The sequence below is a fragment of the Electrophorus electricus genome, unplaced genomic scaffold, assembly GCF_041902795.1.
Source record: "Electrophorus electricus isolate QZ-2024a unplaced genomic scaffold, ASM4190279v1 Scaffold46, whole genome shotgun sequence".
Classification (NCBI taxonomy): domain Eukaryota; kingdom Metazoa; phylum Chordata; class Actinopteri; order Gymnotiformes; family Gymnotidae; genus Electrophorus; species Electrophorus electricus.
In genome coordinates this window covers 1,164,629-1,235,269 of record NW_027658757.1, presented here as the reverse complement: position 1 = coordinate 1,235,269, position 70,641 = coordinate 1,164,629, and the positions used below count along the sequence as shown (strand labels likewise).

Genomic DNA, 70,641 nt, shown 5'->3' with positions numbered 1-70,641 from the left:
AGCGGTACAGAGACAGAAACATCATGTGTTCAGATGAATAACTGGATGTGTGTGAGACAGTCTGTGAGAGGTTTGCATTTGTGTGTTGCATGACTATGAGTGGGAAAACCATATAAAGGTAAAAACATTACCTCTGCAACAAGGATCTCTTCTATTTGAAGGAAAGGTTTAAGTTAGACACAGTCTCAACAGAGTAAGTTAAATCTGTCTGTGTTAAGACCAGTTGACATATCAGTGGTTTATCACTGATTATGTCTGCCACTGAGATACCACAAATTAAGCTTTCCAGATTCCAAGACATACAGTTGTGCAGTGTGAGCCATACATCAATTTGAAAACTTCAAAAGTCACGTAATGTGTGCATGGCATAAGCGTATTAGCAGGTCCCGAAAACATTTGCTATCAGAAAGGATTTCATCATAGAAAAAAAACTACAAATTCTAGACTTGAGAATGTGAGCATCAATCCCACTAACACTCACATACTAAAAGAGCACTCTACCACTTGACCTAGTTCTCCTAGAGTGGGACTTGTTTGCAGATCGGACAAAAGCTGAAGACACAGTGGAATGGCAATTCTCTAGGAGATCATACCAAATCCTGCATCCACCCTAAATATTTCATCTAGCTGTGAAGTCAAAAAAGCTTATTCCTGAAATGACAGGAATAGTTCTTGCAGATTCTGATATGCTATGCAAACACTATAAAATGTGAGCTATGTTAGATCTGGCAGCCATTGGCTCTAACTGTCTCTTTTTATTGAGTTAAGCAATGCTTACAGAATAACTTTCTATGGCTTCAAATACTTCCAAGAATTAAACCTTGCAGAGCTCTGTAGCTAGACACATTGTCTCTGTAGGTTTGACATGTTCATTTGACAAACTAGCTAAAATAGCATCTTTTGGTTTGAATAAATTGCCCCTTAGACCCAGACAAAAAATTGCTCAAAATCTTTCTGCTTATTCATGCAGCAATGACACAGATTTCCAAAGAAAGAGGACGTATGGTTAAAGCTAGAAAAAAATGCCTACTCTGTGCTCAGGCAGAAAATCTGATATTTTAAATATGTCCCTAAAAGGTTTATATTCCTTGGCTCACAGAATCAGACATTACATTTTTGTTGTTATGGCAGATTTCATGGTGTAATAGACAGCACTATGTAACTCGCAGCAATAAAGCTCAGTGGACTTTGCAATTGATGATTTCGTCACTGTGTACAACTGCACTGAATTGCTCTTTAACAAAAGCTTCTCCACATTTGCTTTTGAAGTTTAATTCAAAAGTTGGCTACAGAATAACCATTTGTCAGAGGGAACAATAAGTGTCAACTTTCACCTATGCTCGGTCGAAAAAGTGGCCGTAATCTCGTTGACACCAAGTCTACAATTTCATGGAAAGGTTCCCTTCAGTGCTGCACCAAAAACTGCGAAATGAACGGAGAAAGGCCGATTAGCTCAGTTGGTCAGAGCGTGGTGCTAATAACGCGAAGGTCATGGGTTCGATCCCCATATGGGCCATGTGGGTTTTGTTTGATGAATGACCCCTTGTCAACAAACCACCTGTTTGAACTTGTGTTGCTTATAACATTGCTTGTAAATCACAATCTGCTAAGACATGTTCCAAGTACATGAGAGTGTGTTCTTGATTACAAAACTTTGCCCATGGATTTGTGCTTGTTTACAAATCTTGGACAATGCAGAGAAAAGTATGAAATCAGAGGGACTCTGGCATTAGTGTAAGGCTCTCGATCGCTGTGTGAATAGGTCAAAGAAGCAATTCCAGAGGCATGCAGACAACCTGCATCCTCCCCATCAAATTATAGCCAGTTAGGTGTCTGGCAGTGCCAGGGAGTTCAAATCCTTTAGTCTGAAATGTGTTGGGATATGATTATGCCTGCCACTGAGGTCTGACAGCTCCACAGTTGCCTTGTGAAAAGAATACAGTATAGACCGGCACCCACATACATTACTGTACACATCAGAGATCAGCGCAGGAATATCAGTTTGTAAACCCGCCAAATCTGCCCCCACAGGCTCCCTGAGTTCTACTAATCGCTCCAACACCTTGTTTCAACCTCAGTTTCTTTTTTTTTGAAGCGCATGAGGCAGCTTCAGCTATTTCCACAGGCAATCATATTAGATGTGCCATCAGTAACCAGACATGTGACTTTATTTTATTCCCCATTCTTCCATAAGAGAGGATTTCACACAGGCCAAATTTTCAGCCGTATGCGCCTGCAGGAATTTCACAACACCAAGTAGTGTAGACTTCAGAAATGTGTTGTCATCTATAAAATGGCAGGTCACAGCCAAGAAGGCATCCACATTAAGAGATGTCCACATATCTGCTGACAAACTCATTGCAGGAATTTTCTGGACCTCAGCTTTGGCCTTCTCTTTCTCTTATTGGCATTTGGCCTCAACCATGGCCTTTACAGTCTAAAGGGAAGGAAGAAAATAATTATATATATTTTTAATACTACTCTCATAATGTATCCATGTCACCACACATACCTTCCTAGTTAGGAGAATATAAGTTGAATCCAATTTTGCTACCAAGTCCCTGAAGCTTTTATCCTCAACTATGCTAAATGGCTGTGTGTCTCTAACTATCATGGGGACCAAAGCCTCATCCAGGTCTTCCTTTCTGGTCACTGCTTTGTAAAGATTAGATTATACTTTGTCACCAAAAAATATAGTACTCACCAATGAAATTCACTTTATAATCCAATCCAAACTGCAAATAACATGTAAGGTGCAGAGAATAATGCAATATATATATATATATATATATATATATATATATATATATATATATATATATATATATATATATATATATATATATATATATTTATGTATATAGAGTATATACACATTTTATATACATGTGCATAATAACGTTAACACCTTGTGACAACTGATAAATAAGCCAAATGACATTGGCAAGGGTGACAGTAGGAAAAACTCACTGGAATGGTGGAAGGGACTTGGAAGGTGTCAGACTCAAAAGGGAACTCATCCTCCTTCGGTTAACCCTGGATAAACCTGGGCAAAGATGAGTTGGGTAGAGGATGGCTGACAAATTGTAAGCATGAAAGATACACTACAGCATTCCTACACAAAGACATCATAGGAGATAGAAACAGAGCACAGTTCACCTGGATAGAACACCTGGGTAGAAATACAGTAACTCATTATTATAACAGTACAAAGAAATGAAATGTGGATCATCCAGGTGAGGTTCATCTGCTAATCTGCACATAAATATTGTTTGTGACAGTGCAGAATGTTGCAGGTAAATGGAGGGCAAGGTGCTGTCATTTTAAGCATTTTAAGGCAGGTCCAGGAAGGAGAAACCCCAGCAGGTAGGAAAAGTTAGTGGGGAGCACAGATAGCACAGCACTCCAGAATCATGTACTGGAGCATGGTGTGTCCACTGGGAGGAGGTGGGGTGGTTGGAAGAGCATAAAAGACTGTTGTTACTGCAAAGATTCATTTAGACCTTTCATTTGGACTGTTATTCTTTTTTTAGGGGGCGGGGGGGGGGCATGTATTTAATGAAATAATAACGAAAAATTAATAGATGAATTCATACCAACTCAAATTTGCTGGTAAAGAAATCATTTGTAAGGTAAAAGTTATTTTAAGAGTGATGTTAAGGAATTTTTTTAAATGTTAATTATAATTTCATTAGAATAATTCTAACATCTACGGGATGATCTGAGGGTTAAAGAAAAAAGAGGTGGACCTTATGGGCAATAAAGCAAAAGTCGTTATTGTAGTACAAGACCCTTTGTTCTAGCTAAGTGATCTGCTGCATCTCAGTTTGAGTCATGTAGAATTCTAAAGACAGAAAGTCTTTATTCTGGCATAAAATAAAACTGAAGGGGGAAACATACTTTGAGTTAGTACCAGTAGTTATTGATTGTACACAAAGTCCAGTATGCATCCAAATGTAATCAAGAGATATCTGTTGGAGCTGAACATCTCCAACTCGTACAATGCAATGTTTCTTCTTTGTGTCAAATGAACTTAACAATTCAAACATCCATAACTGGCCGTGTTTCTTGCCAACATACTGGTGTTTGGACTTATGGGATTACATGTCTGTTGCCTTCAATAGCTTAGTTGGTAGAGTGGAGGACTGTAGAATTTAAAACTGTTATCCTTAGTCTGTCAGTTAAAATCTGACTCAAAGGAAGTTTGTTTTTTCACATACAAGCTTCTTTTTTAAGTGAGCAAAAAGAGCGTCCCCTGACCAGGAATCAAGCCCAAGTTGCAGTGGTGAAAGTGTTGAATCCTAGCCACTCACCCACCAGCAATAAAGCTCAGATGCTTCTGACAAACATTTTTCAAACTCTGTATTCCTAGTATACTGACGATGTTTGTATGCATACTGGACTTGGTATGCATGAGCATTAGGAGGTCATAAAGAGAGGTATTCATATTTCTTTTTATTCCACATAAAAATTAAGTTTGAAAGAGAATCCTAGCCACTAGCTCACCAGGGATAAAGGTGACAGTTTCCTCTGACATGAACATGACCTACATTCATTGGTAACATTTTGATCGAAACCAGGCAAAAGTATTTAGTCACTAGCTGAAATAGCTCAGCTGGGTGAGTGTTAGATTGAATATCAAAAGACTCCTAGTTCAGTCCTGGGTTTTGGTAGCTGTGCAAGACCAAGCTCCTCATCAAACTGTCCTCTTTTTAAGAATATTTCATAAACTTTTACATTCCTTTCCTAAAAACGAATGACATTACTGTTTTTACGCTATTGTTAGAAGTCATAGTGTAATAGTGCTCTAGACTTTGAATTCAGTGATCCTACTTAAACTTTAGTGGAATTTGCACTTCCTTATGATATGTTTCCTCACTGCACAGAGAGCCATTTGAACATTGGCTTCTGTATAAACGCTTTTGAAATGTTTTTCATTAGTTGTCTACTGGCCAAACCACTGGACAAGGGGAGGGTAGGTGTCAGCTTGCATGTATGCTTGTGTTGGTATCCTGGTTCACACACTCCCTGTGTTTTCATGGAATGGGGCCTACCTCAGCTTCCTTTGGCTCATGGATGGGCTTTGTCCTACCAAAAAAGGTGATGCAAATAAGTCATCTGCTTACTAAAGTTCTTGAAAATCACACTCTGCGAAGAGGCATTGCATAATGCAAAAAAACCTTCAGAAACAATACACTCTAATGACAGCAACCAACATACTTAATACAGGAGTGACCTCAGGGGTGATCTCATCCAAAGGCCACAACAGGAACAACAGGCTTAAGAAGGGACACATGAAATGACCTCAAAACACAAAAGTGAGCAGGTAAGTTGAGTTGATATGTGACTTCATTAATGTGCTTGGTCATTTCATATGGACCGATATACTTGGGACCTAACCTGCGACATGACCCCGGCTTGCGGTAGTCCTGTGTAGAGAGCCACACTCTGTCACCAGGTTGGTATATCGGGTTCTCCCCTCTGTGCCTGTCCGCAATTTCCTTATACGTTCAGAGAACTCATACAATACACTGATCTGTTTCCTCCCATACCCTTTCGCTCCGCTGCATCCACTCATCCACAGCGGGGAAACCAGCTGATATGGAAGTCCATGGGACATTTGAGGCTGATAACCTAAAATACAATAAAAAGGAGTCAAGCCAGTGGATGAACTAGTAAGTGAATTTTGGGCCATTTCTGCCAATAAGAGGAACTTGGACCGGTCTGATGGATTGTTCATATAAAAACAATGTAGGAATTGGCCATTTGACTGTGGATGTAAAACTAATAGCTACCCCGATGTGTTCAATATAGGAAGCCCAAACTCGAGATGTGAATTGATGTCCCCAATATGATATTATGTCCTCTGGGATGCCAAATATACGGAACACCTGGTTAAACAAGGCTTCCACAGTTTGGCAGGCTGTAGGCATACTCGGAAACACAATGAACCACACACCCCTGGAGAATCCATCAACTACAGTGAGGACAGAGAGGTCAGTAACGCAATCTAAGGTGATGTGAGACCAAGGACTTTCTGGTACGGGAAGAAGCATGAGCTTTCCTGTGGGTAGGGTCTTAGGCATCTTGCTTTGACTGCAAATTGAACATGAAGAAACATACTTATAAATATCGCTTGTCATAGCCCTGAACCAGCGAAGAATGAGCCCACTTCAACAGATGGTCACAGCACAAGGTAGGTAATGTTTTCCCGACAGACATTCCATTGGGATGACTGTGTCTTGTATGGCTTGTTTATTCCATCATCTATTTTATATACACTTGTCTATTTAATCATCTATTGTAACTTGGACTTGTCGTATCGTTGTGAAAGTACAGCTCCTACCCCGATGTTAGCAGCATCAGCTTCCACGACAAATGGAATGGAAGGATCAGGATGTCGACGTATGCTAGTCGTGGTAAAAGCTTCTTTCAGTTTCCTGAATGCTTGATCAGCCTCCTGATTCCAAAGTAGCTTGGTCATTGCTCCTTTCAGGAGGGCTGTGAGAGGAGCTGCAATGCTGCTAAAATTCCATATGAAGCATCGGTAAAAGTTTGCAAATCCCAAGAATCTCTGGAGTTTTTTAACTATAATAGTAATGGGCCACTGGAAGATGGCATTGATCTTCTTATCATCCGTAGTGATTTCACCATGGCTGATCACGTATCCTAGAAAAGTTATAGTTGGAAGGTGGAACTCACATTTCTTTCCCTTTACAAACTCAATAAACTTTTACTCTTTACTACTCAATGCATAAAGCTGTCTGTGTTTGATGTGCTCTCATTTTCCCACCACATCCATTTAGCAGTACTTCTGAATAACCGAAATGGCTTAAAACAGCTGAGGGGATGTTTGAAACTGAGTGATAAGATGTTCAGCAATTTATATATGATAATACAAGGCAGTAAATTAAATTGGGCTGAACTGGACAATAGTACCTGGCATGAAAAGTATGTCGTAGAGAGAGTAACAAAAAACTCAACCTCTCACCTCGCGCTCTGAGATGTCTCCGTCACTGTCTGTAGTGTCCTCTAGGATACTGCTGCCCTCACTAAAGTGTGTCACCCTGACCGGGTCAAACATCTCTTGAACATAATAACTACACAATGGAAAATCAGCTTCAAGTGCTGCACTGAGCAAGAGTGCACTGTAAATGGCCAGATATAAATGGCAATGTCAGTAGTAAATTTATATATGCAGTCATGGAACAGGACCTAGCTGTAGAGCACAGCTTTAAGGTGCATATTATGATGTGCTCTTAGCAATCATCCTCCTGGCTGTGTCTTGCTCTTTTGGCCAAATGTTTCTCTTCCAAAGCAGACAGACCAGACTCGCTGCATATTACTCCGTGCACTATAAATAAACCACATGTATAATGCCTTGTAAACAATGGAAGAAGGGAAATTTGAATTGTGACTACTCTGTTAAAGGGGCGGATAAGGCACCCCACCCAAACCCCCCGAAAGCTGTTCTGTTATCCCTAATTGCTATGCAATAGTCCTGTGATTAACTCAAAGGCTGGAGAAGTTTCACCTTTCTCTACTTGAATCCTGAAGGCTGTTTGGTTCTGTAGCCCACAATCCATCCTGTGTAATTAAACATTCACATCATAACTCGACCCCGTGCAATAGGGCAAACTCACTCGGATGGGGGAAAGGATCACAGACTACCTGTACTGCTGCCGCAACTCTGCGGCCATTCCAACAACATCCACATACATTCCAGCAACATCCTATTATAGGACACAGTGGGCTTAAGTACACCCATTTAATAGCATGTTGGACCTTCTTTGGCCTCCAGAACTGCAGAAATTCTTTCTGGCATAGTTTCCACTATGTGCTGAAAATACTCTGCAGGAATCTTGGTCCAATCTTCATAGGATATTTTCTCTCAAATTACATGGAGGGACTGACATGTTCTAAACTGCCTGTTATACTCTTACAGCCGCTTTGAAATACAAAAAAAACATATTTATCTTCCACTCCACTCAAGGATGGCCACACTTGGAATTTCCCTTGGCACATTTAAAACATTGTGTGAGCCAGATAGCTTCTGATTTCAACCTTCCAATGCTCTGAGTATTAGTGTTCCATGCATATGAGTTGCTTCAACACGTCCATGCGTGTTGTAAAGAAACACAGTGTAAGCAGTATTAATGAAAGTGCATCTCTACCTCAACAGTGCATCTCTACACTTTCGAAATGCGCTGCAAATTTAGAAAACGCATACAACTTCAGGAACAAAGTATCAAGCACAGATGAAGACGTTTCTATGGTTATCTCGGTTTTATAAATATTAGCCTATAGAGTTGGGCTTAGTACGTGAATAAAAGATGGAATTAAACATGCATAAATTACGGTGTCCTGGAAAACCCATCGTGCTGCAAATAAACAAAGCATATTCATCAAAGTGGTAACACACTTTAGAAATGCGGTGCAAATTTAGAAAACACATACAACTTCAGGAACAAATCCTGTCACAACATAACGGAAGTGCTGTTTCCGGAGGACACGGAAAGGGGTGGACTTCTATGAGATTAGCGTGAAGTCTATTGGAAGTAGTGACAACTGAGTAAAAAGGGTTGTTTTTTTCCAGTTACCACGGTGTTATCAAGGGTAGGTATGTGATACAGAATTGAAGACTGACCTATTCATGCTCTGCATTCTTGCATATTTATTTATACATAAGGCAGCCTTAAAAACATGGGATGGAAATCCCATTTAACACAATATGCACTGTTTTACAGTCAGAGTGAAATGAGTAACATTCTCCTTTTAATATATATATTTTAAATGTTAAAATTCTTAACTATGTCAGTTAAGCTGCCAAAAATGCCCCTTTTGAAATTTGTATTTCTAATGTCACAAGAACACTTTATTGACCTATCTCTGCCTATTCAGCCTATAGAGGTTTAGCACACCCACTTAAATTGCCTTTCTCAGGCATTTCAGCTCTGAGTACCTTTTGAATGAAGCACAATACAGGGCAGCCAATCATAAAGGAGCTCATTTATCTTACATCCGTCTTAAAGGTGCAGTAGCAACAGGTGCCTGTTGAATTCCAAGCGATATATATATAGAGAGGTTGGAAATTGGTTGTGCAAAAAAAAAAAAAAACCAGGCTGAAAACGAGTCGTTTCCGCTCTGTGAATTGGGAGAAAGGGACAGTGTGTGGAAGCCCAACCCCAGTCATATAGGTTTGCTTCTAACAGTACCATTACCATCACCCACTCTGGTGCACTAGTTTGAGTGTATTAGAACTAGTAGCAATGCTGAAGCATTACATGTATCTATAACAAATATTCTGACCATGATGAAGTGATAGGTTTGTTAAGGCAAACTGTGTATGCAATACATGTTGCTTAGGTCACTTGCTCTAATTGTACACAACTCTAAAGCTACACAACTGTACATTAGTTAAAGTCTACACAGTGTCAGTCATGTGAAGTACAACTGAAAGTTCCCCTGTTGTATTCTTCCAACAATCAAGTTCTGCGTAAGTTGGGGCAAAATAATATGAGCTTCACATCAAAGAACATTTTAAACAAATGGACTGTATGTACATCTTTTTTCTAATGTTACAATTGAAGTCTAAAGTTATATCTCTTATCAGTGGAGGATGCACTTGCTCAAACCTTTCCTTTAGATTCCTTTTGTACACACTACAGACTGTGACCTCGAGATGCTTGAATGAATGTTGAACATTCACACTTGTGCATGAGTGCAGACTGTTAGCTAATGCATCATGATGAGCCTATCCTTTTTGAGTTACTTATTGAGATCATTCTCATAGCGAGTTCATTACACCTTGTGTACTCGATGTAGTGCGGTGAGCAGTTTCAATCTTAGTTACAATCTTAGTTATCAAAGACTCACTCCACCGACCAAAGCCTCTTCTCTTAGACAACATGACAAAACCATTGCAGCTTGAGAGCAAAAATTGAGCCTTGTAAGAGGTGTTATGTTCCATAGGCAGATTGACATCTTAATGCGATACACATGAACTCAATTTTCTTTGCATACATGTACATTGCACTTGTAATGTTTCTGATATTGCTTCTCTCCTGAATAGCTCAGTCAGTAGAGCATCAGACTTTTAATCTGAGGTCCCTGTTCAAGTGAAAATATTGTTCTTTGCCACTAAAGTGCGCTTGAGAAGTTTCTTGAAATACCTCTAGATCAACCTAAGTCAAGGGACAGGACCCTGTTGCCTTGAGCCTTGTCGGTAGCCGACAAGCTCGCAAAATACACCAAGCCCGTTGTCATAGCAACCAGCACTTAGCTTGCTCGGACTAGCCTAGCTAAGATAGCCTTAATGGGCTAACAAAGACTCATTTCTACGCCAGGCGCACATACTACAAATGCATATTAGCTACATAACTGTTCCAATAAATGCGTGTATTACCATGCTATTCATTAATTTTCCTGTATGTGCACAACTGTAGACCGGGGGTTCTTTAACGTAATCCTCTTCGCAATTAGCTTAGCTAGCTAATAAAGCTAAGCTAGTTAGCCAGCCTAGCTAACTAACTGATATGTTTCAATGTGGAGACGCAGTAAGAGTGTCTCTAATAATTTGAGTTTGTTTTCAGTCGGTACGTACGCTCAAACGGTGTCATACAGTTATTGAATAAATCAGCAGAAGCTGTTATTAAAATAAATTTCTGCGTCTTTTCGAGGTCTTATCTTGACAGTGGTGAAGCTTAGCAGTGGTAACCTACATACGATTCGCATTAAATAAATTAAATACAAAAAAAAACACAAACATCTTTCTACGGTCAACTGAGAAGTCCATGTCTTTGTGAAATTTATTCTATGAGAATAATTTAATACTACTTGCTTTGGAAAAAGCAAACACTTCATGCCAAACTTAAGGTGTGCACGGCACAGTAATTGCTGTAGAAGACACATACATGTATTTTACACAGGCTGTTTATGTCTGTTCAGTACATATGGTTATATTACACCTTGGTTATGTGTAATATGGATATAAATGTTAAAATGTTCTATTACAGAACACGACACCTGTTGCGTTTTATATTGGTAAATCTCTGATATGACCACTGTAACATAAAGTTGCGGTTATAAATACGTGAAACATTTTTGATCGACTGAAATGTAGCTGTATGTACATGCAATATATTTGTGATTATGTAAATTAAACAGCTATTCTTATTCTTATGGCTAGCTAAATAAATTGCAATTTCGTCGTCTTCAAGGCATGGCATGGTGTTTATTCATTCTTCGGCATACAAAATGACGCCTTTTCACGTTGTGGAACTACAAATATGGCGGCCTTTTTTCTTTAGCGTTTTAATGACGTAAAAGCAGAGTCTCACCGTAAAGTCGGGCAGGAGGAGCTGGACTCATTTATTTCTTCGTATCTTTCCCCATCTAGCGGTCAATAACGGGTAGTCTTGAATTGATTTCTATCGCGTAATACTTTGGATATAAATGTTTAAATTTCCTGTTGCAGGACAGACAAAGTATAGTCAACCAGTTCTAACCTTTTGATAAAAACTTGAACTTCAAAGTAGGTGAATCTATTTCCTTAAACCAATCAGATCACAGTTCATTTACATAACATCAATGCTTTGAGTGCTTTAGATATGAGAACATCACAGTGATCTTTCTGCTCAAACATCAGTCAGTCTATAATTCTGTATTATGTGTTTTTATAGCTTCCAACTTTCATGAGTTCCTTGAATCTGTGGAGAAAAGTGCAGACCAATGTAGTTTCTTATTTGTGAACATTTATACATTCATTGTAATTTATTTATCATTTAAATGTTTTATTACTTTTAATTTATAGACATAAGGACACAGAAAACAGTTCATATACTGAATGAATTGTTACAAGGTAATATTTTCTAGATTGTGTTTACCATATGTTTTTATTTCTAAACGTTAATGCAGTGTGTTAATCTGTCACACCGAGGCAGAAGGGGTGAATCTGATATACCCCTCTTCCATTGTCAACTATTCAGAGTCCTCCAGTGGAGCTCATACAACTAAAGAAACACATACAGAGGTCACTGGAGGTTCTAAGTTACATCTAAAGTGGTCTAGTTGTGACGTTGCGAGGATAAGCAGGATGCGGGGACGAGGCACGATGAAACGCACTTTTATTTTTGCAAACATGCAAAACATACAACAAAGCTCAAATACTATGCACATCTCAAACACCAACACACGTACTATGACACACGAGACATATATACACCCAAGCCGATTACACATAACAGAGAACAGGTGAACGACACGAGAGGGTGTGGCAACACAGACGAACACACACACACCAAGATGTTTGAGGAGGGGGCGGGGCCACAACATGACACTAAGCCTGTACACACTGTTCCAACACTACCCTGTAGGGCACCATCTCCATGGAAGTATATTTTTAAAAGCATGTTTGATAACCATATTTATACTGGAACAATTTAATCAAATGAGTTGTGTTTTTTGTTCCTCTCTAAGACGGTTCGGATGCCGATATTGAGATTTGAGTCTGAGCAAGTTGAGAAACCCACTGTGAGGGTTTCTGGGTGCTCTGGAGGAGCACCCAGAAGTCGTACACCTGCACCAAGCCTGAGACCCCTCTGCCCCTGACACAATTGCCCAGGAATGCGGGCATGTACCTAGACTATGAGGATGGACAGCTGTCTTTCTATTACATACTAACATATCTACATATTTATCGGAAACCTCCGGGAGAAGAAGCTGTATCTCCTCTTTGCGCTGCTGGACAGACACACTTATGACACTGTACTCATCAAAAGCAGCACCAGAGATGCACTGAGTCATATCCCGCTACACACCTCTCAGGCCAGCTTGTTTGCACATTTTGTCATAAAACTTAAGCTGTCATTTGTTGCTGTTATATATAAAATTACCAAATTAAAAAATAAATAAATCAAAAAGTACTTGTGGCTAGAGAAGCACAGCCAATCACATAAACAAGATATAATGTCAGTAATGTTTGCGGCAGGTGTTTCAAATGTGCCCAGACTCATATTCAAAAATATCCATGTTTCAACAGTTTGAAGGTGGCCATGACACTAACAGTTTGGTGGAAATTCCACAAGATATCAAACTCCACACTCACACGAACTATTCATTCTCCCATTTGGAACAATCCAGGCTTTACCATGAACAAAAATATTAAACTTTACATCTTGGACAGAAAAAGGCATTACAAACCTTAAACATATTTATCCTAAGACTTGTTTCATGTCACGCCCACAACTAGCCACAAAATATGCTATAGAAAGCCCCCAGTTCCTACAATACCATCAGCTAAGATCACCTATGTGTTCAAAAATCAATTCCGATACCTACATCCATATCAGAATTTATAAACAAACATTCTTAATACAAAAAACCTATTATCTAAGATATACAAAATAATAGTGAAATCAAATCTCACAGTTACTCTCCCATTGAGACAATAGAAGGAACATTTATTACTAGCCCATGACGCTGCAGTTTGGATTAAAATGTGTAACAATAATTACCACATGACAGCAACACTGACCTACAATGCATTCAGTACAAAATAATACAGAGTACATTATACTACACATTGGATGTTTAAAATTGGTTTCACAAGCTCAGCAATCTGTACATACTTTACTCAAATCACAGTTGACGATTACATTCACGCCACGTGGCAGAGCACACCTATCAAGCAATTTTGGCAAGTCGTCATCAAGTTCGAGTTCAAGTTCAAGTGGTTTTATTGTCATTTCAGCTATATATACAAGTACACAACAAAAACGAGACAACGTTCCTCCAGGGCCATGGTGCAACATAAAAACAACAGTGCAACAGACAACATGCTACACAAGTGCAAACAGTCCAATATAGTGCATCACCAACATATCCCATGCTTTAAATAACCATATCCATCCAACACCCTCTTTATGTCTCCTAGGAGACATATCATCAACCAATATGACAGGATACTATGTATAACATTATTATATTGATATAATAAAAATATTCTTGCAAAAAAACAACAAACAAAAAACATATTCATGAACTGGAAAACAAAAAATAATATTAGTGTCACCCAATAGAAAAATCTATTGATAGAGTATATATATCAATAGAATAATTCTCAGAATTAATCAATAACAGAACCAATAATCTAGAGTGGACACCTTTGATAAAATCCATACAGAGCCAATCCATAAACGATAAATATCACACTCTAATACGTGTACATATACAATCCAACATACATGTACTCACACATAACCATATACATAGATACATACATACATACATACATACACACACACACACACACACACACACACACACACACACACACACACACACACACACACACACACACACACATCATTCCTGTAATGGTGCAGATGGCGAATACTTAAAAATATTATATATACATTTTGCGTTTGTCTGTTCATCTGTCTGTCTTATTTTGAATAATAAAGCTCTAAAGGTCCACTGATGGGGGGTAATAAATTCATATATTTATTTCTCCAGATTTCTAACTCTGAGAGAAAAAAAACGTCCTTTTACAAATTGCACCTCGTTGTGGACCTCGGCTAGGTTTACATTCCAGGTGATTATTTTTAAGTTATAAATAAAAAGAAATAAAAAATAAAGTGTAACAGTTCCCGATGAGGCGGTATGGTGGAAGCGGGCCAAAAAAATCAAAATCTTCAATATGTCGCATGTAATTTACTCTAAATAAAAATATTTAGATATGATTTACATACGAGTTATATTTTTAGGCCTACTAAATGTATACTTTAAATACGTTTATTAATTAGCACAGATAATATATCTGCTCTTTATACTTGGATTTCTAACCTACATATTTAAAAATTTAACTGATGTATTTATTTCTGCAGATTTCTAACTCTGAGAGAAAAAGACGTCCTTTTACAAATTGCACCTCGTTGTGGAACTCTACTAGGTTTAATTCCAGGCGAGTATTTTTAAGAGGCTAGATTTGTGCTCACAAGCTGCGATGGTGGTTTTTTCATAGCTTCTAAAAGAAGAGGCTGTGGTCAGGGTGGAGTGAATCTTTGATAACCAAGATTGTTGTTGTTTTGGCCTTCGAATAGACAATGGCATTATCCAGTGTCAGGTCTTTCTCAGTAAACTGCAGAGAATGATATAGTGGGCAAGAAATGGTCAAGCACAGTTTAATTGGTTGTGTGTTTGTGAAAAACACTAGAGCTCTCTGATACATTTTTGGTTCAAGATTTAATAATCATGCAAATGATTGTGATTAATGCTTTGTCTGTTTAATTCAAATATTATACTATAAACCTAATATTTTAATAGGGTTGGCAACTTTCTAGATCCGATTACTACATGTGTTGTTCATGTAACTGTGCAAATAAACTGCAAACACAATTACTTTTAGAAGTATCATCCAGTTTGTTTTCACAATTGCCAAAATGTAATGAATCACAGCCAGTGTTCTAAAACAGAGCTGGAATGTATTCCTGGTTGATGTGCCCTGTTTCTGGTTATATAATATATAAAAAAAAAATAATAAAAAAAAAAAAAAAAAAATTGGTGGATGAATTTTCAATGAAAGTGCTTCACTCAGCAGCCATTAATGATTCTTATATCCAGTATGAATAAATTGAAATTCCTATCCTTGTATCAGGTGCAGCAATTATGTGTAACAATTGTGAAGCAAAAAAGCAAAAGCAAAATTGTAATATAACAATATAGGTAATATAGAACTTGATCTAATGATATTAATTAGGCTATGCAAATAAAACAACTACTTCGGTAGCACATCATTCATGCCTGTTGAATAGGCAGTTTTTTGCTTTGCAGATACTTGAAATCTTTTACTAATCTTTCCCCAAATCCAGTAGGAGCTGCCTTTTACATTAACATGCCAGGATACACACTCACTGGATGTTTAATCTTTCTAGTGGTTAAGCTATATTCTTATAGTCAAGAAAGATATTTTTTAATTATTAATCAGTTAAAAGGATTTCTTACTGTAGGCCTATTATAAACAACATGGAGGAAATTAAAATAAAAATACTTGAGTTAGACAGTGGACACAGGTTGCTAATAAATCAAGTAAATGAAACTGGATGGACTGCTTAATTATGTAACAACACAACATTTATGGCGACGAAGATGTTTCACACATATACATTCTTACGTGATGCTGACCTCGATATCCATATTTCACATTGATACTGTAACACTATAGATGAACCTAAACCTCACATTCTCGTCACATTGATAAGCTTTTTGAAAGTTTGATCATGATCAAAGATCATGATCTTTGTTTTCTAAGTGTGTTTCCAAATTGCCTTTGACTGCTGTATGCCTAATTGCGGCATTTAGCACCTCATTTCGTCTCTAATTTTTGACATGTACTCTTGACATAAGTCTTGCATAAGTGGAAAGTCAATCAGCCCCCGTTTAAAAATGGTAAGCTTTTACTGTCACGTTAATAACATCACACACACGCACACATAATGCTTCGACTGTCCTACACTTTAAATATCTTTTGCACATTATGGAGGGTGAGCATAGTTACCAGTTCCCTTCATGCAAAAGGGTTGTCTTAGGTTACTGTAAAGTCTAATGCACATTTGGAATTATTAAAAGTAGTTTATAATCAATACGAAATTTTACTGGGAGCTAAAGTAAAGTAGCTAAGATATGATTGATGTGATCAAATTTTCTAGCTCTATTAAGAACTATGGCTGCTGCATTTTGAACTCGCTAGGCACTTTAGGCACTTAATAGCACAGCTAGATAGTAAGGGATTACAGTAGTCCAATATTGAAGTAATAAATGCATGGACTACCTTTTCTGCATTATGTGTGGAGAGCATGCTCCTAATCTTTGAAATGTTTCTAAGGTGGAGAAAGGGGGTCCTAGAAACATTATTTATTTACGTGAGCTTCGAACGAGAGACTGGGATCCATAACTCCAAGATCTTTAACTGTTAGAGAAGATGTGATTGGGAGACCATTGAGGTTCATTGAGTAATTAGAGAGTGGAGACCTAGCTGACTCTGGGCTTAATAGAAACACCTCTGAATGTCTCTGAATGTTAGAAATTAATTAAAAATACTAATGTCAATGTATTTACAACGCATGTATTTAGGACGTAATTTTTTCAATCACAACAAAATATGTTGTTGTATTTTTTGCATTATGCTTACTACAGAATTAACAGTCAACTGTTCAGTGACTGCATGTAGAGTTGTAACACTGCTTATTACTAGAACTGTGGCTAGAATCAAAATCAACGCTAGTGTCGTTCCTAAATCCCCAATCAGCTAGTCGTAAAGTTAACATTCAAATAGAAAATAAAGATGCAGACTTCAGAATTAGTTAAAGAGAATAGCTGAGAGAATAGAATAAATTATCCATTACTACCCCTGTCTTTTATCATCCTTCCATCCCTCCATCCCATGCCATCTTCCTCTATTATTTGCTTTTCTATTTTGTTCTGGTATCTCCTTATCTCTTTTTAAAAAAGACATTGGCCAAAAGACTAACTAAAACACTGACATACTTAAGACCTTTAATATTTTTATAAAATATAACATTAAAAGGAGAATGTTACTTATTTCACCCTGACTGTCCACTTATATATCTGTTTTGAGTATGATTTTCCTTGTTCAAGTGAAAACAGTAACAAATGTAGCATGTCACAAATATATACATTACTATGTATGAAAAATGAAAGACATCAACATGAAACACCGGAGCTGATTTCAGTTAAGCACCTAGTTATGGAAACTATAAAGACTAACATTGTCATAAAAATGTTGTGAAAGTTAATGCTTAGAAGATTACAAGTGGCTAAGACATACGTTGTTATAGGCTGTGCTTACTGATGTACACCAGGTGGACATAGTGTCAAAGCAGAGGGTCTGATGGAGCAGGTGGAACATCAACATTTAAAACAAAAATGAACTGCTTGTACTTAGTGAACTAAATAAAGCATAAGCGTCCTATGCATGGCATACAGATCCATATAAGCTTTGATAAAATCCATCCTCATGTAAAAGATGTATTGTCCCAATCATAGTAAGTGAAAACTATGACATAAAAAACTTTCCTTACCTAATACAAGCAGGCAATTATCTTTTAATTTGACCTACCCCAGTAAATCACGGTACCTAAGTTGATGAATAACAGGAATAATCACAAACTTCTAATGAAGCAAAGTAATATATAATTACAATTATAAAGGACTAATTTGGTTTGTCTCCCCCAAAGGCATTAGAATGTTCTTTATATAACAGGTGAAAACGACCTACACCAATGTGATATACAAACCAATCCTGCTTTTATTACACAGAAGAGCTGAGCAATTATGGGGAGGCACCCTAAAAAGTTGAGGGTGGAATTACCTGTCAATAAACAAAGTACAGAATAGATAAGCAAAACTATTCTGTTGCATCATCTTTGAAATGACTCTGCAAGGAAAATGTTGATATGAATAAATGCTTGTATTCCTTTCTGATACAAGTCAAAAAATATCTTTAAAGTGGCTCAAACATGAGAACTATGTGCATTCCTTCACAAACATATACAAATCAATGAAAAAAATCTCCCCTATGTTTATATACACAAGTGTCTGTGGGAGCCCCAAAGCTATATTATGCATTCAAATAACAAAATATATATCACAGTCCCTACAAAAAATGAAAGTAAAAAAGCAAACAAACAACAAAAAGGGGAAAATCATAAATGAAAATATCCCATTTACTAATGTCATGTTTGTAAGCAGCCCTGCTTTCCTGCTTCCTAAAATGGTGACATATTTTAGGTACTCAGGCCACTGGAAACAAAAATATACACAGCAGTTCTTCCACACATTTAGAGGAACCTGATTTTTTTGTTAGATAAATATGTGTCGGTTATGACCGTTAAAAAGACCTGAACAAAAAAAATGTTTGGATTTTTATTCGCTGTCACCTTTCATCACGGGCAACATAAAAATTCACACTACTACAATATCGCTAACATGTTACTGGCATGCGAATAAGACACCTGAGCACAGAGAGAAACCCAGTGTTATGAGTACAGTTGACATTGGAACTAGCTAGATAGCTCATATTAAGACACTTCTTTGGAGAACACGTGCTCAAGTGTTTTCCCCACAATCTATATGCACAATTTATTTGCCAACTGTGACCAGAGAGAGAACATAGCTCACAGCCTAGGACATGCTCACATAACATTACTCACAGCCTAGGACATGCATGGATTTTGATGAGGACTGCATATGCCTGGGATCAATTCAAACACGTCATGACGATGATATAAAACCTGATGAAACAAGCTTGACAAGCAGCAGTTCCGTTTTTCCGTGAAAGTATCAAGCACAGATGAAGACGTTTCTATGGTTATCTCGGTTTTAGAAATATTAGCCTATAGAGTTGGGCTTAGTACGTTAATAAAAGATGGAATTAAACATGCATAAATTACGGTGTCCTGGAAAACCCATCGTGCTGCAAATACACAAAGCATATTCATCAAAGTGGTAACACACTTTAGAAATGTGGTGCAAATTTAGAAAACGCATACAACTTCAGGAACAAATCCTGTCACAACACAACGGAAGTGCTGTTTCCGGAGGACACGGAAAGGGGTGGACTTCTATGAGATTAGCGTGAAGTCTATTGGAAGTACTGACAACTGAGTAAAAAGGGTTGTTTTTTTTTCCAGTTACCACGGTGTTATCAAGGGTAGGTGTGTGATACAGAATGGAAGACTGACCTATTCATGCTCTGCATTCTTGCATATTTATTTATACATAAGGCAGCCTTAAAAACATGGGATGGAAATCCCATTTAACAAAATATGCACTGTTTTACAGTCAGAGTGAAATAAGTAACATTCTCCTTTTAATATATATATTTTAAATGTTAAAATTCTTAACTATGTCAGTTAAGCTGCCAAAAATGCCCCTTTTGAAATTTGTATTTCTAATGTCACAAGAACACTTTATTGACCTATCTCTGCCTATTCAGCCTATAGAGGTTTAGCACACCCACTTAAATTGCCTTTCTCAGGCATTTCAGCTCTGAGTACCTTTTGAATGAAGCACAATACAGGGCAGTCAATCATAAAGGAGCTCATTTATCTTACATCCGTCTTAAAGGTGCAGTAGCAACAGGTGCCTGTTGAATTCCAAGCGATATCTATAGAGGTTGGAAATTGGTTGTGTAAAAAAAAAAAAAAAACAGGCTGAAAACGAGTCGTTTCCGCTCTGTGAATTGGGAGAAAGGGACAGTGTGTGGAAGCCCAACCCCAGTCATATAGGTTTGCTTCTAACAGTACCATTACCATCACCCACTCTGGTGCACTAGTTTGAGTGTATTAGAACTAGTAGCAATGCTGAAGCATTACATGTATCTATAACAAATATTCTGACCATGATGAAGTGATAGGTTTGTTAAGGCAAACTGTGTATGCAATACATGTTGCTTAGGTCACTTGCTCCAATTGTACACAACTCTAAAGCTACACAACTGTACATTAGTTAAAGTCTACACAGTGTCAGTGATGTGAAGTACAACTGAAAGTTCCCCTGTTGTATTCTTCCAACAATCAAGTTCTGCGTAAGTGGGGGCAAAATAATATGAGCTTCACATCAAAGAACATTTTAAACAAATGGACTGTATGTACATCTTTTTTCTAATGTTACAATTGGAGTCTAAAGTTATATCTCTTATCAGTGGAGGATGCACTTGCTCAAACCTTTTCTTTAGATTCCTTTTGTACACACTACAGACTGTGACCTCGAGATGCTTGAATGAATGTTGAACATTCACACTTGTGTATGAGTGCCGATTGTTAGCTAATGCATCATGATGAGCCTATCCTTTTTGAGTTACTTACTGAGATCATTCTCATAGCAAGTTCATTACACCTTGTGTACTCGATGTAGTGCGGTGAGCAGTTTCAATCTTAGTTACAATCTTAGTTATCAAAGACTCACTCCACCGACCAAAGCCTCTTCTCTTAGACAACATGACAAAACCATCGCAGCTTGAGAGCAAAAATCGAGCCTCGTAAGAGGTGTTATGTTCCATAGGCAGATTGACATCTTAATGCGATACACATGAACTCAATTTTCTTTGCATACATGTACATTGCACTTGTAATGTTTCTGATATTGCTTCTCTCCTGAATAGCTCAGTCAGTAGAGCATCAGACTTTTAATCTGTGGTCCCTGTTCAAGTGAAAATATTGTTCTTTGCCACTAAAGTGCGCTTGATAAGTTTCTTGAAATACCTCTAGATCAACCTAAGTCAAGGGACAGGACCCTGTTGCCTTGAGCCTTGCCGATTAAACTGACATTTCACATCCGTTTCCCCCAGCTGTGATGCTGTGCATTGGCTGTCATCCCAGGTTAGGCTAGCTAGTTCTGCTGGCAAGCTTGAAATATCAAAATCCTTCCTACTTAAAAAAAAAAAAAATCACTTCTGAGCCTATCCTTTTTGAGTTAATTACTGAGATCATTCTCACAGCAAGTTCATTAGACCTTGTTCACTCATTGTAGTTCGGTGAGCAATTTCTATATTGGATGAGAGAAGGAGCAGACTTGTTCAAGTCACAGAATCCATTCACACTTAAACAACAGGAGCTTGTCAGTGGAGGGTGTACTTGCTCACACCTTTCTTTTCAATTCCTGTTGCATAAGGGAATAAGGGACAAGGGAAGTCATTTTGGAACAAACCTGTGAGGCAACTGTCTTTGAGGCAAAGTGTCTGTATCCAGGGAAGAACATGTGCATGTTCAAGTGCTTGCCCTGTACTTCATTCTCTGAAGTTTACTGAGAAAGACCTGACAGCAGTTGAACACGTTTGGTTGTTGTCTGCTACCTTGTCTCTGTCTCTCTCTGTGTTCGCATGATAGGCACCACTGCATGCCATGCACCAGGCCTCCTTTCTTGTGAGGCTGTCCCTCATGACATCTATGGAGTGCATAATTGAAGACTAAGTGAAAGGATTCCCTTAAGATCTGAATACCTTTGGTTGTTGTCGTACATCGTCTCTGTCTCTCTCTCTCTATGTGTTAAATGCAGACTGCTCAGGTCATGGTGTTGACAGCTTCTAGTATTTTCACTAGATCCAAAGCAGTGTCAAACCTGTTTTTACATTTAAATGTTTTCACTTGGTTTTACATTTTAATGTTAACAAAATAAGAAACAATACACATTATAAATGTTAGATAGCTACATATTTGTACTTCTTGTACAAACTAAGAAAATAATAGAACACTAATTTAGTTATGTGACATATTGACACCTGAGCAAGACATGGGTGAGGGATAAAAAGGCAGGATATTAGTCACACAAAGCACTGCCAAAAAGTTTTAAAAACACAGATGTGGGGAAGCTCATGAAGACAGGCTCAGCTTTAGTCCACAGTATGCTAAATGGGAAACACTGGAGGATGGTACATGAGGGGTTTAAATAGGGAGAGAGTTAATTAGAAGCAGGTGATCGTGATGGTTGATAAGTGTGTGATTGTGAACCGAGCAGTGGTCGTGGTAGGTGATTTGTGCGGATATGTGTGTACGTGTCTGTGTGTGCGTTCCTGGTTGGGTGCGGACCAGAACCTGACAACTTGTTTCCACTTGATATCAGAATTAGTTGAAGAGAATAGCTGGTCCTGTCCTTTATTGCAACTTAAATATAAACATGCTTTTGAGGGACCCTCTGGAGAATGTCTGAGGGGTACACAAGAGTTTAATTCTTATAAACTTTTTCAAGGGCAATTATGTAAACAACCCTCCTTTTTTTCCATATTGTTCTTTGAAGTTTCCACCATTATGCTCAAATTACACATGACATTATAAAAGCTAGTCACCTATGAACCTGCGGGCTTATATAGAAGGGAAAATAAACTATGGACTATTTGTGCTCTGCATTCTTGCGTATTTATTTATGCTAGGCTGTACATAATGCAGCCTTAAAAACATAGGATAAAAATCCCCATGTAACACAATTCAGGTTCTGTCTAAATACATGGCTAGCTAGCTAGTTATTTTACAATCCCATTTAGAACATATATCGTCGTGAATGTCCTGAACAAAACACGCTGTACCTAATCCCCATAAATGACATATCTCTCACTGAATAAAAACTTGTATGCTTCAACAGTATACAGTGGTAGAAATGGCGATCACCTTTAAAAGGATTTCTTACTGTAGGCCTATTATAAACAACATGGAGGAAATTAAAATAAAAATACTTGAGTCAGGTGTCTGTTGAATTCCGAGCGATATATATATAGAGGTTGGAAATTGGTTGTCTAAAAATGAATTGTGATTGTTAAGTCACATAGATGTAAGTGGACATGAAGGGAAAAAATAGTGTGGGTGCCAAGTATGGTGATTGTATTTTTAAAGTTGTAGGAAATGTTACATTCAGAATGTTTGTGAGACAAAAAAAAAAAAAGATATAATTACTATCCATGGTATAATTGACTGTGTTGCAGACAACATAGGCAGGGATTAGACTGAAAAATGTCAGAGTATTTTTAATGCTCTTTATTGCTGTCATCAGAGGTTATGCAGCCATATCCTCCCGAGCAAGTACGGCTTCTAATCCTAACAGTTTGGCCGCCTGCAGACACAAATACCGTGTTGAGCAATATTTAATTACATCTACTTGAAATGCATATTTAATTGCATTGTTAGTATTTATGGAAAACAAGTGTTAGGATTGCTCTGCTCCATTGCAGACTTTCTCACTCTAGCAACTGTGGATTCCATCTCCTCAATCAGTTGGCCCATATCATGTTGACAGGAACCATATTCCATCTTTATAAAAGAATTCAATTTCACCTCCAACTATGAAGAGAAACAGTGTTAAGCAATATTTAATTACATCTACTTGAAATGCATAGTTCATAGCATTGTGAGAATTTATGGAAAACAAGCGTTAGGATTGCTCTGCTCCACTGCAGACTTTCTCACTTTAGCAAACACGGCTTCCAGGTCCTCAATGCATTTATCCCTCTCACTGACATTCATATCTTTAGGTTCCACCTGTACATATGAGTAGAAATATTGTTGAACAGTATTTAAATACATTTAATTGAAATATGACTTTAATTACATTTTGATACATTTGTAATTTATAATTTGTATTGGACTGGAAAGGAAACAAATACAATTTTTATCGCATAGCCGTAATCACATAGCCTGCAGGCCTAATGATGTAAAAATGTGCCCCCAAACATCAAATGTTCAGCAGAAATAACAGGACCTGACACACTAAGGTACCGTAGACCCATTCAAATTGTACTATTGGAATAATAAATTCCAATGCATTCAGTCATTTTAGCTAGTGTTGATTTTGATTCTTGCCACAATTATACTAATAATCAGTGTTACAACTCAGCATGCAAAGTCACCGAACAGTCGACTGTTAATTCTATAGTAAGGAGAATGTAAAACAAACAAACAAAAAACCCACCAACAGTATTTTTTTTTCCTGTAACTGACAAAGATTGCATATGCTAAATGTATGTGTCCTAAATATATTCTAAATACATTTACATTAGTGTTTTTAATTAATTTCTCGAACATTTGTTGAAATGCATTTGTAATTTATATTCAGAGATATTTCAGTGTACTTAAGTACAAGCATTCAATTAGCATCACTGTTCACCATAGCTGTTTTTCCATTTTTTGTGGCTTTTGTCCATTGCCACAGTATGGCTTTAAATCATTTGTCTTGGTTCTACTTTACTTACTATGGCTGATTGAGTTCTCTCAGTAGAGAAGTCCTTCTTGATTAAATTCTTTGTTCTAGTATCTGTTTAAAAAGTAACAGAAAATGTCTTATTAGCGTTGTATAGATACTTAGAACACTTCTACGTAGATCTCTCTCTCTCAGACAAACACACACACACACACAGTTCATCCAAGAAGTCATCCTCTATTCTGGCAGGGATCTGGGCTCGTGTTTTTTCGTTTTTCTTTTTCCCATATTTACCAAATATCCCGTGCTTTTCCTTTTCATATTTCTCAGTAGGAACATGTTCCTTGCGTCTTGGATTGCAATTGTAACTACCGCACTGACCCATAATAAATTTAGTGTACCCGTTATCTGTGATCTGAAGTCTAAAAATGGGTCACAGAAATTGTTCATTTGAAAAATCTGTTCTTTGACTACATCATAATCGCTTAATTGATGCGGCTGCATGATGACATCACACGCCACCCACTGAAATAAAAGCTGAGGATGTCATTGCAGAGGTAGGAGGAGCCAGAGTAGAATATTACAGAATATTACATTGCTTGAATAGTGGCTCTGTCTGCCCTGGGGGTATTATTGAAACCCAAAGGCTGAAAGGATGGGGAGGGAGAGAGAGAGAGAGAGAGCGAGCGAGCGACCATGTGTGAACATATTCTTGTCACGGTATGCCCCCCCCCCCCCCAAAGGTCTCCCCGTGTGTGTTTGCTTGTGTGTGTGTGTGTGTGTGTGTGTTCATCCGTGTGGCCATGCTCCCTTGTGTTTCACGGCTGCCCTTCATTGTGTTGTTATTGTTTGCGTATATAAGTCCTTTGTGTAAACGTTAACGTACTTTTGACCTGCTGAGAGTTAGCCTGATTTGACTTAGCCTGTTCCTAACCTTTGTTTAGTATGTTGCATAAAAGCTCATGGAAATATTTCAGATGTAACATACATGTAACTGACCTAGTAGAGCAAAATTACAGAATTGTAAGGAGGAAGTGACGTTCTTGGGGCATATCATTAAAGGGGGAAATACACACAAGCTGTCTCAAAACCGAGCACAAGCCATAATTTCGCTACCTAAACCATAGTGGCATACTCCCCTCTTACTGTTTTAGTCCCACACGCATTACACCGAATACTGCAGGACCAAAGAGTGTCACATTTATCAGCCCAGTGGTAGCTGAGATACCACACCACCCTCTTAGATATGCCTAATATAACTGTCAAAAGGTGTATAACACTGAACCCAGCTACACTCCTTCCTACGGAGGAGGATGGAGATCCACAAGACTGCACAGCAGTCTTAGCTGAAGTATATATACCGCGGGTTGATCTCTTTGAAGAAGCCATAAGTAACCCAGACCTATGCCTCTATGTGGATGGGTCAGCATGCAGGGACGACACAGGGGTCAATAGGGAAGCATACGCGGTAGTAACAGATCATGAAATATTTAAAACAGAAGTATTACCATCCTCCTATTCAGCGCAGGCTGCTGAACTAGTAGCACTGATGGAAGCATGCAAACTAGCTGCAGACAAAACTGTTAATGATTTTGGAGCCATATGGAAACATAGGCAATTCCTGACAAGCTCGGGTAAATATATTAGACATCACCATCTTGCTAGAAGCCATTTTGCTGCCAAAGACAATTGCAGTTGTTAAGTGTGCAGCTCACAGGACTACAGAAGACCAAATCAGCAAGGGGAATAATTTTGCAGATAGAGTAGCAAAGGCAGCTGCAACTAAAACCGCTGTGCAAGCAATACAGGAAACCGCTGCTACCCCGCAGGCCACATTACGGGAAATTCAGTCAGGGGCTCCCGCCACTGAAGGCACCAGGTGGAGACAACTAGAACCTCCTGTTAACAACCCACACTGCTGTCAAAATAGAAGGACGAGGAACCTGGGTACATCACACACACCGTAAGAAGGCTCCGACACCAGCCCCAACTCCAAGCAGCAGCACCCAAACAGACTAGGTCGGAACTGTGTTGAGTAGGGTGTTAACGGCAAGGCCTACCCTTTCGACACTCGGAACCGTCAAGAGACGGTAGAGAAAATCAGACACAGCTAACACAGTCAGAACATAGACTGAATATTAATATGGATGAAGAATCCCATGACTTATGAGAAGACTTGTTACCATTTCAGGGTCCCAACGCCACTGAAGCAGAATGATTAGCAGCTAAATGCCAACAAAATACAGCGTGTATGTCAGCCATTGTGCATGCCCAACATATCGAGCAAGAGTACCTGGTGTGCCAGCACACCAGTGTTCCAAGGACTGTAATCCCTCTGAAAAACGCAGATGTAGGAGAAGTGAATATGACAATCTCTATGTGCCAGGTTATTAACCAGACCTCAAACTGTCCCAGTCCCACTAACCCCGCACCACCGAAAATGATGCTGCATGTGGCAGCTAGTAAGGGTGAGATATTTGTATAGCAGATGAAGCAGCAGGTGCCGGAAGTCTGGTCCAGATGCATCGATTATGTGCAGGTGCACAGCAATGGCACTTGCAGTGACTCCAATAGCAGTTCCCTGTGGAATTGCTCCATGACAACCCTGCAGGGGTATTGGAATGTAATGTGGGTCGGTGGTTCGGTGGCCTATGGTGAATTGCCACAGAACTGGACTGGTTGTTGTTATCCAGCTGTAGTGCGCCCAAGGACGCAGGGTGAGGAGAGACATAACCAGCACAGACTATTGTGGTAGAATTCTGAGGGACCCATGGACCACTCCGGGTGAAACCATTGGTTGGTCCCTTTTCCTGGGCGGTGGCACAGTAGCAGCCCTGCAAAAGATGGCTTAGCTTATCAGTTACTGCAAATAGTTAATGACACCTTAGCAGCAATAGGTGCCTTAAAGATAGAACAACAAGTGATAAGGGCAGCAGTGCTTCAACATAGAATGGTACTAAATCTCCTAACCATGAAGGAAGGAGGAGTGTGCAAAATGATTAACACTTCCTGCTGTTTTTACATTCCAGATCTCAGCGCTAATATTACTGATTATATGAATCTTATGTGATCTGCCTTCACTCCGCAGCCTACAGTTCCAGTAGCGGCTGTAGCGTTGCCCATTCTGCTACTCATTCTTCTTCTTTTTCTTCTTCTTCTGTGTTTACCTCCTTTTTTGTCATTGCGTGTCAGACGTCTTTCTAGTGTGTTCACCATGCCAGCGCTCAGCGGCCATGCCAATGACCAACCCCAGCTCTTTGAAGACATTCTGCTCCCCAAGATGGGCGGTGCTGGTGATCCACATGAAGACATCGTAGTGCTATTTGCTGAATAAAAGTGTGATAATGTGTGATATAAAATAAAGGGGGGAAATGTTGTGGAAATTTACTTTGCTTTATTTTACTTTGCTTTATGTTTCTATAGTCACAGCATAACAGTCTGCAGATAAGCATGTGAGTCAGGTACACCAGCTGCTCACATACCATTCTAACCATAGAGATAGAAGAAGCCTTCAGCGCTCAGGCTAACCAAAACATGAATTAGCCGATACTCTGTAGGAGTCGTTTTTCTTTTTTTTCTCTTTCTTCTGTTCTCTGTATAAGGGGAGGGGGACCGTACTGCGCGTCAGTGCTTTTACTCTGTTATACAGGGGACAGAACTCAATAAACTTTTACTCTTTACTACTCAATGCATAAAGCTGTCTGTGTTTGATGTGCTCTCATTTTCCCACCACATCCATTTAGCAGTACTGAATAACCGAAATGGCTTAAAACAGCTGAGGGGATGTTTGAAACTGAGTGATAAGATGTTCAGCAATTTATATATGATAATACAAGGCAGTAAATTAAATTGGGCTGAACTGGACAATAGTACCTGGCATGAAAAGTATGTCGTAGAGAGTAACAAAAAACTCAACCTCTCACCTCGCGCTCTGAAATGTCTCCGTCACTGTCTGTAGTGTCCTCTAGGATACTGCTGCCCTCACTAAAGTGTGTCACCCTGACCGGGTCAAACATCTCTTGAACATAATGGAAAATCAGCTTCAAGTGCTGCACTGAGCAAGAGTGCACTGTAAATGGCCAGATATAAATGGCAATGTCAGTAGTAAATTTATATATGCAGTCATGGAACAGGACCTAGCTGTAGAGCACAGCTTTAAGGTGCATATTATGATGTGCTCTTACCAATCATCCTCCCGGCTGTGTTTTGCTCTTTTGGCCAAATGTTTCTCTTCCAAAGCAGACAGACCAGACTTGCTGCATATTACTCCGTGCACTATAAATAAACCACATGTATAATGTCTTGTAAACAATGGAACAAGGGAAATTTCAATTGTGACTACTCTGTTAAAGGGGCGGATAAGGCAACCCACCCAAACCCCCCGAAAGCTGTTCTGTTATCTCTAAACATTAACATTAAATATTCACATCATAACTCGACCCCGTGCAGTAGGGCAAACTCACTCGCATGGGGGAAAGGATTACAGACTACCTGTACTGCTGCCGCAACTCTGCGGCCATTCCAACAACATCCACATACATTCCAGCAACATCCTATTATAGGACACAGTGGGCTTAAATACACCCATTTAATAGCATGTTGGACCTTCTTTGGCCTCCAGAACTGCAGCAATTCTTTCTGGCATAGTTTCCACTATGTGCTGAAAATACTCTGCAGGAATCTTGGTCCAATCTTCATAGGATATTTTCTCTCAAATTACATGGAGGGACTGACATGTTCTAAACTGCCTGTTATACTCTTACAGCCGCTTTGAAATACAAAAAAAACATATTTATCTTCCACTCCACTCAAGGATGGCCACACTTGGAATTTCCCTTGGCACATTTAAAACATTGTGTGAGCCAGATAGCTTCTGTTTTCAACCTTCCAATGCTCTGAGTATTAGTGTTCTATGCATATGAGATGCTTCAACACGTCCATGCGTGTTGTAAAGAAACACAGTGTAAGCAGTATTAATGAAAGTGCATCTCTACCTCAAACTCACCAGTGTAACAATTATAGTTTGTGAAATCTAATTTTAAATGGCGATCAGCCTTCTTAACAAATAAGCAGAACTCACCTTGTTAAGTGTTTGTGTTTGTTTGTTTGTGTGTGTGTGTGTGTGTGTGTGTGTAGTTTTAAGCATAGCAAGGCACTTCAGGGTTGCCAGGTGGAGCCTTCCTGAAGACCCTGATACTGAAACAGCATTAAAAGCTGCAATGGCACTGTAGTTGTATTTATCTGCACTAATACAGCTTTGAACTATTGCACTCTTACATACAGTAAGTTTCTATGTACCGGTGTACATTTCTGTGTACCTTTAGTAACTAAAGGGATTCTATTCTAATATTACAAGTGCTAGAAGTGCTGAAACTCAAAACAGTGAAGAAACCAGTGGAGCTTAATGACTGGTCAGATGAAGAGAGTGAAGTGAGGAGTTTCCTTCAGTGTCTGCCATGTCCCAGCTGAGGTGAGTGTGAAGCTTTTATTGGTACTATAGGAGTTGTGTTTAACTTTGAAACTGATGGTGTCACAGCCATTTGTGGCCGAGAGTCTAGAAGAGCATAATTGGCTGTACTCTTAGGGAGAGAGGGAGTGGCATACGCTCTCTCCCCTGTCAATTACAGAGACACCGTGCAATCAAGGGCGTCTATAAGTTCACGCGTCAGAAGGGGGAGGAAAAGACTATTTTCTGAGTACTTAGAATAACATTCCGTATTTTTTGGAGAACATTTTCTAGAGTGTTTTCATGTAGAGAGAGAAATGAGTGGCTAAATTGTCAGAAACATTAAGGAGACAAATGGGGAATATATAACAGCTCTTTCCATGTGTTAGTGACACCAGCGTTCCCTCTTTTCCCAGATGGTAAAAAAGAGCCCTGACTCTTGCAAACTTCATTTTTTTGTAGAACAAAGAGAAAGATGAATAACTCGCTTTATGGCCTTTTTCCACTCATGCATACCAAGTCCAGTATGCATCCAAACATTGTCAGAATAGTAGGAGTGCAGACTTTGAAAAATGGTCTTCTCATGTAAATTCAGCAGCTTTGTCCCTGGTTGTCTAGTGGTTAGGATTCGGCGCTTTCACCCCCGCGGCCCGGGTTCGATTCCCGGTCAGGGAAAAACCTCTTTTTATGCTCATATAAAACGACAGATTCTGCATTAAAACATAAAGTTTGTGTGAGTTGGAGTTGAGCCGACAGCCAAAGGATGACAGTTTTAACTTCTACTCTACCAACTGAGTTATTGAAAGCGACATGCAAGTAATCCCACATGTCCAAACACCAGTATGTTGGCAAGAAACACAGCCAGTTTTGGATGTTTCAATTGTTAAGTTCATTTGACACAAAGAAGAAAGATCGTATTGTATAAGTTGTTCAGCTACAAACAGATATATCTTTTGATGACATTTGGAATCATACTGGACTTTGTGTACATGATTGGAGAAAGGCCATAAATGGTTAGAATAACATTCAGTGCTTTTGGAGAAAAGTTTCGAGAGTTTTGTCATGTAGTGAGAGAAATGAGTGGCTGAAATATCAGGCATTAAAAGTGCAATTTGCACTCAGGGAAAGAAAATTGCTTTCATGTGGACCGCATTGAGATATCGATCTGCCTGTGAAACAAAACACCTCTTAAGAGGCTAGATTTGTGCTCTCAAGCTGCGATGGTGGTTTTCTCATGGCTTCTAAAAGAAGAGGCTGTGGTCAGGGTGGAGTGAGTCTTTGATAACCAAGATTGTTGTTGTTTTGGCCTTCGAATAGACAATGGCATTACCCAGTGTCAGGTCTTTCTCAGTAAACTGCAGAGAATGATATAGAGGGCAAGAAATGGTCAAGCAAAGTTTTATTGGGTGTGTGTCTATAAAAAACACTACAGCTCTCTGATACATTTTTGGTTCAAGATTTAATCATCATGCAAATGATTGTGATTAATGCTTTGTCTGTTTAATTCAAATATTATACTATAAACCTAATATTTTAATAGGGTTGGCAACTTTCTAGTTCCGATTACTACATGTGTGTGAAGTACAGGTGCTGTAGCTATACGGTATACAATTGTCCACAGTAGCCTAATTATAATATATACAACCAAAAATCCATCTAAAATAAACACCAGAAACCTGGACTAAGGGTAATGTACATAAGTACATTAAATCTAGGTAGGACTGCTCAATAGCTAGGATAACAGCAGAACAATTGTCCCGCCGTATAAGCAAAATGAGAGCCTGCTAAGGCCGCCAAGAGGGTGCCAAAGACCATGTATTTATTTCTATTTGTTTTTTACCTATGTTATGTCAGTGGCAGCTCAGATTTCTGCATAGGGCCCCACACAGGCTTGGGCCAGCCCTGGTATCACAGTGTCGTGCACTGGAAAACCATCAAGCCTGTTGACTATGCTACCAGTGTTGTTCATGTAACTGTGCAAATAAACTGCAAACACAATTACTTTTAGAAGTATCATCCAGTTTCTTTTCACAATTGCCAAAATGTAATGAATCACAGCCAGTGTTCTAAAACAGACCTGGAATGTATTCCTGGTTGATGTGCCCTGTTTCTAGTTCCAAAAAAAAAAAAACAAAAAAAAAATTGGTGGATGAATTTTCAATGAAAGTGCTTCACTCAGCAGCCATTAATGATTCTTATATCCAGTATGAATAAATTGAAATTCCTATCCTTGTATCAGGTGCAGCAATTATGTGTAACAATTGTGAAGCAAAAAAGCAATAGCAACATTTTAATATAACAATATAGGTAATATAGAACTTGATCTAATGATATTAATTAGGCTATGCAAATAACACAACTACTTCGGTAGCAGATCATTCATGCCTGTTGAATAGGCAGTTTTCTGCTTTGCAGATACTTGAAATATTTTACTAATCTTTCCCCAAATCCAGTAGGAGCTGCCTTTTACATTAACATGCCAGGATACACGCTGACTGGATGTTTAATCTTTCTAATGGGTAAGCTATATTCTTATAGTCAAGAAAGATATTTTTTAATTATTAATCAGTTAAGGAAGTCAAGCTATTGCATTTTGCTGAGATGAAGGAATATTGCATAACCCTGTACTGGCCAAATAATTAGATTTGATGTTCTATTTTGTGGATTAATCCCATAACTGAATTATTCACATGGTTTTATAGCCATGGTTAATACTTGCTGTCAAAATGCTGAGGTTCATAAGAACCTCTTTCCTTCATAAGGAAGCTTCCTGTTTTTGAAACAGGTAGTTTCAGCATACTAGCTCTTACTGCTCTCTATCTGTTTAACAAATGTTTTGTTGGATTTAACTACTTTCTACCTGGAAACTGGCAACTTCCATGGAAAACTATTTTATCATCACAAACTATATCTAAGGAACTACCACAAACATAAGTAATGTTAACATTTTGCTTTTTCATCATGACTTATGTTCTGTTTCAGAGCACTGAATGCAGCATGTTTATTCTTCGTCATTAGTGGCAGTTTTATCTGTGAGAAGTGTAGATGAATTGCTAGTCTGACAGACAGTACGCATCCAGACAGCAAGGCGAAAGGGTGACGTTACGGCAAAGTAGACGAGCTTCCACCAGCTCATGGGACCACTACACATCCCCAACATTAAGTAACAAAATCCCAGAGACCTTCTGCCTGTACTGGCCAGACTTCAGATCAGAAGGTGAGAGAATACAGTCATGTGTTGTGTGGCTCAGATTGTTCACACAGTTAGTAACAGTCCAAACACTTTAATTATACTGTACAGCATGAGACCTGGAAATGTGTGTCTGTGTTTTTGTGTGTGTGTGTGTGTCTTCTCCCCAGGCTGAGCTCCAGCTTTGTACTGTCCATCATCAGAGAGATCTATCAGACTGGCTCTGCTCACTGTGTGTCCAGCTTGTTGAATTCAGCAGAGAACTGCATCAACCTGAACAGCAGAGAGCTGGACTCTGTCCACTGTGCTGCCCTGCGCTTCACCCTCCAGCACTGCACAGCAGTCTCTCTCAGCCTGCTTTTCACCTCCATACCAAAGGCGGAGCTGGAGAGCATTGAGCCACTGCTCTAACACGTCTCCCGTCTCAGGCTTGAACTTTTCTCACAATCAGAATTTTAACACAGAACTGGTCTGTTTAGGGAGTGTTATATAAACGTTTATGTACGTTTATGTGTTTTTCATGAGTTTCCTCAAAAGTCATTTTGTGCCAGCATCATTTAGGTTTTATTGAGACTCCTGTCAGGTAATCAGCAATATCCATGGATATTTACTTCAGAATAAAATTAAATTTAGGTGAAATATTTATATTAACCTGAAATTAACTGCCCTGCCACTGTCTGTGTGTGTTTTGTTTTCTCCGTGTTGACAGGCTGCTGTTGCTGAGGCTGCTCCACTGCTACAGTGTCTCTGAACTACAGCAGGGGGCAGCAGCAACAGATCTGCTCCTCGCTCTGCAGCACAGACTGGATTTCTCCTGCTGCTCTGCTCTGGACCTCACAGCAGACACACAGAAACACACACTGACTCTGAGCACTGAGGACTGCAGAGTCGTCTCCATGGTCATCCAGAGAGTGAGCTCTCACACACACACACACACAGCTCACTCTACACGGCTGTGAGGGCAACTCTTCCCCATTTTACACACAGTCACCCTTCAGTAAGCCACTGACTCAACACCACACAAACTAGGGAAGCATTCTGGAAAAGGGAAAAGAATTTTATCATTTGAAACAAAATGTGTGTAAATAGCATTAATGTTAGTAGTTATGTGAGTGTGTTAGTGTTTTGTGACTCTACATGTTGGAGAATGTTGAGTGTGTTCAGCAGCAATAAAGCCATGCTGCTCCAGTTCCTGTCTCTTCTCTGTGTGGGGACTGATGTGGAGTGTGTGAGACGCGCTGTGGCTCTCTCCCGGGCTCTGGGTAAGATGGTGATCCTCAGTCAGACCCGGCTGGACCAGCAGGCCTGTAGGTCACTGGCACTGTTTCTGGAACATTCTGAAGGGCTGTCAGAACTGGACCTTAGCCACTGTCAGCTCACTAACCACTGCCTGCAGATGCTGTTCGCACACCAGCACAAAGCCCACATCCTGGAGTGAGTGGACAAGAGGGAGGAGGGATGTGTAGAGAGTCTTGATTGTTGAGTGCACAGTGAGCACTAACATAGATATAACACATTTTACTCTTTTTCTCACAATTTAACACAAAATCCGGCAGGGTGACTGAACATAGAAGCTGTGCGTGTTCATTGTAAAGCATTGTATGTTCCTTGAAAGGCTCTATATAAATTTAACTTTGCTCATTCAGTCATATCCTGTGTTCCTTCAAGGACTTTATTTTTCAAAAGCAAACAGCAAAAAGCTTGATTTTCTTGGTGATTTTATTTGGAAATGACGACCTCTCTCACTGGCTGCCTGGATCACTGATCACTGCCTGTACTTGGCAGGATGGATCTCTGTGGTCTACAGAATATCCAGACTGCTTGTAGAAACACATGTTCTCATTAAAAAGAGAAATAAGGCATAACAGACTCATTATGATTTACAGTTTCATGCCTGATAGATAACAAGTCATGTGTACAAGAACTGAAAGAAATGATATTTTGTTTAAAATGTCAAAATGCATAATTATCTGGCCATTAATGACTCAGGTCCACTGACACAAATATACTATTTATTGCTTTGCTTATTCATTCATTTGCTAATTCAATCATTCGTTTATTAATTCATTCGTTCATTACTTTAATTCATTGATATATAAATCTACAGGTGTTTGTACTACTACACGGTGATTTAGTAGAGGGAGGTGTGTTTGGGAATCCTGAACAATGTGGTAATTATAATCCATCTAATTTCAACCTCAGTCACAATGACATCACTGATGTGTCAGCAAAGAGGATCTATGATACTTTCTCCACCAACAACAATATTCACACTGTGAGGTAACTGTGTGTGTGTGTGTGTGTGTGTGTTTAGGCATTTAAAATAAGGCTGTATTTATTTGAGTTTAAAATTTCAAATTTAAAAGCCTATTTTGATTTTATAGGCTCTTCAACAACAGAATTACAGGCATACAAATCTTCCTCTCAGACAAGTGCTTTGAAGTCTGGTGATGTTGATGTGTTGTTGGCACTGTAATGATGAGATTTGATTTTTCTAGATTATTGGGACTATCCAAATTATATTTTTGTTTTAAGTGAAAAAATGTAATGATTAAAAAACAAATTTTAGTTATCTTATACATTTTAAGATTACATATAAAAATCAAATACTCAAAATTTATTTATAAAGTACTTTTTAAAATTGTATTTTATTTTATTTTATTTTATTTACAACAGGTGCTATTACAAAGCAGCTTTTCAAATGTCCAAGTCCAAGCCCCCAGTAAGCAAGCCAAGGGTGACAGTGGCAAGGAAAAGCTCCCTAGAGCATGAGGAAGAAACGTCGAGAGGAACCAAGACTCAAAGGGGGTCCCATCCTCCTCTGGCTGTTTAAAGAGAGACATAAATTAAAAAATGAAATAAGCATTTAATGTTTAGTCCAACTTTCTGGAGGTTCTAGACTTGTGTGCATGTGTCCGAGACCCAAGTCGCAAGAGAACGTCCATTAAGGGCAACAGAGAGTAGCTGGTTGGGGAGGAGGTGGTGTGGGCTACAACAGGGGACATCAGGGGATGATGGGAGTAGCCAAGGCATCTGAGACAGGATGAGGCTCAGTAACATCACAACATCAGGGGTAGGTGTACCTCGGCAGAGTCCACTATCAGTCCAGTGTATTAGAGCAATGATGTTTGATTCCTACTCAAAGAACATGTGATATTTCCAACATTCACTTTAGGTATCAATGAAGTTGTGACATCAAGCAAAGGAGAACAGTGAGACATGAGTAGACAAGCACAAGTTGGACCTATTAGGGACAATGAAACAAAACCTGAAGACAAGAAAACAGAAATGAAAGCCTGAGTGAGCTGAACTGAACTGAATCAAACTCCTACCGCTATATGGACTTAGCTCTGTAATATAGTTGAAACTGTAAGTTGCTATAGATAAGCGTGTCTGCCAGATGTCTGCTCACATTAAGCAGTGCAGTTGTGCAGTGTGAACATGACATCTGTCTTTTACAGCAAAATCTAATTATTTTATTATTCTTTAAATGTCTTTAAATGTCTTCATGGTCTAGCAACTCATAATGGCATTAGCACTTGAAAGCAAAAAAACAGAAAAAAAAAACAAACCAACAGCAAAACAAAAACATCTCAAAACACACTTATTGCATTGAGTTCTGTTTAGATGACTTTTGATTTTATATTAACACATCTACTGTTATCTATTTACCTTTTCCTTTTATCATTATATATGTCATTTTATTTTTTATCCTTTGTGCAATTAGTCTCTTCTCAATGCGTTTTATTTTTTGTGTGCAGAGAGAAGGGGTAAGAAGATGCATATACAGAGGTCTGGACTAGCCGTGCTGTCAAAGGTTAGGGGAAATGAAATAAATAAATGTTCCAAAATGTTTTTTAAATAGTTTAGTATCCAACATTTTAAATTCTAACATTTATGGTTACCCCCAGCAGTGATCAGTGGTAGCTCAGTGGTTAAGATACTTGACATGTAGTCAGAAGCTTACCTGTTCCAGCCCTACTGCTGCCAAGTTGCCACTGTTGGTTCTCTGAGCAAGGCCCTTAACCCTCAATTGCTCAAGTTATACTCACTCGTAAGTCACTTTGGATATAAGTATCAGGTAAATGTATGATTGTGTTTTTTATAATCTTGTACACATAAATGTCATATTCAACCAGAATATGTAAAACACACTGTCAAATCGTGTTTATAAAAATACGTTTTAGTTGTAATTAATTTCTGTAACTTCATGTCACTTATGCTGATATGGTTGTTGGCTCAGACAACAATGGCCACAAGAGGGAGACAAAGAGCTTCCCTAGTAATCAATGAAAACAGGCATACCCTGTAACTGTATGCTATACTATTCTTTTATTTTATATTTTTCCTTGATGTCCACTTACAATGTTTGCATGGCTTTATGTTCCAAAAATAATCATAATCTATTTTACACAAATATTTTCCAACCTGTTTATCTTGTAGAATTAAATAGGACATGTATTACATTACGAATAAAGAATTCTGCGCTGCATACACTTAGACATCGGTAATATAACTTGCAGTTATATAACTTCTAGTGAAAATCCTTGAAGCAGTCAACACCATCATCTGAGTAAGCTCCATTTAACCCTCTGAAGTTAAACAAAGAATTGCAGCTAAATGTGTGAACATTATCACGTGTCAGTTCATAACAAGTTAAGCTTCATAATAAGTCACGAAGTCAAGAAAATTCATACCTAAGCATTACCTTGTTTGATGTGTTTATTGATGTATTTGGGTATAACCAGGTCATTTGCCTGTTTTTATGTATTGATCTTTATTGCTCCAAAAAACTACTCACGTCTTCCAATGTTCTTGATCCCCACTTGTAAGAAATAGTAAATGGACTAATCCTAGTTGTGGATAAGTATAAGACTAAACAGCTGTGAACTAATTCCACACGAGGGGAGTCATCACTGGAAAGGTGTCCTGGTGCGAGGCGTGCAGTGGTCCCTGTCCTGCGAACACAGAGAGACACAGAGGCGAGATACCAGTTAAAAAGGTTTGAGAAAGTACATCCTCCACTGACAAGATTCTGTTGTTTAAATGTAAATGGAACAGGTCTGCTCCTTCTCTCAGCCAATATAGAAACAGCTAACCGCACTACAACAAGTACACAAGGTGTAATGAACTTGCTATGAGAATGATCTCAGTAAGTAACTCAAAAAGGAAAGGAGCTTCTCCTTCCTGTTTTCTTTGTTCTCTTCTTGTTAGTGTTTGTATTTGTTCTTTCAAAACACTCCTGCACTCATTCCTCACACTAAAACATGAACCTGGTGTTGTTTACACAGTGACTGGGTGTGAGGCATCTGATCCATGATTTCCCCCTGGGGTCACAGGTCTCGTTTGTCGCCTTTTTTTTCTCCTTAAGACAAAAACAAATTAAAATAAGAGCAGAAAAACTGAGCAGAAATAAACAACTATTAAAATTCTAGATGCACTGTGGAATGTTCAGAGAAAAACAAGACACTCCAGTCTCTATTGTATTTAATATGTGGTATTTAACTGTCAATATGGGGACATTACGACAAGGGAGTGTGCTCAGCTGACCTGTCTATGATTTTATTTTATTTTATTTTTTTAATCCTAGTCTTTGATTAAGTTAAGGAATTTTTCTTTCAAAGAAGAGAAAAGGGATGGAACATGTGAAACACAAACATAAAAATAGGTATGCATTTATCTAATATACTGATGACTACGATTAGGTGAGACAAGTTTTAGGATATAATAATAAGTGTATTATTTCCATCACACTTTTCACCTGAGTCTCCTGTGTTTCTGGATAAAAGAAAGTAATATAACACAAGCAGTTATACAATTTCCGAAAGGCATATTATTTAGAAATAAAGAAGAACTTGGTTATTATTTGGTTATTAGGACACATGAGGAAAGCATTTTAGTTGCATTCATTTTGCCAAAGACATCCATGACTGAAACAAGCTTCCTGTCACCACTGACCACCCTCCTAGCGTTCATGTCTCCACGGTTTCCCTGTCTAGTGTCTTTATTTTGATTTACTCCCTTGTTGTGGTTCCATTCCTTCGTTTCGTTTTCTGCACCCCTCATAATTTGCACTTGTGTCTGGTTTAATGCTCATTTGACCATGTTTTTAAGCCCTGTTTTAGTTTAGTCTTGTTGCTATTTATTGTAAGTCCAGCTGCTGTTTGTTAATCGAGGCTTCCGTGCATGTGAATATAAGCCTGAATGTTTATCCTCGCCCCAATGTTACAGCCTGCATCCCTGGTTTGTCTTCGTGCGCTTTTCTTTACTTTAGTTTATCATGAATTCTCGGACACTCCATGTTAATAATTTGACCCTGGACTTTGGATTTGCCCCTAATAAATCTCACTCTTTTCCACACACTGCTCATCGTTACACTTCCCCAACCTACTATATTTACATTAAAACTCCGTCAACAGCAATCTTTAACGTTGAGGGTTTTTTTAATCTGTGTAAAATTACATAATTTCTGCTGTTTCAGAAGTGAAGGATTTGCGTGCTCTAAATTTTCACCATGCCAATGCACAGAGGTTTTGGTATGGAGATTTTATCCCGATCTATAGGAGCAAGTGTGATGGACTATAAAGTTGACGAGAAAAAAACCATCCGTTTCGCCGCCGTTTATGTCCATAGATGCTGCTATTACCAAAACTAGTACTGCGCTGATTCTTAGAGGACGGTTGATTTGACCGGATGTCGCAGCAGTACGGCCGACTACTCCTGATCATAACGTATTCATGACAACTCAGCCCTTTTTACGACTGAGGTGCTCACACGACAACGCGTGATCTTGCACCTTTTATGTGTTTTAAGAAAAACGCTCAGTGTTTTAAAGTGCAGCAGCGAATTTTGATCTAACGCGTTACTAAGCTCTGTGAGCAGAGTAATTTCTCCCATTGTGTTGAAATGAACAGGTGTCTGTTATTAGTTCAAGCATTGTATGTTCTTTGAAAGGCTCTATGTAAATGTAACTTTGCTCATTCAGTCATATCTTGTGTTCTGTGAAGGACATTTTTTTGAAAACAAACAGCAAAAAGCCTGACTTTCTTGGTGATTTTATTTCTCTTACTGGCTGCCTGGTTCACTGATCACTGCCTGTCCTTGGCAGGATGGATATTGTGTGTCTCTGAAAATGTATTAATATTATTAGTATGTGCCTATCGCTCCTCTCTATTCCAAAGCTGACCCGATTTCCATAATTCTCGTATTGCATAAGACATTTATTTCCATTATATGTTTTAGCATTCAGGTGGTCATTTTTCTTTTCAACAGTTATTGGCGTGATCCAATAGATCCAAAGTCAAACGAGTACGCACATCATGTGTTGAACCCATCCATAGTATTTTTCTGCTTATCTAATATGCCAATATTTTCTCGTAACCATCCCACCAAGTACGAAAAACACCCAAACCTAAATGCTTAGTAACTAAAGTAAAGCTTGTGTCAGTGTCTTAATTTATATTCTGCATTAGTTCATCAAATGGTTATTTATTGAGAGTGAGTCTGTATTTTGTATTTGAAAAAAAATAAAACTGTCAGCATTAAGCAGGTTTGTTGTCAGGTTTGAAGGCTGTGGTTGTGCTATTTTTCTGGCCTTTCTGGTCAACTAATTTCTGTACCCAGTCATTTCATCAAGGGAGGTGTGTTGCTATTGAAATGTCTAACTTCCTTCATCTAGGGAATTCATGACATACATTAGAATTACATTTATTATAGCTGCAGGTGGCAAGTAAAGGGTCCAATCATTTTATCACATCTGCACAACTTGGTTGCTGATGACATCCCATATAAAGTTCACCAGCCTTTGTGGTTGGTTTTGAGGTTTTGTTTCCAGGAATGTTGTATTTTGAAACCAATCTCTCAATTATCTCTGCTGAATTGCTTTATATAAATATTATTTTTCTGATTCGACATGACTAAGAAATATAGTTTCCCCAGAAGGTCAGTTCACCCCAAATGTACTTGCATTCACAGTATGTTCATATACACCATTGAAGTTTGGTGATAATCTAACACTCTATGGCTAAGTTTTAGCCTATTAATAAAAATCCTGCTCTTGGGGATTGATAGTTAAATACACATATTTTTGATCATTATTTACAAGAAGATCTGCATTTTTTATATTTAAAAGGTATCTCTAGATCAAAAGGTCACTGACTTGTTTGAAAGGTGCATTTGCCCAACTAATTTAGGTATCAAAAATCAGGCTAAAAAAAGGTTTACGAAACGTATTGAACTTTTTTTATGAAATAGTCACAAAGTATTGCACTGTATAAACTGCATTTCTCATGCACAATTGGTACACAATGGGATTGACTCATTTTTCTGTTTTTAAATACCTTTTCATATGTCAGAGGGGCTCTGTTGGCAAAAATGTCCTATAATTCCCATGCTAGCTCAAAGTCCATAAATCAATACTCATGTCAAGTTTCATAAGAATTACTCAAAGAAGTCTTAATTTTTTTTCAGCTGTTTTGAATGAATCAGTACACCTTGGAAGGATTGATAGGTATGTAAGTGCCATATACCATACAAATATCAACATGTTTCAGTCTCATCAACATTTTGATACCAAATTTGGGAAGATTGGAGAAAGGTCCTACGACTAGTGTGTTACAGTTCATCAGCAACATAAAAAGTAGTAGGATATTTAAATTTAAAGTTATTTCTACAAGAATCAACGTTATAGAAGTCCACTGAAGCCAGTTCTATGATTAGCCCATTACCTGAAAAATATTAGCCAGTGTTTGAGTCATCCTTAGGAATCCTTCAGCTTGCTTACAGAAGCAGTATGCAAAATTTCATCTTGATCAGAAGAGCAGTCATTGAGAAACAGTTATTTGCATATTATAATGCCCCATATTGACAAAACTGCTACATTTGGTAAGCTACCTCAAAGTCAATACTGGTATAAGTCTTTTAAATTTCATGAAATCTGAACATGTCCTTCAGGAGTGACAGCTAGTTAAAGTTAAAGTTAAAGCCTGACCTATGTACTACTAATTTGTACTACTAATATTAGACTGGAATAGGACAGCTGTATTTTTTATGTCAGGTTTTTGTTTAAATAATTATTGAGATTCAGACTCTTGCAAATATTTTGACACCAATTTCACTCAGATTGTGTGAAAATCCTAGGACTGGTTTGAAATTAGCAAAAAAATAAAAAAACAAACAAACAAAAAAGTGAAATCTAATGGGCAGAGCCTATCTGAATTCAGGAGAAGCCAAGGAAGAATAAAATAAAAAATAAATAATATTATTTCTATATTCACCTCTGTCTTTTCTTTTGAACATCTGCAAATGTTAAATATAGTTTTGCATGCAGTTCATAAAGGAAAAAGCAAAAATACAATAGAGTCAGAACTTTTGTTTCTTTGTCACACAGTTTTATTATTTTTTTGAATTATTGTATTGTCTTTTAGCACACGTTGGCAAATGTGTCCATCCTCTTGTCGATTGTCCTTGGACTTGTCCTCGGCCTCACACAGCCAGGTGAAAAAGGCTGTCACGGAATTGAGGGCCACACCTTTGCCTCTTGTTGTGCTTGGACAGCAGCTGCTGGTGCACCTTCCTCTGCTCCTCCTGCTCCTCAAGTTTGGCCTCCTTATGAATCTGCTCGATGGTCTTGGGCCCGTGGTCAGCTCGCCGCGACACCCAGTTATTCTAGAAAAGCAAAATCAGCAGATGCATACTTTTGCATCACCATGCGCTGGAATGGCAAACACAAACACACAAACACAGGCAGAGTCTCTAACCAGTCGCAGGTCGATGACGTCCTGGAGCAGGAACCGAATGCGTGAGGAACCCCTCCTCTCCTTCACTGTCTTTTCTATATATTTAAAGTAATGATCCATTTTTGGCTGAGAGAGAGAGAGAGAGAGAGAGAGAGAGAGTGTAAGAGAAACGTCGACAAATTTCAGATATTCTTCACCTTTCGATTCGATCAGGTGTGCTCTCAGCTGAACTCATGTCACAAGACGTTTATGACTCTTATGTAAACCCTGCTGCCTTGCACGTTGGTCAGTGCTGTAAAGCAGTTCACTGCCACTGTGGGTGTAGCTGTGCTGTCATCAGCTGCACTTGGCTTTGGGGAATCCAGGGTGCAGCAGCAGGAGGTGGCAAACGTGGAGGAGGCTGTGAGAGCAAAACCTTCTAACAGCTGACCAGTCCTGAATAAAAGCCTTTCATTTTGTCAGCTGCAGTAGGAGCAGAGCTAACAACCACACTAACAACTTCACTAACAACATGAACTTGGACACTTTTAAAATCATTGCCAAGGCCTAATAATACACTGATATCAGCACAGCATGCTAGTCGCACTATAGATGATGATCCTAATTAGTTGGCTACCCTGTAGTCAGAGTGCAGGCAACAGGCAAGCAACAGAAAACACTGACGGCAAAACTTTTATAAACAACATTTCAACATGCTTGTTTTTTGGTTAAAAGCGTGCATGGAAAAAAAAACCACAATAAAAAAGACCAGGAAACTTGAACACAAATAACTGTCACACTAGTTGGTGACTGAACTGTCAACATCACAACTGCCATTCCTACTAGAGACAAAATTGACAGTCAATATACAATATCCAAAACTTCTTCATCCAGTTTCGATGTGTAAAGTACTTGTTGTGAAAAACGCAACACAGACCAAATCTGGACAAAATCCGCACAGCCGCTGCACTGCACACTAGCACTCATCTACACATGCGCCGTAAACCTTTACATGACATATTAAAGATAAACCGATGCAAGTGCTGAGCATCTGCTGAGAATATTAAATCAACCCAGACCAGGCCCGCGGCCTGCTTACCCTGGCCTTCTCCAAGTCCAGGTCTTTGCCGATGGCTGTGAGGAGGTGGCACAGACGCTCCAGGCTCTCCTCGCTGTGGTTCATGAACAGCTTGACCACACAGTCGTGCATGATGGCCTCTGACAGCATGTGCAGCTTGAACAGCTCCCCGATGAACTTGATGTTACCGATGGACCTCCTGTGGGCCTTGTCCTTCGCCTCCTCCAGATCCTCCTCCAGCCTCTCCCGCTCGCTGGCCTTGCGAGGAGTAACCAGAACAAAGACAAAAGCAAGAAACAGCGCGTTTGGACCCGATAACGACCAGGCCGCCTCCCAGCACTGCTGCCGATTTCAGTCCCCTTTCTCCTGATCTGTGGGTTGGTGAGTCGGGTAAACTAGACAGGAGTGCTGCTTACTGAAGTGGCCGCTTCCAGCTGGTGCCGCAGCTTCTCCAAAACATCATCGTTGACCTTGTCCTTCTCAAACTCCTTCTGACAGCGGTTCAGCAGCAGCTTTTGGAAACCCACAGTGCTGGTGGGCTTGTCTGCCATGGGCACTTTTAACTACACAGGAAAGACATGTAGGAGAAACACTTGGGTATAAGACAGTGTTGAGAGTTCTGTTACTAAATAGAAGCTGATTAAAGCTCCATGTCAGTTTAGAGTGGTTCAAACAGAGTTCACTTCTGTGTGGCATTTGCCTTTGTATGGAACTTCAGCAGCAATGTATGGGAACATGTTACTCACCATAGCCAGGCAGCTGCACATATTGCCATAGACCATAGAGAAGCTGGGCTCATCGATGGCTTTTTCAAAAACCAGGTCAACCACGCCTTTGAGGCGCTCCTCTGTGTCGATGGTGAGGTCCATCACCTGCTTCATCAGCTGGTTAAACATCTGCGGTGTCAGTTTGTTCAGGATACTGCGCACCTTCTGGAAAAGCTCCTGGAGAGGAAAACAGACTACCGACTAAGCTTTCCATTACAAAGATCCCAATCTTTTGTTAAATTCAGCAGTTCTTCCACATAATGACTAACTCCTCACTTTCACCAAATATTTACTCTGCCATTTGGAACTTCGTCATGAACAAAAATCACTCAACTTTGCTATATAGACCGATAAAGGCATCATACATCAATCACACTTTCCGAGAAGTGAAGCACTGGCAGCAAACAGTTTATCAAATCTTATCAACTAAAACCCCTCATGTGCTCCAAATTCAAATTAAAAGAAAACCCATTAGAACCAGCTACAAGAATTTAAGATTTAATCAACATATAACTCCTACAAAAAAAACAAAACAAAACATAATAACCAAATCTGATCCAATAATAACCCTACCGACCAGACAATGCAATGAAGATCTGTCAATCTCTCCAAATGCTGAATTGCACACAAATTTGCAAGAATATTTTTAACACAACCATTGGGTGTTAACCTATAATATATACAAGATCATCCACAGAATACACTACAATATCTACAATACTCTCTCACCAAAATCAACACCACAATCAACACAAGGAACAACAAGCACACAAGATCTGGTCCTCAGTATCATCACACCCCCTGTTTACACTAGAAACCAATGTCCCCCTGCATAGCTACATTCGTGCACACTCCCCGCACACCCACCCAATTAAACAACGACTCTATAATTTAAACATCCAATTCTTGAAGAGCATATCGCAAAAAAAATTAAGTAGCTTTCAAGCCCACCATAACAGGCTGTGACTCTGAAATCTGAAAACAGGGCACAGCGGAGTGAGGTGCTGACCTGAGTTTTCTGGGTCTGGGGGTTCTGGGTGTTCTCCCTTTTCATGCCAGGCTTCCAGGCATTCTCGGCCTTCTTCAGCTGCACTTCGTCGTTCACGGACACGTTGGTAATGATCTTGCGGGGAGGCGGCCGTCTCGGGCCTACACTGAGCAGCTGAAGCAACGAATGGGTGCTCTTTATTATGGGCGGTAACAATGTCACAAAGACCTCGGTCACATAAGATGACCAGGCGCTCATTCATTTGTGATAGAAGAGAAGGGATGAGCGGAGAGACCCACCGGTGCACCCCTGCCTCCAGGAATTGCCCTGCTGAAGTCTGCAGAGGCTGGGTTGAAGTCTGGGTCTCTGGCGATAATGCGAGGGCCCACCTGCTGCAGGGGCAGCTTGTTTTGTTTGATCTAGAAAACAACAGAGTCAAGTCGAAGTCCATCAGCCCCTCTCCATGGAATGGTTTTAAAGGTCCCCTAAGGCCAATGTTTTAGCAGGCTTACCTTGTCCAGTACCACATCAGAGATGGGAGGAAGCCCCTCTGGCTTCTGCATGCAGGCAGGCATGAACTGGAAGGCCAACAGGAAGTCTCTATCATACTGCCTCTTCCCATCCTTCAGCTCTGGTTCTGCATGCAGAGAGGGGTACAGTGAGCACCTGGAGAGAGGAATCACCTCTCTGTCAGGACACTGGGCCTGCCCCACAGGAGTGTCCTCTTTTGGCTTCTTCCAGGTGTTGGATAAACTAATTGCTGTAAAACATAACAAATCAGTCTGGTGTCTTTTTAGTGTCCTAACATAGCATGTCATGCATGTGGTTATTTACCTTGACTCAAGCTTTGCCTAAGCTTGGACTGTAAGATGGGCTCCACTTTATCCTCCAGCAAGACCTCTGGCTCCTTCCCAGTCTCTTTCAGCTCTGCCCCAGTGGAGGCTCCACAGGCCTGGACTGCCTCTATAACAGCCTGGCCTGGGAGAGTGAGGCCTGAAGGAGCAGCAGTGCTGGAAGGCAATGAGGGCGTCAGCGTGCCTGAGGCAACCGCCTCTCCGGCTGCTGGACTTGCAGCCTTCGCCGGACAGTGGGCCTCCAGGGCCAGGCCGACATTGACATTCCCCTGCTCTGCTACCTGGCTGTTCAGCTGCTGGGATTTGAGGTAGAAAATGCGAGGATAATGAGGGTGTGGACATAAAAACTAGCAAAAGACGGAAAAGATGGAGAGAGAGAGAGATACTGCACACACATGCAGAAGAAGGGGAATGGCAATGAGGGTGGGGGGGGTGAGCACAGCACAGCACAGCACCGCACAGCACAGCACAGCATAATTAGAGAAGTGAGTAGAGAAAGAGGCAAAGAGAGAGAGAGGAAATGAGAAAGCACAAGAGGGCAAAAGATCCAGCCGCAAAGGCACAAAATGTGTGTGTGTGGAGGTGGGGGGGGGGGGGGTGAAGACACAAAGACAGCAAGAGACAGCAGACAAGCATGGGGTGCTTAAATAAATGGGCAGGAGAAATAGAGAAAGAGAGGAAAGAGGAACACTGTTAACATTTAGGGAAAGAGGACACAAAGTAAGTGCAACAGCGCAGTAGTGAGTGTTCCCTTTACAGAGAGGCCTTTCCTCAGAGGAGCTGAGGTGCTCAGGGTTTGGCTGAATCCTTCTTACAGGGCCTTTACGTGGGCTGTCTGTGTAGAGGGAATACGAGGGAAGATCAGGAGGATTCGAGTGGCTGTGAGGGAGAACTAAGATGGAGGCAGACGAAAGAATAGGCACGGCAAGTCGGAACATCAAAACACATCTGAGAAGCCTTCTTAAATCAGAACAGCCACAATCACACAAGCTACTGGAACCAGTCAAATATGACGGAGGAGGGTCAACGGTGTGACCGAATCACTGAAGAAGGAAGAGAGAATGGCCGGAAATCAAACTACACCATCAGATTTTGTTGCTGATTGTATGATGCTTTTAATAGGACAAGACAATGAAAGCCAGCCAAACAACCAAACAATCAGCTCAGAGCTTATTATGAGGGAGGACTAGATGAGAGAGTACTTTGACCTGTGGAGTGGATCACGTGAAGCAGCGGCCTGCAGCCGATCAGAGGCTCGGGCTGTGGGACTGAATGGCTTACCTGTGGAGCAGTAGGGGTAGTGCAGGGACGTCCCACTGGTGGGCTTGTGTTCTGGCTAATGCCTACTCCTGACATGATCTCCTCTGTGATATCCTTGCCATCCTGGTTAGGGTCTTGGATACGGATCTTAGCGAACAGCAAGTTATTTGCATCTATTAAGTCAATCCACAATTAAATTAATTTCACCTCTGAGGCAGGGGGAATACTCACTGTTTTCTTTACCCTCTTAGTGGGTGGAGGCTGCTGAGCTGTATGCACTATTATGGATGGAGATTTGGTGTATATGGTCTGGCCAGGATAGTATGAAGGCCCTGCCACTAGTGGTGACCAAAAAAAAGCACTGGTTTCAGTTAGAGAGCAAAAGAAAAACCAGTTTCAGCCAGCAGGAATACCCAGAAGAAAGGTCTCTTTATCGGTGAGAGCACGCATGTACGTTTCCCAGGTGGGGGTAGAGAAAGCGAAGTCCAAACTCACCATATGCTAGTGGGCAGTCTGCAGGAAAGAGCCCAGGGTAGAATGTACTGGGTCCTGTGGGCTGGACGGAGTACTGCTGGGGATGTCCCACGTAGGGACGGCCACTGTGGTGATACTGAGAATGAAACAGAACAGCAGAGGTAAAGGGCCTAGCACCAGACATGGCCATTCATATAGGACACTCCTAAAAGAGATATTCAAAGCAGTAAACAAACAAAAAATACAAAAACATTTAGTTTTTACACTGAAAAAAAAATAAACTAGAATTTCTCATTTCTGCTTCCAAGATAAAACATATTTCTAGCTGCACATTTTAGGAGCAGTTTATTTATTGCTGGCCAACCTGTTTATAGACAGATTTTCAACCCATTTGCTACACTGTGTACATATTTGCACAGGCGCTTTTCTCTGCTCTGGGTACCTGAGGCACGTAGTACTGGAGTACGTAGTACTGGCCGGTCTAGGATGAGGTGAAGGGCATGGGCGTCAGGAACATCATGATGGGCTGGCTGGACACGGGTCGAAAGGAAGCGCTGTTACTTGGAATGGCAGGCTGGGCTGTCTGCATCTGAGGGATCTGGAAAAGCTGGGAGAGGAGAGGAGTGGAGAGTGAGGGTCACAGAGCAGCGTGGCGTATGCCGCAGCAGCCGGCTCAGACGCTCGGAGTGAAGACTTTAGTCAAGAGTTGAGTCGTGGACTCTACAGCAGTTGTACTGGGAATGTTGAGGAGATATATACATAAAAAAAAAAAGTTTAAAATTTAAGGGATTTTGAATGTCCTATTATGCTAGGCATGCAAGATACAAAAAGAAAACCTTTCAAGAGTCTGTTGGCATGGCACTAATACAAGGGTGAATGAACTAGCATGGGATGCGGCTGGGAGACAGGAATCCATCTGCCTCTGAGATTGATGTGTGAGTTGGGGAGGGGAGTGCAGTGGCTAGAACACTAAACTTGGCGAGGTTTTACCACAGGCACACAGAGGAGCATGCAGCATACAGTGGGAGGTGCTGCGCTGCGGCGGCGGACATTAGCTGCTGGTGGGCAGGATGAGAGAGCAAACTGGGGGTGGAGGAGGGTGGGGGGAGCCAGGCAGAGACTGTGGGGGCAGGATGCGTGCAGACGCATGTCACATGCTGCAGGAAACTGGACCATGTTGATGACAAGTTCATTGAATGTTTTGAAGCCAACTACAGCACAAGCATGTCTGTGTTGTATCTGGGCTTGGTGTAGTAGGGTCAAGGAAGACTTATTTTTAGCTGAAGATGTCTATCAATAGCAACACAACTGCAGATAACCATATTTACTGCTAAACTTTGGCTGACATCTCAAGTGAGGCGCACTTCATACAGAATGAATACAAGTGTTAATTTACTGTCTTGTGCAGTTTAATATAACAAGCTCATGGTTCATTGCAGGTGGAGCCACCGTCCTTGTTGATTGAAAACCTTAAGAAGCAGAAGCAACAGTCCTATTCCAATCTAGAGAAAAAAGGCACAGGACTCTCACACAGCAGACTTTGAAATGGAGGATCTCTCACATTAAGGTATGGCTATGCAGCCTTGACTTTTTACCTCCAGACATTCTTGTGTGGTTCCTAGATTTTTGCCACATTCCATTCATTTTCTCAAGTACACTTTAAATAGAAAATAAAGATATAGATGCAGTAATTAATTGAAGAGAATAGCTGGTGCCATCTTTATTCTGAGCTCAATGTTGCATACAGACGAGGCATTGTCCACAGAATGTCTAACAGTCTCAGGTGGATTCAATCTTTATACATTTTCATCAAGTTACAAAACCATTTTTTATTAAAATTGTATCTTTAGGTGGTATCCTGGCCTCAATCCTGGACTTGCCACAGAGGCCATATTTGGTCATTCTCACTTCCTGCTTACTTCAAAAGCCTAATTTGGTCTTTTACAATTCCTGCCATCATATTATTACATTAATAATTTCATTTTATTACCTCACTTGAGTACACCTCTGGCTGGATATTGAACCACTTGGTTGTAATCCTAAATGAATCATGAATGACGCAATCAAAGGATCACTGCTTGAAGCCAAGCAAAAAAGTTTGATTTTTCACATTCACAGACATGAAGAACCAGCAGGACGAACCAAGACTGATGTGAACTGTGTGGGAAAGTAGACTTTGCACATACTGTAGAACAAAACCGCTTTGATGAAGTTGTAAGCAAAGAGCTATTAAGAACATAAGCCTGTGTAAATCCTGATAAGCAACTGTAGTTCAGAAGTGTTTGAATATGTGTATTGTTTGTTTGTATTTTCACAGGCCAAAAACAAGTACTGATTAGCAAGATTTACTACCTCCCAGTACACCATTTCTTTTTACTGCCTGAGTAGATGTTGATGGAAGTCAAAAGGCCAACGGAAGCAACAGCCATCTAGTGGTTGCTTCCAGACTACCAGATCAGCTTGATATTCGCTATTGCCTCTCTCTGGCAGAATACCCACCAGGTCATTCCACATTTGCATAGTTTTGGTGATGCTCTTTGCTTTGGCTTCAATGTCTGGTGGGCTTCTTTGGGTGGGATGATTCCCCCGCTGAGAGTGTGCGGGCTGTTGTGGAGAGAGGATGTGTCTCCAGAGTCACATCCAGACCCACATATGGCCAGCGCAACCAGAAAAGCACAGGCGAGGAAGGCAAGGCTTCTGAGAGCTACCAGCCAAGCAGGTGTGGACAGAAAAGAGGTGCTCTGTAGCAAAGAGAAAGGAAGCTGATTGCTTGGTATGTAAAAGGAGAGAAACCTGGAAGCTGGTGTGGATAGTATGAAACCCACCAAAAATGAAAACAACAGCTTCATTTGGAAAAAAACAAACAAAAAAAAAAAAAACCCACAAAATGCAGCAAGAGAGAACAGGTCTTTGCTTATCTTAGATAAATCAATGTTTGAGATAATCAATGCTTAAAAAAGCATGGTAGCCAGGAACAAAAAAGTAACCAAAAGTATTCAAGGTGAAATGTGCAGTGTATTGGCTCAGTCATTTCAACTGTTCCTCATTTGTTTTATATCAATTTTCATCTCTGACAAGGAAGATGTGGAGGGGAACCTGGGAGCCTGTTGGACAGGGTAATGAAATGGATTGCAGGCTCAAACACTGTATGCACTTATATGCACTTGAAGGACAGTGTTCACTACCAGTTCCGTGTATGCCTTTTTTTCTATCGTGACTTTGTATCAACCGGGAAGGAGCAACTGTCATTCACACCCAACAGGAATGCAGCTAGTTGTGACCTTGAGAATTCTTGGCTATGGAATCGCCAAAAAGTATCTTAAGCACTTTAGCACCATTCTAAGACAACCATTGACAATAATTACGCACCTTAATGAATGCTTTGTCCGCATCTTGGCCGTATCTGAGCTGGTGGTTGAAAAGCAGGCCCGCAGCTGTCGGTTCTGGTGCTGGATGTCATACTGCTTAGCTGTCTGACAGGCACGCACAACTCGTAGGTCTGTTCAAGGTGGCGCTTGTACACCTCAATTTCCATCGTAATTGTCCTATACAACCATTAAAAACTTGACAGAAGTTAAAAAACAGCAGAATGGTTTGTTACAACTGGAAAAAAATAAATAAGAAAAGATTGTTTGTTGTACATGAAAGTCAGTGAGCCATGAGGATAAGCCCTCTTGTCCAAAGTTCTGATCAGCAGTTATGACCTCCTAACACTGCAATCAAAATGCACGGGCAAAAGATGCATTACTAAAAAAATACTCTGCAGATCTGGAATTCATGTCACCACAGTCAAAGTTGAAGGCTTTGTTCGGTGAAAAGAAAACAAATGCATCAAAGTTGGTGTTATACTCAGTAAGAACTCAGTAGAGTAAGAAACTGCAAAATACTCAGAGAACTCTGTGCATGAGTCAGTGGCTCAATAGTCCAACTAAAATCAGCCAGGACCAAAGTTTAGTTGGGCTAAACATGAGTCAACTAAATCCTTAGTCAGAGAATGATATTCTGTCTTTGCTGCTTACATGATCAGCTTCTTTCAAATAGCCATGTAAACTTAGTCAACTTAGTTATTTAGGAATAATATCAAACTACATGTGGGCCATCAGATCCTGTTTGCCCTTGAAGACCCACTCACAATCTCTGCCCAAGTCAGAGACTATTTAGAGCTATGATCTTAATTCCAGCACTGGACATGCATTACCTTGCACAGTTTCACAACTCTGGCCCTGCAATAAACCCTGCATACGTCTTAACTAAGAAGGCAACAGTTCAAATGGAAAACCTACTTCCTTTCTGGGAGTGAAGGAAGCCAGCTGCTTGATCTTCAGTGTCTGGTTGAGTCTTGGATGCATCAAGCACAGGGACACCAGCTGATACCCCATGGTTGAGGTGCTCCATATATTGTGCAAGGATCGGTTCGTTATAATCACCATTCTGCATTTTTTTAACAGCAGCAACAGCATAAAATGGTTCAGTTAAGGGTGCATCATTGGAAGACTTTCACTAAAATATGTCCTCACCATGTCTCAAATACAGCAATACCTCTTAGAAGCCATTGTACTGCACACAGAATGGACAGTCCCAGCAGTTTCTGTTCCCATATGGAACCTCAGTGTTTTGATTACAGAAAAAGCAATTCACAATGGCATGAACTGGTTTCTTCCCATTGAATAGGGAGTTTATATATATAACTGAATTTGATCAAACTGTAGCAATGATTGTGAGCAAGGATCTTTCATTCTACAGCCTAAAAATGAAAGTGACAAATAAATGTATGTTACAAATAAACCAAACTTGAAACTTTATATGAATAGCTTCATGTTGAATATACACAGTTAATCAGTCATTAAAAACTACATTCTATTAATGCAGAATGTTTATGAAAGTTAATTTAATCTAATTAACAATAAATGAACAGTCGAATAATGTAGTTCAAACAGTCCAATAGCTGTAGTAATGGCTTAACTCATTTTGCTTATTTAGAGAGAACGATCAATTTGAAAACCCACAGGTTTGTGAATTTGGGTCTCTAAATCATACAAAAGTAGGTTTTCTATTGCTGAACAGTTAGCTAGCTAACAAACTACCAGCACCTAAACGATCAAAGTTGAAAGCTGAACAATGAAATGGTTCCACAAGGAATGGTTTATAGCCCCGAGTTTGACACTCGCTGACCTCAACTATTAGCTAGCTAACTAGCTTATCGCTGTGATAAAGCGATACAATCTTTAGCAATGAGGACATGAATAAAGTATCCTTTACAATTTTCACAATATTGTGAAAATTTAATTTGCTGGCATTGGAGGTTATTAAATATTCACAATATCAATAATACTTCCTTGGCTCACAGAATCAGACATTACATTTTTGCTGTTATGGCAGCTGTTATAAAGATCATATTTATACAGAACGCTGTTCAGTTAGTGCTAGTATTGACGAAACATTGCATAACTAATAGCGGTACAGAGACAGAAACATCATGTGTTCAGATGAATAACTGGATGTGTGTGAGACAGTCTGTGAGAGGTTTGCATTTGTGTGTGTTGCATGACTATGAGTGGAAAAACCATATAAAGGTAAAAACATTACCTCTGCAACAAGGATCTCTTCTATTTGAAGGAAAGGTTTAAGTTAGACACAGTCTCCACAGAGTAAGTTAAATCTGTCTGTGTTAAGACCAGTTGACATATCAGCGGTTTATCACTGATTATGCCTGCCACTGAGATACCACAAATTAAGCACTCCAGATTCCAAGACATACAGTTGTGCAGTGTGAGCCATCCATCAATTTGAAAACTTCAAAAGTCACGTAATGTGTGCATGGCATAAGCATATCTGCAGGTCCTGAAAACATTTGCTATCAGAAATGATTTCATCATAGAAAAAAACTACAAATTCTAGACTTGAGAATGTGAGCATCAATCCCACTAACACTCACATACTAAAAGAGCACTCTACCACTTGAGCTAGTTCTCCTAGAGTGGGACTTGTTTGCAGATCAGACAAAAGCTGAAGACACAGTGGAATGGCAATTCTCTAGGAGATCATACCAAATCCTGTATCCACCCTAAATATTTCATCTAGCTGTGAAGTCAAAAAAGCTTATTCCTGAAATGACAGGAATAGTTCTTGCAGATTCTGATATGCTATGCAAACACTATAAAATGTGAGCTATGTTCGATCTGGCAGCCATTGGCTCTAACTGTCTCTTTTTAATGAGTTAAGCAATGCTTACAGAATAACTTTCTATGGCTTCAAATACTTCCAAGAATTAAACCTTGCAGAGCTCTGTAGCTAGACACATTGTCTCTGTAGGTTTGACATGTTCATTTGACAAACTAGCTAAAATAGCATCTTTTGGTTTGAATAAATTGCCCCTTAGACCCAGACAAAAAAATTGCTCAAAATCTTTTTGCTTATTCATGCAGCAATGACCCAGATTTCCAAAGAAAGAGGACGTATGGTTAAAGCTAGAAAAAAATGCCTACTCTGTGCTCAGGCAGAAAATCTGATATTTTAAATATGTCCCTAAAAGGTTTATATTCCTTGGCTCACAGAATCAGACATTACATTTTTGTTGTTATGGCAGATTTCATGGTGTAATAGACAGCACTATGTAACTCGCAGCAATAAAGCTCAGTGGACTTTGCAATTGATGATTTCGTCACTGTGTACAACTGCACTGAATTGCTCTTTAACAAAAGCTTCTGCACATTTGCTTTTGAAGTTTAATTCAAAAGTTGGCTGCAGAATAACCATTTGTCAGAGGGAACAATATGTGTCAACTTTCACCTATGCTCGGTCGAAAAGTGGCCGTAATCTTGTTGACACCAAGTCTACAATTTCATGGAAAGGTTCCCTTCCCTGCTGCACCGAGAACTGCAAAAGGAACTGAGAAAGGCCGATTAGCTCAGTTGGTCAGAGTGGGGTGCTAATAATGCCAAGGTCATGGGTTTGATCTCCATATGTGCCCTGTGCCTCTTCCAGGAAGATTTTTTAAACCATTTTCAATAATGGCACCACTTTGAAAAAGATACCTTTTTCTCTTCTGACAGCTGCACAGTGGCCTTGTGAAAAGAATACAGTATAGAAAGGCACCCACAAACATTACTGTACACATCAGAGGTCAGCGCAGGAATGTCAGTTTGTAAGCTTGCCAAATCTGCCCCCACAGGCTCCCTGAGTTCTACTAATCGCTCCAACACCTTGTTTCAACCTCAGTTTTTTTTTTATTTTTATTTTCCCATATGCTCTTGAACAAGGTCCCACATCTCCTTTAACAATAAAACAGTAAACGTTACACATGTAGCAATATAAAACAATATGTAAACAATGTGAAAATAATGTTACTAACTTTGGCAGTTGTGCTGCTTCTAAAATAGCCCACCAGCTTCCTTGACTTTGTACAAATGGCAGATAGTACTGGGGTTAGTTCAAGAGCCTTTTAAACAACTATATTCAGGGTGTGAGCAATGCAGAGTGCATGAGGCAGCTTCAGCTATTTGCCACAGGCAATCATATTAGATGTGCCATCAGTAACCATGTGACTTTATTTTATTCCCCATTCTTCCATAAAAGAGGATTTCACACAGGCCAAATTTTCAGCCGTATGCGCCTGCAGGAATTTCACAACACCAAGTAGTGTAGACTTCAGAAATGTGTTGTCATCTATAAAATGGCAGGTCACAGCCAAGAAGGCATCCACATTAAGAGATGTCCACATGTCTGCTGTCAAACTCATTGCAAGAACTTTCTGGACCTCAGCTTTGGCCTTCTCTTTCTCTTGTTGACATTTGGCCTCAACCATGGCCTTTACAGTCTAAAGGGAAGGAAGAAAATAATTATATATATTTTTAATACTACTCTCATAATGTATCCATGTCACCACACATACCTTCCTAGTTGGGAGAATGTAAGTTGAATCCAATTTTGCTACCAAGTCCCTGAAGCTTTTATCCTCAACTAAGCTAAATGGCTGTGTGTCTCTAACTATCATGGAGACCAAAGCCTCATCCAGCTCTTCCTTTCTGGTCACTGCTTTGTAAAGATTAGATTATAGTTTGTCACCAAAAAATATAGTACTCACCAATGAAATTCACTTTATAATCCAATCCAAACTGCAAATAACATGTAAGGCGCAGAGAATAATGCATATATATATATATATATATATATATATATATATATATATATATATATATATATATATATATATATATTATGTATGTACACATTTTATATACATGTGCATAATAACGTTAACACCTTGTGACAACTGATAAATAAGCCAAATGACATTGGCAAGGGTGACAGTAGGAAAAACTCACTGGAATGGTGGAAGGGACTTGGAAGGTGTCAGACTCAAAAGGGAACTCATCCTCCTTTGGTTAACCCTGGATAAACCTGGGCAAAGATGAGTTGGGTAGAGGATGGCTGACAAATTGTAAGCATGAAAGATACACTACAGCATTCCTACACAAAGACATCATAGGAGATAGAAACAGAGCACAGTTCACCTGGATAGAACACCTGGGTAGAAATACAGTAACTCATTATTATAACAGTACAAAGAAATGAAATGTGGATCATCCAGGTGAGGTTCATCTGCTAATCTGCACATAAATATTGTTTGTGACAGTGCAGAATGTTGCAGGTAAATGGAGGGCTGGTGCTGTCATTTTAAGCATTTTAAGGCAGGTCCAGGAAGGAGAAACCCCAGCAGGTAGGAAGAGTTAGTGGGGAGCACAGATAGCACAGCACTCCAGAATCATGTACTGGAGCATGGTGTGTCCACTGGGGGGAGGTGGGGTGGTTGGAAGAGCATAAAAGACTGTTGTTACTGCAAAGATTCATTTAGACCTTTTATTTGGACTGTTATTCTTTTTTTAGGGGGCGGGGGGGGGGCATGTATTTAATGAAATAATAACGAAAAATTAATAGATGAATTCATACCAACTCAAATTTGCTGGTAAAGAAATCATTTGTAAGGTAAAAGTTATTTTAAGAGTGATGTTAAGGAATTTTTTTTTATGTTAATTATAATTTCATTAGAATAATTCTAACATCTACGGGATGATCTGAGGGTTAAAGAAAAAAGAGGTGGACCTTATGGGCAATAAAGCAAAAGTCATTATTGTAGTACAAGACCCTTTGTTCTAGCTAAGTGATCTGCTGCATCTCAGTTTGAGTCATGTAGAATTCTAAAGACAGAAAGTCTTTATTCTGGCATAAAATAAAACTGAAGGGGGAAACATACTTTGAGTTAGTACCAGTAGTTATTGATTGTACACAAAGTCCAGTATGCATCCAAATGTAATCAAGAGATATCTGTTGGTAGCTGAACATCTCCAACTCGTACAATGCAATGTTTCTTCTTTGTGTCAAATGAACTTAACAATTCAAACATCCATAACTGGCCGTGTTTCTTGCCAACATACTGGTGTTTGGACTTATGGGATTACATGTCTGTTGCCTTCAATATCTTAGTTGGTAGAGTGGAGGACTGTAGAATTTAAAACTGTTATCCTTAGTCTGTCAGTTAAAATCTGACTCAAAGGAAGTTTGTTTTTTCACATACAAGCTTCTTTTTTAAGTGAGCAAAAAGAGCATCCCCTGACCAGGAATCAAGCCCAAGTCGCAGTGGTGAAAGTGTTGAATCCTAGCCACTCACCCACCAGCAATAAAGCTCAGATGCTTCTGACAAACATTTTTCAAACTCTGTATTCCTAGTATACTGACGATGTTTGTATGCATACTGGACTTGGTATGCATGAGCATTAGGAGGTCATAAAGAGAGGTATTCATATTTCTTTTTATTCCACATAAAAATTAAGTTTGAAAGAGAATCCTAGCCACTAGCTCACCAGGGATAAAGGTGACAGTTTCCTCTGACATGAACATGAGCTACATTCATTGGTAACATTTTGATCGAAACCAGGCAAATGTATTTAGTCACTAGCTGAAATAGCTCACCTGGGTGAGTGTTAGATTGAATATCAAAAGACTCCTAGTTCAGTCCTGGGTTTTGGTAGCTGTGCAAGACCAAGCTCCTCATCAAATTGTCCTCTTTTTAAGAATATTTCATAAACTTTTACATTCCTTTCCTAAAAACGAATGACATTACTGTTTTTACGCTATTGTTAGAAGTCATAGTGTAATAGTGCTCTAGACTTTGAATTCAGTGATCCTACTTAAACTTTAGTGGAATTTGCACTTCCTTATGATATGTTTCCTCACTGCACAGAGAGCCATTTGAACATTGGCTTCTGTATAAATGCTTTTGAAATGTTTTTCATTAGTTGTCTACTGGCCAAACCACTGGACAAGGGGAGGGTAGGTGTCAGCTTGCATGTATGCTTGTGTTGGTATCCTGGTTCACACACTCCCTGTGTTTTCATGGAATGGGGCCTACCTCAGCTTCCTTTGGCTCATGGATGGGCTTTGTCCTACCAAAAAAGGTGATGCAAATAAGTCATCTGCTTACTAAAGTTCTTGAAAATCACACTCTGCGAAGAGGCATTGCATAATGCAAAAAAACCTTCAGAAACAATACACTCTAATGACAGCAACCAACATACTTAATACAGGAGTGACCTCAGGGGTGACCTCATCCAAAGGCCAGAACAGGAACAACAGGCTTAAGAAGGGACACATGAAATGACCTCAAAACACAAAGTGAGCAGGTAAGTTGAGTTGATATGTGACTTCATTAATGTGCTTGGTAATTTCATATGGACCGATATACTTGGGACCTAACCTGCGACATGACCCCGGCTTGCGGAAGTCCTGTGTAGAGAGCCACACTCTGTCACCAGGTTGGTATATCGGGTTCTCCCCTCTGTGCCTGTCCGCAATTTCCTTATACATTCAGAGAGCTCATACAATACACTGATCTGTTTCCTCCCATACCCTTTCGCTCCGCTGCATCCACTCATCCACAGCTGGGAAACCAGCTGATATGGAAATCCATGGGACATTTGAGGCTGATAACCTAAAATACAATAAAAAGGAGTCAAGCCAGTGGATGAACTAGTAAGTGAATTTTGGGCCATTTCTGCCAATAAGAGGAACTTGGACCGGTCTGATGGATTGTTCATATAAAAACAATGTAGGAATTGGCCATTTGACTGTGGATGTAAAACTAATAGCTACCCCGATGTGTTCAATATAGGAAGCCCAAACTCGAGATGTGAATTGATGTCCCCAATATGATATTATGTCCTCTGGGATGCCAAATATACGGAACACCTGGTTAAACAAGGCTTCCACAGTTTGGCAGGCTGTAGGCATACTCGGAAACACAATGAACCACACACCCCTGGAGAATCCATCAACTACAGTGAGGACAGAGAGGTCAGTAACGCAATCTAAGGTGATGTGAGACCAAGGACTTTCTGGTACGGGAAGAAGCATGAGCTTTCCTGTGGGTAGGGTCTTAGGCATCTTGCTTTGACTGCAAATTGAACATGAAGAAACATACTTATGAATATCGCTTGTCATAGCCCTGAACCAGCGAAGAATGAGCCCACTTCAACAGATGGTCACAGCACAAGGTAGGTAATGTTTTCCCGACAGACATTCCATTGGGATGACTGTGTCTTGTATGGCTTGTTTATTCCATCATCTATTTTATATGCACTTGTCTATTTAATCATCTATTGTAACTTGGACTTGTCGTATCGTTGTGAAAGTACAGCTCCTACCCCGATGTTAGCAGCATCAGCTTCCACGACAAATGGAATGGAAGGATCAGGATGTCGACGTATGCTAGTCGTGGTAAAAGCTTCTTTCAGTTTCCTGAATGCTTGATCAGCCTCCTGATTCCAAAGTAGCTTGGTCATTGCTCCTTTCAGGAGGGCTGTGAGAGGAGCTGCAATGCTGCTAAAATTCCATATGAAGCATCGGTAAAAGTTTGCAAATCCCAAGAATCTCTGGAGTTTTTTAACTATAATAGTAATGGGCCACTGGAAGATGGCTTTGATCTTCTTATCATCCGTAGTGATTTCACCATGGCTGATCACGTATCCTAGAAAAGTTATAGTTGGAAGGTGGAACTCACATTTCTTTCCCTTTACAAACTCAATAAACTTTTACTCTTTACTACTCAATGCATAAAGCTGTCTGTGTTTGATGTGTTCTCATTTTCCCACCACATCCATTTAGCAGTACTTCTGAATAACCGAAATGGCTTAAAACAGCTGAGGGGATGTTTGAAACTGAGTGATAAGATGTTCAGCAATTTATATATGATAATACAAGGCAGTAAATTAAATTGGGCTGAACTGGACAATAGTACCTGGCATGAAAAGTATGTCGTAGAGAGAGTAACAAAAAACTCAACCTCTCACCTCGCGCTCTGAGATGTCTCCGTCACTGTCTGTAGTGTCCTCTAGGATACTGCTGCCCTCACTAAAGTGTGTCACCCTGACCGGGTCAAACATCTCTTGAACATAATAACTACACAATGGAAAATCAGCTTCAAGTGCTGCATTGAGCAAGAGTGCACTGTAAATGGCCAGATATAAATGGCAATGTCAGTAGTAAATTTATATATGCAGTCATGGAACAGGACCTAGCTGTAGAGCACAGCTTTAAGGTGCATATTATGATGTGCTCTTACCAATAATCCTCCTGGCTGTGTCTTGCTCTTTTGGCCAAATGTTTCTCTTCCAAAGCAGACAGACCAGACTCGCTGCATATTACTCCGTGCACTATAAATAAACCACATGTATAATGCCTTGTAAACAATGGAAGAAGGGAAATTTGAATTGTGACTACTCTGTTAAAGGGGCGGATAAGGCACCCCACCCAAACCCCCCGAAAGCTGTTCTGTTATCCCTAATTGCTATGCAATAGTCCTGTGATTAACTCAAAGGCTGGAGAAGTTTCACCTTTCTCTATTTGAATCCTGAAGGCTGTTCGGTTCTGTCACCCACAATCCATCCTGTGTAATTAAATATTCACATCATAACTCGACCCCGTGTAAAAGGGCAAACTCACTCGGATGGGGGAAAGGATCACAGACTACCTGTACTGCTGCCGCAACTCTGCGGCCATTCCAACAACATCCACATACATTCCAGCAACATCCTATTATAGGACACAGTGTATCTGGCTTAAGTACACCCATTTAATAGCATGTTGGACCTTCTTTGGCCTCCAGAACTGCAGCAATTCTTTCTGGCATAGTTTCCACTATATGCTGAAAATGCTCTGCAGGAATCTTGGTCCAATCTTCATAGGATATTTTCTCTTAAATTACTTGGAGGGACTGACATGTTCTAAACTGCCTGTTATACCTTTACCCAGGGATGTTCTATAGGATTAAGATCTGGGGACTGTGAAGGCCAGGGAAACATTGAAAATTTGCTGTCTTGATACTGGAACAAATCCGTGATTATACAACCCTTGCGGCAGGGTTTCTTGTCTTGTTGAAAGTGTCCTTCTGCCATAGTTTAAGCAGCTGCATGAAGGGATGCACTTGGTCACAATACATAGGTAAGCCCTTCTGTTCAAACATCTACTGATTTCAGAGGACCCATGGTGTGCCTTCAGACATGTTAGTTGGAGCAACAGCATTGTATCTGGCTGCAATTTGCTTGACCGTGCGCCACATGATCATCAGAATGATTCTTGATGTCATCCTCTTCTGATCCCTTTCAAAATATTGGTCCTGGCTAGTCTGTTCCATGCCTCGTTCGCAGTTCGCTTCGCTCAGACCGCTTGATTTTCCCATTCTAATGTTTACATGGCGTTTTTTGCAATTAGTCAAAACTGACCTTTCATGACCTTCATTATAAACTTTTCTAAGCAGTCATGACCTCACCCTGTCATAATATTTACTCTCAGATCTTCCCTGTGTCCAAAGTGATCTCATGGCAGGAATTTTCCCAAGTGTTTACATTAAAGGAATCTGACTATACTGATTACTCTTCGCCAGCTAACAGCAAATAAAAGATGCTAGATTTTGGATTATGTGAGTATATAACACGTGACTGTGTTTGTGTCAGAGAAGGGAGAGGAGAGGCTTTGTCTCCAGCCTCCCGCTGCTTGCCGCTGTTCAGCTTCACTCCTGAGATCCTTCTCGTTCTCCTTCTCACCATTGCGTCCCACTCCGCCAATGCTGCTGCAACTTCAAACGCTGACAAAGTGCACCGGCTCAAAGCGTGGTCTAGAGTCAAATTTGAACACGGGCATCTTCCTCATTGGCTCATCTCCTCAGAGGGGCAACACATGCACAGTTTCAGCTCCTATCGATACCCACGTAGAACCTTATAAAATCAAACTGACAATGACAAGGAAACCATATTTTCAACACCTCCAGCACAACAAGTAGTAGTTTTTAGCAATGCACTACTTTTAATGGTTGTTGAGCATCTGGAAAGAATGCAAGTCACCAGGGTAACATCATCAAGAAGCCCTTTTAGACTTACTTCCATCAGATGAATTCGGCCTCTTTTTTGCTTCAGTATTTGGGACTAATTCGTAGGAGGGCATTTTGCCAACATGAATCCCCTCTGCCATGTCATGCACTCTCTGCATCAGTTGTGGGCCATATCTGCTAGACCAAACATTTACATTCTGAATACTTTGGCTGAAGTTGTTATAATGTTAGTATAAAAATCAACACTTTTATCTGTATCTTAATTTCAGGCTGATTTAACAAGTAGATAAGATAACGTAGTGTGCGGTTGTCTTGGCTTGTCCTAATGGCAGTCAGGGGCCAAAACACTTACTGTAACACTTTATACTTATAACACATTTTCCTTAACTATTACAGATGCCGTTTAACAATGTTCTATTTTTAAAATATGGAAACAGCAACTCAGCACAGAAGGCGTTAGACCCTACCTGCATCCTAAGAACACATGGGTCACCCACACCATCGATAGAGACAACAGCTGATCTAAGTCTCTTGTTTCGTAATTTTCAACGTGCTTGTTTATGAATAACTTTCGAGCTAACCACTGCTTATCACTTTCAAAGTGTTGTCAGAATTTATTGATATGAAAGACTCTCGTCATGCTGATAATTGTCTGGTAGGACCAACTGACGTTATTGCCCGGACATACGCTCGGTGAGAAAAGCATTGTGGGAATTTCAAATATGGCCTGTGCAATGCTCGGTTTGCCTGCTAGTGTCGGCTTTCCTTGGACATTTACATTTACTGCATTTAGCAGACACTCTTATCCAGAGCGACTTACAAAAGTGCTTTGTTATTTATTCATAGAATACATCCTAGCCAGTCCAATAGGTTAGAGTCCAATATAGCAATGATCTAGAATACTGTAGAAATACAGGGATTACTGCTGATGCCTAGAAGTGTTAGATACTGGAGCCTTTCTCTATTCAGGCACCCAACGCAAGGTCTCTGCCTATCAGCCATGACATGGCGGCTTGACCACAAGCTGGTCGCCCTAGGTCATCCGCTCCCTCTTCTTGTCTCCTTTACCCCTCCCTTTCTCTCTCTCCGTCTCTCTTTAAGCACAGGAGTGGCTAATGGCGGGCAAGGGAACAGCTCGTGGCTCGTTCATGCAGAGAACATCTAATCTTTAATAACCTTGTCCCTTTCCTTTCTACGTAGACCCTTAGAACATGCCTCACTTTTCTCCATCATCCTGTAGATTTAGATAGTAGATATAGGACACATATATACTCTGTGCTTTCCTCAATAAAGTGGAACTCTCGATTCACTACCTTGGTGTCAGTATCTCTTGACTTCCCCGGATCCGGCTACAGAGGACGGAGGGCAGAGGGTAACTTGGAGGAGATTGAACCTGAAGGACTTGTCACTTTGAACCAGTTCCTAACAAGAAGTACAAAATACATAAGGTCTACCTTAAACATTGATAAGTGCAATAAACAATAAGTACTAGAGTACTACTAGACCAGCAAGTAGTAAGTTGCAGTAGTTTAGCTTTGAGATCACAAGAGACCGCACAAACACCTGGGTAGCTTCCTGCGAAAGAAAGGGCCAAATCCTTCGTATGTTACAAGGGAGAAATCTGAAACATGATTTGAAACATGAGTTGAGAATGACAACTGGTTGTCCAAAGTTATGATCGTGATACCAGGGAGTTCTCAAAGGGAACTGTGAGGTCCTGATAAGGGCTGGGAGTACCCGGGATGTACAGAAGGTTGCATGTTAGCTTGGACAGCTAGCTGGCTCATTCGCTTTCTATCCATCTTAAAACTGTCAAAGTCTCGAAGTAAACATCACTAGTGAATTATTCTACACATCTGGCATTGGCAGAGTTTTACAATAATAACATTTCACCGCAGTAGTAAAGCGATAAACACTTGTGTTATGTAGCCGACAAGCTCGCAAAATACACCAAGCCCGTTGTCATAACAACCAACAATAGCTTGCTCGAACTAGCCTAGCTAAGCTAACCTTAATGGGCTAACGAAGACTCATTTCTACGCCAGGCGCACATACTACAAATGCATATTAGCTACATAACTGTTCCAATAAATGCGTGTATTACCATGCTATTCATTAATTTTCCTGTATGTGCACAACTGTAGACCGGGGGTTCTTTAACGTAATCCTCTTCGCAATTAGCTTAGCTAGCTAATAAAGCTAAGCTAGTTAGCCAGCCTAGCTAACTAACTGATATGTTTCAATGTGGAGACGCAGTAAGAGTGTCTCTAATAATTTGGGTTTGTTTTCAGTCGGTACGTACACTCAAACGGTGTCATACAGTTATTGAATAAATCAGCAGAAGCTGTTATTAAAATAATTTTCTGCGTCTTTTCGAGGTCTTACCTTGACAGTGGTGAAGCTTAGCAGTGGTAACCTACATACGATTCGCATTAAATCAATTAAATACAAAAAAAACCCCATCTTTCTACGGTCAACCGAGAAGTCCATGTCTTTGTGAAATTTATTCTATGAGAATAATTTAATACTACTTGCTTTGGAAAAAGCAAACACTTCATGCCAAACTTAAAGTGTGCACGGCACAGTAATTGCTGTAGAAGACACATACATGTATTTTCACAATACACAGGCTGTTCATGTCTGTTCAGTACATATGGTTATATTACACCTTGCTTATGTGTAATATGGATATAAATGTTAAAATGTTCTATTACAGAACACGACACCTCTTGCGTTTTATATTGGTAAATCTCTGATATGACCACTGTAACATAAAGTTGCGGTTATAAATACGTGAAACATTTTGATCGACTGAAATGTAGCTGTATGTACATGCAATATATTTGTGATTATGTAAATTAAACAGCTATTCTTATTCTTATGGCTAGCTAAATAAATTGCAATTTCGTCGTCTTCAAAGCATGGCATGGTGTTTATTCATTCTTCGGCATACAAAATGACGCTTTTTCACGTTGTGGAACTACAATTATGGCGGCCTTTTTTCTTTAGCGTTTTAATGACGTAAAAGCAGAGTCTCACCGTAAAGTCGGGCAGGAGGATCTGGACTCATTTATTTCTTAGTATCTTCCGTCATCTAGCGGTCAATAACGGGTAGTCTTGAATTGATTTCTATCGCGTAATACTTTGGATATAAATGTTTAAATTTCCTGTTGCAGGACAGACAAAGTATAGTCAACCAGTTCTAACCTTTTGATAAAAACTTGAACTTCAAAGTAGATGAATCTATTTCCTTAAACCAATCAGATCACAGTTCATTTACATAACATCAATGCTTTGAGTGCTTTAGATATGAGAACATCACAGTGATCTTTCTGCTCACACATCAGTCAGTCTATAATTCTGTATTATGTGTTTCTATAGCTTCCAACTTTCATGAGTTCCTTGAATCTGTGGAGAAAAGTGCAGATCAATGTAGTTTCTTATTTGTGAACATTTATACATTCATTGTAATTTATTTATCATTTAAATGTTTTATTACTTTTAATTTATAGACATAAGGACACAGAAAACAGTTCATATACTGAATGAATTGTTACAAGGTAATATTTTCTAGACTGTGTTTACCATATGTTTTTATTTCTAAACGTTAATGCAGTGTGTTAATCTGTCACACCGAGGCAGAAGGGGTGAATCTGATATACCCCTCTTCCATTGTCAACTATTCAGAGTCCTCCAGTGGAGCTCATACAACTAAAGAAACACATACAGAGGTCACTGGAGGTTCTAAGTTACATCTAAAGTGGTCTAGTTGTGACGTTGCGAGGATAAGCAGGATGCAGGGACGAGGCACGATGAAACGCACTTTTGTTTTTGCAAACATGCAAAACATACAACAAAGCTCAAACACTATGCACATCTCAAACACCAACACACGTACTATGACACACGAGACATATATACACCCAAGCCGATTACACATAACAGAGAACAGGCGAACGACACGAGAGGGTGTGGCAACACAGACGAACACACACACACCAAGATCTTTGAGGAGGGGGCGGGGCCACAACATGACACTAAGCCTGTACACACTGTTCCAACACTACCCTGTAGGGCACCATCTCCATGGAAGTATATTTTTAAAAGCATGTTTGATAACCATATTTATACTGGAACAATTTAATCAAATGAGTTGTGTTTTTTGGTCCTCTCTAAGACGGTTCGGATGCCGATATTCAGATTTGAGTCTGAGCAAGTTGAGAAAGCCACTGTGAGGGTTTCTGGGTGCTCTGGAGGAACACCCAGAAGTTGTACACCTGCACCATGCCTGAGACCCCTCTGCCCCTGACACAACTGCCCAGGAATGTGGGCATGTACCTAGACTATGAGGATGGACAGCTGTCTTTCTGTTACATACTAATATATCTACATATTTATCGGAAACCTCCGGGAGAAGAAGCTGTATCCCCTTTTTGCGCTGCTGGACAGACACACTTATGACACTGTACTCATCAAAAGCAGCACCAGAGATGCACTGAGTCATATCCCGCTACACACCTCTCAGACCAGCTTGTTTGCACATTTTGTCATAAAACTTAAGATGTCATTTGTTGCTGTTATATATAAAATTACCAAATTAAAAAATAAATAAATCAAAAAGTACTTGTGGCTAGAGAAGCACAGCCAATCACATAAACAAGATATAATGTCAGTAATGTTTGCGGCAGGTGTTTCAAATGTGCCCAGACTCATATTCAAAAATATCCATGTTTCAACAGTTTGAAGGTGGCCATGACACTAACAGTCTGGTGGAAATTCCACAAGATATCAAACTCCATACTCACACGAACTATTCATTCTCCCATTTGGAACAATCCAGGCTTTACCATGAACAAAAATATTAAACTTTACATCTTGGATAGAAAAAGGCATTACAAACCTTAAACATATTTATCCTAAGACTTGTTTCATGTCACGCCCACAACTAGCCCCAAAATATGCTATAGAAAGCCCCCAGTTCCAACAATACCATCAGCTAAGATCACCTATGTGTTCAAAAATCAATTCCGATACCTACATCCATATCAGAATTTATAAACAAACATTCTTAATACAAAAAACCTATTATCTAAGATATACAAAATAATAGTGAAATCAAATCTCACAGTTACTCTCCCATCGAGACAATAGGAGGAACATTTATTACTAGCCCCTGACGCTGCAGTTTGGATTAAAATTTGTAATAATAATTACCACATGACAGCAGCACTAACCTACAATGCATTCAGTACAAAATAATACAGAGTACATTATACTACACATTGGATGTTTAAAATTGGTTTCACAAGCTCAGCAATCTGTACATACTTTACTCAAATCACAGTTGACGATTACATTCACGCCACGTGGCAGAGCACACCTATCAAGCAATTTTGGCAAGTCGTCATCAAGTTCGAGTTCAAGTTCAAGTGGTTTTATTGTCATTTCAGCTATATATACAAGTACACAACAAAAACGAGACAACGTTCCTCCAGGGCCATGGTGCAACATAAAAACAACAGTGCAACAGACAACATGCTACACAAGTGCAAACAGTCCAATATAGTGCATCACCAACATATCCCATGCTTTAAATAACCATATCCATCCAACACCCTCTTTATGTCTCCTAGGAGACATATCATCAACCAATATGACAGGATACTATGTATAACATTATTATATTGATATAATAAAAATATTCTTGCAAAAAAACAACAAACAAAAAACATACTCATGAACTGGAAAACAAAAAATAATATTAGTGTCACCCAATAGAAAAATCTATTGATAGAGTATATATATCAATAATTCTCAGAATTAATCAATAACAGAACCAATAATCTAGACTGGACACCTTTGATAAAATCCATACAGAGCCAATCCATAAACGATAAATATCACACTCTAATACGTGTACATATACAATCCAACATACATGTACTCGCACATAACCACACACACACACACACACACATCATTCCTGTAATGGTGCAGATGGCAAATACTTAAAAATATTCTATATACATTTTGCGTTTGTCTGTTCATCTGTCTGTCTTATTTTTAATAATAAAGCTCTAAAGGTCCACTGATGGGGGGTAATAAATTCATATATTTATTTCTCCAGATTTCTAACTCTGAGAGAAAAAAAACGTCCTTTTACAAATTGTACCTCGTTGTGGACCTCGGCTAGGTTTACATTCCAGGTGATTATTTTTAAGTTATAAATAAAAATAAATAAAAAATAAAGTGTAACAGTTCCCGATGAGGCGGTATGGTGGTAGCGGGCCAAAAAAATCAAAATCTTCAATATGTCGCATGTAATTTACTCTAAATAAAAAGATTTAGATATGATTTACATACGAGTTATATTTTTAGGCCTACTAAATGTATACTTTAAATACATTTATTAATTAGCACAGATAATATATCTGCTCTTTATACTTGGATTTCTAACCTACATATTTAAAAATTTAACTGATGTATTTATTTCTGCAGATTTCTAACTCTGAGAGAAAAAGACGTCCTTTTACAAATTGCACCTCGTTGTGGAACTCTACTAGGTTTAATTCCAGGCGAGTATTTTTAAGAGGCTAGATTTGTGCTCACAAGCTGCGATGGTGGTTTTTTCATAGCTTCTAAAAGAAGAGGCTGTGGTCAGGGTGGAATGAATCTTTGATAACCAAGATTGTTGTTGTTTTGGCCTTCGAATAGACAATGGCATTACCCAGTGTCAGGTCTTTCTCAGTAAACTGCAGAGAATGATATAGAGGGCAAGAAATGGTCAAGCACAGTTTAATTGGGTGTGTGTCTGTGAAAAACACTAGAGCTCTCTGATACATTTTTCGTTCAAGATTTAAATAAGATTTAAATGCAAATAAACTGCAAACACAATTACTTTTAGAAGTATCATCCAGTTTGTTTTCACAATTGCCAAAATGTAATGAATCACAGCCAGTGTTCTAAAACAGAGCTGGAATGTATTCCTGGCTGATGTGCCCTGTTTCTGGTTATATAAAAAAATAAAAATAAATAAAAAAAAAATTGGTGGATGAATTTTCAATGAAAGTGCTTCACTCAGCAGCCATTAATGATTCTTATATCCAGTATGAATAAATTGAAATTCCTATCCTCGTATCAGGTGCAGCAATTATGTGTAACAATTGTGAAGCAAAAAAGCAAAAGCAAAATTGTAATATAACAATATAGGTAATATAGAACTTGATCTAATGATATTAATTAGGCTATGCAAATAACACAACTACTTCGGTAGTACATCATTTATGCCTGTTGAATAGGCAGTTTTCTGCTTTGCAGATATTTGAAATCTTTTACTAATCTTTCCCCAAATCCAGTAGGAGCTGCCTTTTACATTAACATGCCAGGATACACACTCACTGGATGTTTAATCTTTCTAATGGTTAAGCTATATTCTTATAGTCAAGAAAGATATTTTTTAATTATTAATCAGTTAAAAGGATTTCTTACTGTAGGCCTATTATAAACAACATGGAGGAAATTAAAATAAAAATACTTGAGTTAGACAGTGGACACAGGTTGCTAATAAATCAAGTAAATGAAACTGGATGGACTGCTTAATTATGTAACAACACAACATTTATGGCGACGAAGATGTTTCACACATATACATTCTTACGTGCTGCTGACCTCGATATCCATATTTCACATTGATACTGTAACACTATAGATGAACCTAAACCTCACATTCTCGTCACGTTGATAAGCTTTTTGAAAGTTTTCTAAGTGTGTTTCCAAATTGCCTTTG

At 39.5% G+C, this 70,641-nt stretch overlaps 1 non-coding gene across 1 annotated transcript; it reads left to right on the top strand.

Annotated features, from left to right (window-relative positions):
- Positions 1-30,751: 30,751 nt before the first annotated feature.
- On the top strand, positions 30,752-30,823 carry trnae-uuc (transfer RNA glutamic acid (anticodon UUC)). Its single transcript has one exon. It is a non-coding gene; the product is annotated as a tRNA-Glu (tRNA).
- The last annotated feature ends 39,818 nt before the right edge of the window (positions 30,824-70,641 follow it).